This window comes from Eulemur rufifrons, chromosome 16 (assembly GCF_041146395.1).
Source record: "Eulemur rufifrons isolate Redbay chromosome 16, OSU_ERuf_1, whole genome shotgun sequence".
Classification (NCBI taxonomy): Eukaryota; Metazoa; Chordata; class Mammalia; order Primates; family Lemuridae; genus Eulemur; species Eulemur rufifrons.
The window spans coordinates 12,829,289-12,899,002 of NC_090998.1; the positions used below are offsets into that span (position 1 = coordinate 12,829,289).

The window sequence follows — 69,714 nt, forward strand, 5'->3', positions numbered from 1 at the left end:
TTGTCTCTCAGGATGGTTTCCAGTGTTTTGCTTTGAGCAAGTAGCTGAATGGTAGTGCTATTCAGAGACATAAGGAAGACTGAGTGAGGCATGAGAAGGACGGGGATGGAGGGCTGTGCAGCAGAATCCAATTTTGGACATGCTAAGTTGAGATATCGGTGAATTACTTGTATGAATGTGTCAAGTAGCTCACTGGATCTATGCATCTGAAGTGCATGGGTTTATTTCTGCATGCTTGTGCTTCTCTTATGTGCCAACTTCCTTTTGGGAGCAAACAGTCAGGCCACCCCTCCCCATCCTCCTTCCCCAGCTTTCATGCACTGGGAAACATATTCATACATTTATTCATTCCACAAGTATACACTGAGCTTTTGCTGTATACTGGTGCTCTTCTGGGAACTGAGAGTACAGAAATAAATAATACTAAATATCATCACTCAAGAAAATCATGTCTAATGGGGGAGATGTGCTGACACACAGTTGAGATTCATGCACTGTGAAGTATGTGTAGCTTGAAGGAGAAATTAATACTTCCCTGACCCTCACCTTCTTTCCTACTAGAAAGAGACCTCAAAAAAAGGGGTGGATATTATCAATTCCTTATAAGCCCTTACAAGTGATTCTTCCAAAACTTTTTCTATGTCCTTGTATCATTAAGAGAGGAGTTATGCTGTGTATGTATCAGCAACAAACCCATTTCTTCCGCATTGCCTGAGGGTGACATTTTGAAAGGAGATGAGAGAAAGTAAACAATTAAGCCAAGAAGATTGATGGACTGGACATAAATACTTGGCAGTCAACAGGTCATGGGTGGTCACAGAACCCATGTGTATGATCTTCGAGGTCCTTGGATGGGCTCATTCCAGGACAGGGTGCAGAGTTCCACAAGGCAGCAGTCAGGGGAGACGGCATACCCCTGGGGAATGCCAACACTGAAGGGCTGGGCAGAGAGAGGGGGGCCTCTGAAGGAAACAGGGGAGTGGTCTGAGGTAGGTGACCTGGAGAATGGCAGGTCACAGGTACCAGAGGAGAAATACAAGGGAGAAGGAAAGGTCTCAATGTCAAATGGCCCAGAGAAGCTATTCAACCTGATAAAGACCAACCTGTGCTGGACTTCATGAATGATGATCAGTTTCAGAGAAAGTAAATGTCAGTGAGTGGAGTGAATGGGAGGGAAGGACATGAGCACTGCATGTAAAGCAGAGAAGGTAAATGTCAATAAATGGGGTGAATGAGAATGAAGGGTCTGAACACTGTGTGTTAAGTAATTTGCAAAGGCAATTTGTAAAGGTAATGAGAGATCTGGGGTGAACTTGGAAAGCAAGATCAGATTGGAGCAAGATTTTTTGTTCTAATTGGAGAGACGTGAGCATGAATTTATGCTGAGAAGAAGGAGCTGGGGTGAGGGAAAGATTGAAATCACAAGACAGAGTAGACAGAAGAATGAAATTCCCAAGGAAGTGAGAGTCCTGGCCCCCAGTACAGGTGACAGGATTAGCCTTGGATGGAGGGTGGGACCCCTGATCTTCCACAAGAGGGAAGGAGTCAAGAGTGGCATTCTCCAATGACCAGTAAGCTTCTTCTCCTAAGAATTAAACCGACTCCTATAACTCCACTTCCTCCACGGACACTTTGTAGATACATCCAAGTGCTGAAGGTTCGTTTGATTCTTAGAACAGTCGAGACTTTGCTGTGCTCAACCTCTACTTCAGGAACCCCCAGTCATAAAAACATTCTGCTCACACAGCAAACAGCTATTGTGAATCCACAATCTGGTGGCCCCTAAGAAAGGAATCTATAAAGAGCAGAGACAACATGATGATGAACATACGTTGTCTATGCAGAAGCATGCCATAGACATTATCTACAGAGGGGCAATAGTCCTGTGTTTGTACAGGTGAGGTAACAATTTCTTTCACCTGAGTTTTGCTACGTGAGAGAAAACAAGGGCTGCTCATTTGACAAGAGTCAATTAGGTTGCTGCTGGGTCTCTGGGCTGTTTCTAGAGTTCAAGCTCATGGAGTTTGTTCATCTAAATTCCAGGCAGCAGCATGTACCCTAGGGACACAGGGATTATGTCATCGCCACTTTGGCTGAGCCACAGAGTACATTATAGAAGGAGGAGGAAGGACCCACCCAGTGCACTCACTGGTAGATTCACACCCTGCGTTTCCTTTCTTGCCAGCCAGGGAACCAGCCGTCGAACTGAGTGTTTAGTGTACACTGCAGAGTGCGTAACAGCATGGGCTCAAATTCTGGCTCTGTCTCGTACCATCTGTGTAGCCTGGAGCATGCGAATGAACCTCCCTGAGCTGCCCCCGTTCACCTGCAGAGACGGCCGGACCAGTGAACACCTTACTGGGCTGTCCTGTAGGATGAACGAGGCAGTTCATGTAATGAGTCTGCACAGAGCCTGGGACATGGTGAACGCTCATAAATATTAGCTCTCAATAGCGCTTGTCTTAAAAAATTCCAGCCAGTCTACATTAATAAAACTGAGCATCTACTGTGCACACATCCTTGTGCTATGGGGTGAGGTGGGGATTATAAGTCACAGAGAAAGAGTGGTGTTCCTGGAGGGATCGGGGACAAATTCAAAGGCTTTAGGCTGGACTGGAGGGATGGGTAGAGGGTGGGCAGAGAGGGACAGAGGATTCCAGGTGTGGGTAAAAGTGTGCAGGAGAGACAGTGGGAGCATCCTAGGGGAACCAGCAGTGATCCAGGGCTCCCGGAGGATAAGGAACCCAGAAGAGAGGAAGAGGCATGGTATGAGAAGAGGCTAGGGTTTGAGCCAGCTCATAAAATGACTTTGATGAGGGTCTAATGAATTCATTGCCAAAGACAGACGAAGTATTTTCCCTGAAGTTTGGTTATGAGATAGCTCTACCCAACCCGCACCAATTCTTGCCCATACCTTTCGTCCATTTCTGCCCTACATGGTTTGATTCTTGATTCTGCATCTGTGGATATTGTATGGGTCTGTTCCCAAATTCCTACAGAATAATGTTGCTATAGAAACCAAAATATTTCTAAAGAAAAAGCCTAGAGCTAGTCAAAAGTAAAAATTCAAAGGCAAAATCCATGGCATTCAATCAAATATATACCCATCAATGTGGCACGCTATAAAACGTTAATTACTGTGCTCAAGATCAAAGTGACATTACTCAAGAGTGGAGAAGCCAAATGTAAATTAGGGAGGTCTTTCTCGAACACGTGAAGACCGACTACCTCCCTGAGCTCAGCCCGGTGCTCCATCCACCGGATTTACACACACAATCACCCCGTGACTCTTAGGCCCCACGCAGGCACGCGAGTGCGGTGCTGTGCCGTGGCACATCCAGAACAAATTTTACTGCTCACAAAACACGTGAGGAATACTCGAGCCACAGGAAGAGGGCTTCTGGGGAAAGGCAAAGCCTCCTTGTAAAAGCAGGTCTGCAGAGGCTGCGGCCTTAAGCATTAAGCCCAGGGTGCAGTTTAGATATTTATTAATATTTGTACTTTTCTGGTTGGTTTTCCAACTTAATTATACAACGATCTAAAATATTAGCCATCTGCTGTACTGCAGACCCTAGGGAGAGGAGGAGCGAGATGCAGCCAGAGGGTTTTTTCATCAGCTTATATTTTGCGAAAGATACTGACAAGAGAATGGGTGGGAAAAAAGATTACCTTGCTAGTCCACAGACTGGCAGTTAGAAACCCTGGTCTCTCTGGTTCTGGTTTTCATTATTAAATCCAGAGCGAAGAGAAACTTCTTTCATTTCCTTAGCTCCAGACACCCCTTTCTCTTAATTCACCCCCTCATCTTCACCCAGTCACCCCATGGCCTCACTGGGGGGGGGGGCACTGAAAGCCACCCTCCCTTCTTCACGCTGACCATGCTCCACCATTCTGGGTTTTCAAAGGGGGAGACAGGAGAGATGGGGGAAGTGGGAGCCACATGCCTTGGCTCAGAAGGGAGACTGTAGATTTAAAGTCTTTGGGGTCCCCCGGTGATCTGGCCTCAACCCATGTCTCCAGCTGTCTCCCACCGTCCCAGACTCTGGCCCCCAGGTACACATACCTTTTCATCATCCCCTTGCAGAAAACACTGTTGATTAGCGACCCCGAAGCCATTCTGAACATCTGTCTCCCCTGCTGCTCCTCGCTGTGGAGCTGCAGAGCCAAACACACACTTTTTGCACCTTTCTCGGGGCCGTAGGTGGCCCCACGTGTCAGTTTTGGCCCATGAGATATAAGCGGAACTCTGATGGGGGGACTTCTGGGAAAGCTTTTATTTCTCCATCAAATGGGACAGATGCAGCTGAGTCAGGCTTTCCTCCTCTCCCCATTTTCATTGAACATGGACGGGATGGCAGGAGCCACACCCGCCATCTTGCAGCCAGGAGGGAAAGACCAAGACGAGTGCAGAGATGTCGGCATCGAGCCGCTGACCCTACCTCTGGATTTCTTGCCGTGTGGCAAAAGAAAACCTTCTTGGTTTAAGCTACTCATCGTTAGGTTTTCTGTTATAGCTTTGTCCATTTCTAAATGACACATCCCTGAGCTGCGTGCTGGGCAAACAGGTACGGGCCTCCTTCTTACCAAATGTACAAGCTAGCGGGAGGGACGGAGAAAGGTGAAGGAAACTTGAATAAGCCCCCAAATTACATATGGTGGTTTGTGTTACGAAGAAAAACAAAAATACAATGTTGTGATGGAGAACTATAGGTGGGGCCCTGCTTTAGCTAGAGGGGGCATTGAAGGCCTCTTTGAGAAGGAGGGGGTTAAGTCAGGACTGTGGGAGGAGAAGACCCAGCCATTTGAAAAGGAGGTGACAAGGGCTTCAGGCCCTGCATAAGAGATAGTGCAGGGCCCCAAGGCAAAAAGGGCTCGGTGTTCAAAGCAGCAGAAGTCCTCTGTGGCAGGAAGGTAGGAAGGGAGAGATTGGAAAGAAAGTTGGAGAAATGGTCAGGGACCAAATCACACAGGCCTTGCAGGTCATGAAATGGAGCCTGAATTTTAGTCCACGTGCAAATGAAGGTTCTAACGTAGGAAGTGGACCACAGGGAGGTCGGAGGGAAACGTGGAGACCAGCGAGGAGGCTGTTGGAGGAGTTCAGGTAAGAACCATGTGACGTGTTCTGGGATGGCCCAGCAGAGGCGGCCTCAGGATTAGGTCAGCAGCACTTCCCAGCTAAGTGTTTAATACTTTCTCATGACCTCTTCTTTTGGATTTCTGACATTTCTTCTGTACCACTAGCTGTTTCCTTTTGATCTTTTTCAGGCTCTTTTCCTCTGCTTGTCTCTAAATATTAAGGTTCCTCCAGTCCCATCCTCTTCCAGTCTATTTTCCACACTGTGGACAGAATTTTCCTTTTAAAACGTGATAGTATCATGTTCCTGCTCAAAGCCATCCATGTACTTTTAGTTTTTTTTAGGACAAAATTCAAACACCTTGACAAGTCTTAAGGCCCCTGTGGCTGCACTTTTGTCTTGGCCCCAAGTGCAGTGTGGGACCCGGGGGACCCTCAGCTTCCTCCTGTGTGTGTGGAACAGCAATGGTCCCTTCTTCCTAGAGCTGAACGTGGGCAAGTGGGCGATGCAAACAGGGCCCAGGCCTGGCATCTGACAGTCAAGCCTTGTGGCCGGTGGTCTTCACTTCTCATCGTTTTGTTTTGTTTTGTTTTGTTTTGTTTTGTTTTTTGAGACAGAGTCTCACTCTGTCCCCCTTTACCCTTGATCTTGAAAAGGTCATGGCACAGTTCTCAGAAGAAACCGCTGAAAGGCCTCCAGGAAAAGGTGATGGCAGCTCTGCTTCTTCTCTTTAGGAAACCCCACTTTATGCTTAGTAAGAACCCGTCACGGTGAGGATTAAAGCTCATTGACAGTAACGGCAGATGGGCCAGGGTGGGGGGGCGGGGGGGGGGACGGTGAGGTGGGTTTCTCCTGGAAAACCTTTGCAGCTGTCCCAAGGAGAGCTGCAGGCAGGGCTGGGCCCTGGTGCGCCCCCTACATGTTCTGGGGCCCACCGAGCTCTTCCGTCCTCGCCTGTTCCCCACGAACTCTGCTCCAGCCCAGCTCCTGTCCCCTGTCCCTCTCACAGCCTTGTGTCCCTTTCCTTCTCTGCAGGCCAAACTGCACATTGTTTCTCATTTCTGTCCACTTCAGTTCATAAAACCGGACCCCAGGTTCCTCTAATCCCACTGCCCTAGTCCAGTCCTCCCAGCAAATTCCCCACCGCCAGGGTCGTCTGTGTATTGGAGCGCAGTGGTTTTTCTCCTCTGTCTGCTCTTGGGACTCCTGGAACCCTTCATGGACCACAGCTGCAAACGTGATCCTCAACTTATGATCACGGCAGTGCTACATAACAGTCACAGTGTCTAGTTTAGGGACGTTCAAGCTTGTGGTGCGTGTCAGCCCTCCCTGGGCCCTTTGGGTTCATACTCTGAAGGACTTTGGAACTGTAAATGTAAGATTTCTGCGGTAGTAAACCCCATCAATAGTCCTCATATCTATGTGACTTATAAGACTGTGGAACCTTGGAAAAAATTATACATAGGATTTGTCTCAGCTGTTTAAGTCAAAGATTTTTATTTCTGTTTTCTTTTTAGACAAAGCTGTCGTGAGAATTACAGATGAGAGATCATGCACAAATCACAGTTGTCCCTCAAGGACAAAAATACAAATTCAAAATTTTTTTAAAAAATCAGTTTTTAGTGACCCAGATGGCTGGGAAAATGCTGACAGGGTTTTCTGGTCTACCACGGAATTTTCTAAATCAAGGAGAAGGCTGCTGCCTGTCCTGGCTGTATTATTTCCTACCATGAGAAGAGCCTCCGTATACGGAACATGGTTATTTCAGAAAATTGGCAGTAGATGGCTTTGAAGGGGAGTCGGTTAAGCTGGAATTGCTGTTGGAACTCAGGAAGCACCGTCCCCGCCGGCCCCCGCGTGGGGGACACCGAGACTGACTTCCAGGGAGCTCCTGGCTCAGCGCGTCACTCATGTCTTCAACAGCCAGATCTCATTGCGCCGCCCGTAGGGCTTCATGGGAGGGTCATATCCGGTGCAGAAGTAGACGTCCTTCTGGTAGGTGGCTGTGCCCTCCAGGGCGGCTCGCAGCTGGGCGGCGTGAGCTACGTAGTCTGCTTCCTTGGCATAACCACCAAACTGCCTGGGGACACAAGAGCAAGGGCTGGTCAGGAAAGGACGTGACCTCTGAGAGAGGCAGAATCATTAAAACAAAGGAGTCCCTCGCCATGCTTGTTGGGGCAAGCACGCTACAGTGGTGACACGGGGGACGGATTCGCCACTTCCTGCATGGGTGGATTTGACCTCTCTGAGCCTCAGTTTCCTCATCTGTTAAAAGGGGATATATTTTCTCTTTCCTCCAAAGCTGTTACGAGTGTTAAATGTTAATGGATGTGAAAACATGAATGCAGGGCCTGAAACACAGTCGTCACATGCTAAATGTAAGCTTCCCTTTCCTTCCTGAAGTCGCCCAAGGCCATGGTGGGCTGGCTTCCCCACGGCCGCGCCTTCACCCCTCTCTCTAGCTCCCTCTGCAGCTCCGCTTCTTCACTGCGTCTCTGTCACCAGTCTGGGAAAAAGGAAGAACAGAGTGGAGTTAGGGTGGAACTGCAGTAAGTGAGGTTGCTGACGCTCCTTCCATGGCAGAGCAGCTGTAAGGACCGAGCCCATCACAGCGGTGACACGTCAGCTTCATTAAAAACCAGAGCTAACAAAGGCAAGGACCCAGGGAAGTCTTGGGAGGGCCCCTACGCAAGCTTTAAACATGCCCCAAATACAGAAATCACTTGTAATAAATCCCTTCTTCTGCGCAAATCATGAACGCCTTCTTTTTCTAATAAAAGACGTTTTCTAAATGTGGCTTTTCTCCTGGTGGCAGAAGTTGGGGACAGAGAACCAATAAAGCCTGTCTTTTCAAGATTATTATTCTCCCCCTTGTGTCATCTGCCTCTGTTCCAAAATTCATCCCATAGCCTACCCTAAACATACCACTCTAAATCTGGGTCGCACTAAAATCTTTATTAGAGTCCAATACATCCCCATTTCTAATGAGCTTTATGACTCAAAAGTCTGAATTTGCACCAGGCCAAGATTAGGCCAAATAATGCATTACTTTTGGTGGAGCCCTCTGAATCACGCTTTGCTCTTTTATAAGTGGTTAGTCATTCTCGGCAAGCATTCAGCACGCTGGGTACAGGATCACTGAGGTGAAAACACCCAGGATTGCATTTGTAAGAGATTGGTTATTCTAATGTCTAGACAACAGCTATAGAACATGGATGGAGCCGAGACCAATCTCGAATAGAGGAGGCTTGGTTCTTCAAATACACTGAAGAAAGACCACAAGGCAGATGAAGACGGTTGGGCTCTGGCTTCACTGAGGCTCAAATAAGAGGAAATGGATTAAGAGACAGAGAACCAACATTCAGGAAGGATTTTTTCTGGCAATAAAAGCCTGCAACAATGGCTTATTTTTTTTTTTTTTTTTTTTTTTTTTACAAAGAATGTCTTTAGACCGAGAACCTCTGTCCCAAATGAAGCAAATGCTGGATGGGGGAGCAGGTGGGCAGTGCTCCCTGCAGCCCCTACTTCTGCTGTGACCCTGAGCTGTGCTCTGGGAAAGGGGACAGTGTTGGCTCTTTAAGTACTGATTTTGTAAAGGTCCAAAGAGCAGGTCCCCAAATGTCTTCATCCATCAGTGGGAGGCAAAATGGCTAATGTGAGCTCAAATCCTAGCTCTGCCCTTTCTGGACCATGGTCTTGGGCAAATTCTTTAATTTCTCACATCTTCAGGTCCTTCATCTGTTACAGTAGGATGGTGACCACATCAATCTTCGAAGGCTATTGTAAAGTTTAAAGAGAAGACTGTGCAAACTGCTCAGCCTGGTGCCTGTGACATAGTGAGCTCACAGCAAGTCGGAGCTATTATTGTCACTTTGCGATTTGCACAGAACAGCCTTTCGATTCCCTGACTCTGAGCTGGAGGACACAATGGTTATCTAAAGTAGTACCATGAACCGGCCCAGTTAACAATTCTCACGTTCTCAACAGGCCTGCTCTTAAAACTGGTGACCCCACACCCCAACCCCATTCCCAGTCTTCTTCCTTCATTCTAATTTTTCTTTCTTGTTTAAACAGCAGCTATCACCACCTACCATACTACACACTTTACTTACTATGTTCATTTTTATGGTCTGCGTCCCCTGGTAGAATACAGGCTCCACAGGGGCAGGGATTTTTGTCGTTTTGCCCACTGCTGTATCCTAAGCACCTAACATAGTGCCCAACACATATTAGACCCCTTGGCTAAAGAATGATTCTGGGAGAAACAATAAAGGTGACTGTCTTCAGGTTGACAGACCTAAAGATGATAGCACTTAAGACCTACTAGTGAGTTAAGTGTTTCAATGGGTCTGTTTGGCCCCACATTCACTCACCCACTCGTTCGTATAATAAACATCTGTGCATATGCTATAGGACAGGGTGGGAACGCAAACAGGAAAAGTGCATCAGCTGGAGCCAGAGGGGAAGAGCCTTGAATGCCAAGCTAAAGCATTTGAACCTGATCCTAGATGCACAGGGGGACCTAAGAAAGGGCTTTCAAGTAGGGCCAGATTGTGTTTTAGAAGGCAGTGGAGTGACGGGGCAATGGCAAAGGACTGAGAGATGAGGAGCCGCTGGAGCTCAGGGACAGCAGAGGATGACGGCCTGGACAGAGGAGGGGAGGTGAGAGAGGAGCCAGGGCTCTCCAGGGCTTCCAGCTAAGCCTTCAGGTGGAGGCAGATGCCTCTGACCAGAATAGGGATTGTGAACAGGAAGGGTGCGTAGGGGTTTGGTTTGGGGACACGTTGATATTGAGGTGCCTCTGTGAAATACATTCATGCACCAATTATTGAATATCTAAATGTGTGTCTCCTTAGACTTGGGACAGAACTGGCGTCGGACATATCGACTGGGGAAAGCGATGATCCAGGGAAAGAGAACTTGGGAGTCCCAGTGAGTAGGTACTGGCTACAGTCATGGTGAGGAGTGATACGAGGGAGAGATGTGCAAACAGAGGGTCAGAAGGTTGCTCTTTGCACAGTGGCGCATGCCTGTAATCCCAGCTACTTGGGTGGCCGAGGCAGGAGGATTGCTTGAGGCCAAGAGTTCAAGACCAGCCTGGACATATGGAGATCCCATCTCTACAAAAACTAAATAAAATTAGCCAGGTGTGGTGGTGCACACCTGCAGTCCCAGCTACTTGGGAGGCTGAGGCAGAAAGATCGCTCGGGCCCAGGAGTTTGAGGCTGCAGTGAGCTATGATCATGCCACTGCACTCCAGCCTGGGTGACAGAGTGACACCCAGTCTCTACAAAAATTTTTTAAAAAAAGACTGCTCTTGGGAATCCTAATACCTAAGTGGTGGGTGGAGGAGAGGACTTGGCAAGGGACACTGAGAAGGGGCTGTCTAAGAGGTACAGGGATACCAGCAGAGAGCACAATGGAGAATGTCATCACTCAGGGGTCCCTAAAATTCCCTTCTGGAAAACCCTTGACTCCTGATATTTATTTCCAGGCAGACTGAGATGCTTGTAATGAAGACAAAAATTTCCCTATTGCTTCATCATGGGAGCATTTTACTGGAAAACACACACAGCTGGGTGGGCTATGGAACAGACACGTGTGCTCCCCTCTCTGCTAAGTTAACCGCCTCACCCTGACCCCCGCAGAGCCGCACACTCGCCAGGAAACCAGACCCTCCCAGGAACACAGCCCTGGAACACGAAGGAGCCCAGCTCTGGCTGACTCAGCTTGTGTTCACGGACAAGCTGCCTCATTCCTTCCTGCCTCAGCTTCCAACCTGTACCCGGGGGATGGCCAGGCGCCCGCGGCTCCCCAAGCTCACGAGCGTGCTGAGCGCGAGGTGAGGGATGCTCGTAAAGTGCTTTGAGCTCCCAAAAGGAAATCAACACAAACTATGCACGTTATTTTTTTGTGAGCCTGTTAATAAGTTTCCATCTAATCCCTCATCTTCAAAGAAGCTCTCCTCCAGGGCGCTGTATTTTATGTCACCCAAGGTCAGGGCTCGGTATTCCGAACAAAGAATTTGGTTACCATGGGAACTGAGAAATCGCACGCCTGCACACACACGTGCGTGCTCTCTCTCTCTCTCTCTCACACACACACAAACACATACACACACATGTGTGCATGTATGCTCCAGATTCCAGAAACCCAAAGGGGGCTGGGAGAATTAGAACGAGAGATGACAGAGGGAGGGGCTTTTGGTCCAAGGAGGCAGAAACCCCAACATGCTATTTTCAGGGAGTGTCTGGTGCAGGCAGTGAGGAAGACAGAGAAATGGCACGACTCTGAGCTTGACTGTCCAACTCTGTCTGGAACTTTAACAACCAACAGGTCAACACACATCAGTGGGGAGTGGGCTGTGCAGGCAGCCCTGTGCGAGGCAAAAGCGTCAGACTGCGAACTGACAGCCTCACGGTGACTGGAGAAGAGGCTTAACACAATAAGCATTTCGTCCAGCCCGGCGGAGCCAGCGCTGACAGGGCTGAACACCACTGAGCACAAAGCACAGCCAGACACTCCAGGGCCGTGAGGACGATAAAGATGCCTTCCCACCCTTGCGAAGTCTAAGCATGGCGGTCAGGACAGAAACACGACACACACAAAGATAATGTTGGGCGGAAAGAAAGATTGGAATGGAGGTAGAAGGTACCAAGCGAATGTTCTGGGGGCAGAGACTAGGGAATGATCAGTTCTGACCGGGAATATGAAGAAACAGTATTAGGGAAGACATGACATTAAGCATTTATTGAGCATCTTCTTGATTATGGCAATGAACAGCATGACAACGTTCCTGTCCTCACAGAGCTCCGAGCAAGCAGAGCCTGGGGAGGGGACTGAGGGGGCCGGGGGTGCGAGCGAGGGTCTCAAGTGGATGTTGTGTCCGGGCAGGGGGGTGGGCGTGTCAGGAGGCAGCGGGTGAGATGCTCTGAGATCAGTGGACAGTTGGCAATGGGGCTCCGTTGTGCCTCGATAAGGCATTTTTGCCAGGCTTTACTGCCTGGTTAAACATTTGGGGAACCCAAAGTTTACCCAGCTGTCTCCTCACGGGAATGGAGTGTCTCAAGCCTAGCTTGGGCTTTGGTCCAAACCCTAACGTGTGCCACGGTCAGGGACAGCCTGAGGTCCCCAACCAGAGCTGAGCCTCCTGGGAGGCTCGGTTTCTGAGCAGGGGAGGTGGTGCGAGTGGTCCTGTGCTTCAGGCTGGCGGTGCTAAAACGACAATCCAGTAGGGGCACAGGCGGGAGAACCAGAAACCAATCAGGAGGCCACAGCAATCGTCCCGGCAAGAGGTGACATCGACCTGTGGTGGTGGGAAGGAGGAGGCAGCCAGGAGCTAACGGGGACAGGGCCAATAATCACATGTGGACGGCGAAGGAGTCAGGTGTCAGAATGACACCTGAACCGGGTGGGTAGGAGGAGGGAGGGGACTGACACTAAGAGAACACAGAAAGGGATCCGATTTCTGGAGGAAATCTGAGTTCTGTTTCGGGCATGTTGAGTTGGGAGACACTTGAGGAGGGCGCTGGAGACGTGGGCTGGGGACAAAGGCCGGCACCGGCCCCGCTGACCCGGCGTCACCCACCTGAAGCCCCTGCCCAGCGTGAGACTATAAAAGGCTCTTGGGACAGCTGACAGCTGTGGGAGGAGATAGAGTGGTGATTAATTAGGTTTAGAAACAAAATCTTATCATTGGCAAGGCTTTTAGAGGTGAGGTGGATTAAATATTAGAGACACTCAATAAACGTTTATCAAATCGAACCAAACTTCCCACCTAGTCCAAACGTTACACAGCGTAACTGTCATGTGTCTCCGGATGGTGCTTGAATCCCTCCAGGGGCAAGGACTTCATTCCTTCATAATGTCCATTTCACTGCTAGAAACCTTATGCCAGAATGTTTATTTTTGCCTAGAAATATGCCTAGAATTTCTTTTTTTTTTTTTTTTTTTTGAGACAGAGTCTCACTCTGTTGCCCAGGCTACAGTGAGTGCCGTGGCGTCTGCCTAGCTCACAGCAAACTCAAACTCCTGAGTTCAAGGGATCCTCCTGTCTCAGCCTCCCGAGTAGCTGGGACTACAGGCATGTGCCACCATGCCCGGCTAATTTTTTCTATATATATATTTTTAGCTGTCCATATAATTTCTTCCTATTTTTAGTAGAGATGGGGTCTCGCTGTTGCTCAGGCTGGTCTCGAACTCCTGAGCTCAAACGATCCGCCCACCTCGGCCTCCCAGAGTGCTGGGATTACAGGCGTGAGCCACCACGCCCGGCCTAGAATTTCAATGCATAGATACCAGGGTTTTTTTTTTTAAATCTCTGGAACAACACAGTCCTTAACTATCTTCAGGCATCAGGGTTTTTTTTTTGCTCTTTTTCCCAGTAAAATTTCCCCCCACTTTGAAGGGCAGAGACTTTGTTTCCTGTTATATTTTCAGCACCTAAAGCAGTTCCTGGCTCGGAGTAAGTGAACAAGGAACCCATTCTCTTTTGAAGGAAGGAATGAATGAACAAAGGGGTCCATGGTATTGCCTCAGTTTCCACGTTGAGTCTGATGGGATAAGACATTCAAGGGAGGCAGACACGGGTCAGGCTGCAGAGTTGCCAGCACAGAGGGGCTAGCTGACGCTAAACCAGGGGACAGACCTCTAGGGGAGACAGCAGAGAGGGAGACACACAGGGGAGGCAAGGAACAAGACCTCGCATTCATTTATCCACTCACCACCTTCCTACTGGGCACTTACCAGATTCTAGCCAACGGCCCTGCCGTCAGGAAGCTTGCGTGCTAGTGGGAGAGAGGACAACAAATAAATGAACAAACAGGTATATAATGCAAGTGATGATAAGGGATGCAAAGAAACATACAACAGGATAAGGGCACAGAAAGGGACAGGGTGCTATTTTCGATGACAGAATGGCCAGTCAAGGCCCCTTTCGATGCAAGTAAGGGAGTGAAATAAGTGGGTGCTGTATAAGACTGAAAACCCTCGGCCCAAATTCCTGCGGTTATAAACAAGGGGTGAAATACCTAAGAGCCTGGCAGGAACCTGGCCCAACACTGGTCTGCAGATCTCCTGGGCAGTAATGTGCGAATTCCCTAAGGGTTTAGCCGATGGGCTCTTTCTCCCAAACTCCTCCTCCTCTAGGCTGAACTCCCCAAGCTGCTAGTGGCCCTCACGAGGGCCTGGTCATGTAAAGGGGGAAATAACTTCAGCAACCCTCGGTGCCTACAACTGACAAAGTTTCTTCACGCGCACAACGTCACCGGCCCTCACAATAATGCATTATACGTCCTTCTTTGTGGATGAGAAAACTGAGGCTCAGAAAGGTAAAATAACTCGCCCAAAGTTATAAAACTCATAATTATTAGAGTTGAGGTTCCAAGTGTATCTTTGTAACTTTGATTTTTTTGCTGTTAATTCTAGTAAAATTCGATTTAATTCACGAGGAAGGTGAAGCCAAGAAGAGGAGAAAGGGCTAATGTTTACTCAGTGTCCACCTCATGGCTAAGATTCCGCAGGCATTTCCAGATATTATCATACTTCCACCCTCACCCTCAACCCTGGAAGCTAGGTACTCTTATCTCCATCTTACAGGTGAGGAAACTGAGGCACCGCGAGGCTTGGTAACACCCCAAAGGTCTGCCAGACATTCAGTCGTGAGCTGGGACTGAAGCTACGGGTCACCCTGACAATGAACTCCTGGTTCTCAACTCTTTCCTTTGTACCCAGACATTTCATTAAAACTGTGAAAGTTTCATTAAAACCATCAAAACTCTCAGGCTGTTGGTCTCTGTTGAGAACCGGATGTGGAAAGGAGCCCAGGAGGCCGAGCGCTAACCTAAGTGTCCTTTACAGAACATCGAGGGAGGAGAGTGGTCTGGAACATTCCCACTGGTCTAAGTGTGAGGACAATTCTATTGCCCCTTGTGAACGCTAAAAATATTCTGATAGTGTTATTCCTTTCACAGCATTCTAGTCATCTAAACAGCACTAATAATTAATACTGCTAATAAATGCATAATCCCTTTGTAGACATCCCTTCACAAGGTCATAAAAAAAAGCAAGACTGAATTAAGGATGTAAGGCTTTCATTTGAGAATTAATTTTGTCATCTAATGCACTCTCTGCATTATATGAAAGAGCACTTTGCATTGAAGTAGCACACTTGCCTTCTACCGTCTCATTAACGCCGCTTTCAACTGAATCAGAAATAGCGCGAATTACCACAGAGTACTTTCGACACACATTTGACTGTGCAGTGACACCAAGTGGCGAACTGAGGGATGATCTTTTGCTAAGTTAGAACTACACGTTAAGTGGAAAAAAATTCACAGAGCCAGGCTGGACACCATTATTTGGCACTTTCATCTGTTTAGATTTTGGAGAATTAAGAGAAAATTGCCACAGACCCGGCTTTAACATTACCCTTTAAATAGATACCTTTCCCCACCCTAAGGAACCAGGGTTTCTTAGAGAAATGGCTAATTCCAGCTCTGAGCAAAAAATGTTAAGATGTGCTCAAAATGTCTTGTCATATCGGAAAGCAAGGAAGCTACCAAAGAGTTCTAGAATTGTGTCAATAGGACTGAGAAACCAAGAGCCTCCCAACGGCCAAAGGTAGGACAATTTGAGCAACAATAAGATGAATAACTGCAATGCACCAAAATGTATCAAATATGTTTAAATTCCTGTGTTTATAATCACACCAGAAAACCAAGATGCAGACCACCTCACCTTCGGAGGATGTTGAGGAATGAAACTGGTCCATAAAGAGAAGATATCAAGTATGTGTCTTGATTTTTCTGTAAGAATCAGGGTAACCAAATAGTAGATATGGGGAAGTTTCTCTTTATTGAAGTATTTCAACTAATAAATGAAGAAGGAAAAACAGAGAACATTATCATTTTACAACCTCTTGTGAGGTTGCCTAGGTATCCAGGCAATGATGATCTATAGTGACTTAAACCAGAAGCAACTGGCGGTTCTGAGCCCCTGATGGAGGTACACACCACAGCCCAGTGTTCTCGCCCAAAACTCAAAAAACTGAATCTGATCACGTCTCTAGTTCCAACTCCTAATTTACAGACAATACAGGGGCAGAGGAACACGGTAAGATGCCACAGAAACGCGATCAGCAAAATCCAGACTGGGGGAAAGAACAGGACGAATGATCCCTAAATGGCAAGGAGAAATGAAGAGGTACGTTGGCGAAGAAATTTAAAGATTCATAAAAACTTAAAAATGTAGAAACCAATTGCCATGGATGGACCTCACTTGGATCTAGATTCAAACAGAATGTTAAGACAAATTATAAGATAGTCTAACACTGGATATTTTATACTATCATAACATTAATGAATTACTGTAAAAATTTTTAGAGAAATAAGATATTGTGATTATATATTTTTTAAAATCTTCAGTAGTCACACTGAAATATTTATGAATGAAATAATATAATGTCTGGAATTTGCCTAAAGACGATCCAGGGTAGGGGCTGGCTAGAAGCTGGGAGGGTACACATCAACAGAGCCTTAGGCTGATCACCGCTGCAGGTAGGTTATGGGTACATATGGTTTCATTATCTTATTCTCTCCACCTTTCCACAATGTTTGAAGATTTCCACAGTATAAAGTTAAAGACAAAAGAAAAAAATTGTACCAACTCAATACTCTGGATCTGATAAACCAAATGATTAGAAACTAGCCCCATCTGTTTGAAGTCTTTTGCAAACTGATTCAATTATGTCAATCTCATTGCTTATGAAATAAGAATGAGCAAAGAGAAGGAGTTAATTTTTGAAACCTGCTACAGGTCATAAACATTAAGTAACTTATAAATAGTATCTTAGGCTGGGCACAGTGGTTCACCCTGTGATCCTAGTACTTTGGGAGGCAGAGGCAGGAGGATTACTTGAGGTCAGGAGTTTGAGACCAGCCTGTGCAACACAGCGAGGCCCTGTCTTTACAAAAAATTATAAAAATTAGCTGGGCATGGTGGTGCACGCCTGTAGTCCCAGCTACTTGAGAGGCTTAGGTGGGAAGATCACTTGAGCCCAGGAGTTCGAGGCTGCAGTGAGCTATGATCATGACACTGCACTCCAGCTGGGCGACATAGTGAGACCCTGTCTCTAATAAATAAATAAATAGTATCTTAGTAAATACTGAAAGATACTCTTTAACAATAATCCTATGAGATTATATTACACCCCCACCCCAACACACACGAGGTTATATTATCAACACTTAACAGATGGAGAAACTAAGTCTTAAAGAGCCTAACTTCCCACGCATCATCCTGCTAGTGAGCAGCAGAGGTGGGTTCGAACTATAAAATGCCTGCTCAGTGTATCACACCAGGATACTTCCCAAAGCACAGGAAAGAGAACAGAAGAGACGGCAGGCGCCAGGGTGAGACCTGCAGACACCCAGCGCACAAGGTTTAAGGAGACGCTCACACCCAGTGCCCACTCCGCACTTGGACAACGTGAGAGTGAGCGCTCGCTTATGTTCTGCACCTTAGGTGCCTCACTCCGCACCCCAGGAAAAGACACCATTTAATGAGTTTGCTCTCTCTGCAGCCTCTGCGGCAAAGCTGCAGAGTCAGAGGACTGCAGTAGAAGCCTGGAACTGAGGTTCTGGTTCCAGCTCTCAGATGCATGACATTCACTGTCCTCGGGGAGGCCCTACGGTCCCCTGGCCTCGGGCTGCCCACAGCAGCAAGGCTCACATTCCCAGCATGTTCACACAGCTCCAGGGAAAGCTGTCACACCCCAGGTGCAGGGTTGGAGCAGAGCAGCCAAATGACTAAGTCTGGAGGTCCCTGGGAGTGGACCAAAACTTCGTCCAGTGCAAGGTCATGTGCATATTTATTTTTCATGAGGTTGTTCCTGAGCAGAAGCCAACTGCCACCTATGGTTACTTCTGGTGAAGATCCTAGTCTTCCCCTGTGTGCTTTGGTGCCTGTCACATAGTAGGATTTTAACAAATGGGGCGTCATCAATTATCTAGAAGAGACTTGCTTCCTGAGAGGAAGCTGGAGACCAAAGGATAGAAACATGCAGGCGTCTGCACCTGCTGTTCTTTACCACCTAGGGAACGTGACCCCAGTGAGGTCCTGGAAACAGGGTCAGAAAGACAATAGGACGGATGTGTGCTCTGCTCAAAGGACCACAGAGCAGGAACAACAAGGGGGTGGGAGCCCAGCTCTGGTAGATGCTCCCTGCCCTTTCGGCACTCAAAGGGGCAGGGGGTAGAAATCACGTGTCCCCAGCCCTTCGTGCTTCCCATGTGTCCACGACCCAAACCACAGTTTGACTTAGATACTTGCTGCATCTCCCAGAGCCCTGGGGTGGCTAATGCAGGCGTTCATCGTAAGCTCAAGCTATGGGGTTACTCTCTCCACCATCAATTTGGCAACTGGCCAAGGCACTTATTCAGATAAAATGCAAATGTTAGTATGCTGCAACCTGCAGAAATTAAAATGAGAAACCATCAGGATTCAGAATTTCCTACCTAAATTAACACTGAACAGATGGAGAAACTAAGTTGTAATTAATTAAGTTAATTCAGCAAACATAGAAGTTCAAGGCGCATGCTCGCTGGAGATGATTCAAGGAGTGGTTATGGGAATTCACTGAGTGCCGGCCTGGGAAGAAGCCCAAAGCATCGTTCCCCTTACGTGGAATAGACGGTGATGCTGTCCCGCTCCTCGATCTTGACGCTTTCGTCACTGGGAATTGGCGGGTTGCTCTGAAACTGGTTTGGAATCCGGAACCAGACCTTTAATTTCTTCTGCAGGGAGCCATCTTCACTGGGGAACACGGCAAAGGAAATAGGGACTGTCATTCCCATCCAAGCTCCTGAAAATGTAAAAACACACAGTGCGGCAGGGCTTAGAGGCAGCGCTTGCTCAGGGCTGGGGAAGATACACCAGTTTCGTTCTTCTTCCAAGGCCATATTTTTTTGTTCTTGACATTAACAGTGAACATTTCAGGTGTTTAAAAATATATAGTGGGGACCGGGCGTGGTGGCTCACGCCTGTGATCCTTGAACTCTGGGAGGCTGAGGTGGGAAGATCCCTTGAGGCCAGGAGTTCTAGACCAGCCTGAGCAAGAGAGAGACCCTGTCTCTACTAAAAATAGAAAAAATTAGCCAGGCCTGATGTTGTGTGCCTATAGTTCCACCTACTCGGGAGGCTGAGGCAGGAGAATTGCTTAAGCCTAGGAGTTTGAAGTTGCTGTGAGCTAGGCTGATGCCATGGCACTCTAACCTGGGTGACAGAGTGAGATTCTATCTCAAAAAAAAAAAAAAAGAAAAACATAGACATACATGAACACCTTTTATCTTTATGCCTTGGATTTAGGACTATAGTGGTATGACTCTTGAAAAAATTACCTGGCAATATATATCAAGACTGTATATTGGCCGGGCGAGGTGGCTCACGCCTGTAATCCTAGCACTCTGGGAGGCCGAGGTGGGCGGATCGTTCGAGCTCAGGAGTTCGAGACCAGCCTGAGCAAGAGCGAGACCCCACCTCTACTAAAAATAGAAAGAAATTATATAGACAGCTAAAAATATATATAGAAAAAATTAGCCGGGCATGGTGGCACATGCCTGTAGTCCCAGCTACTCGGGAGGCTGAGACAGGAGGATTGCTTGAGCTCAGGAGTTTGAGGTTGCTGTGAGCTAGGCTGACGCCACGGCACTCACTCTAGCCTGGGCAACAGAGTGAGACTCTGTCTCAAAAAAAAAAAAAAAAAAAGACTGTATATTATCAGTACCTACTTATTTCCTATCTAAATATCCATTTTAAGGAAATAATCCAAAATATGGAAAAGGCTATAAGTAATAGGATATTCACTGTAGCAGAATTTATAATTCTGTTTGAAACAGTAATATGTCTAAGTAAATTAAAGGCACATGATGCAGCATAATGTAGATATGAATAATTATGCTTAAGAAGACTATTTAGGCCGAGCGCGGTGGCTCACGCCTGTAATCCTAGCACTCTGGGAGGCCGAGGTGGGCGGATCGTTTGAGCTCAGGAGTTCGAGACCAGCCTGAGCAAGAGCGAGACCCCATCTCTACTAAAAATAGAAAGAAATTATATGGACAGCTAAAAATATATATAGAAAAAATTAGCCGGGCATGGTGGCACATGCCTGTAGTCCCAGCTACTCGGGAGGCTGAGACAGGAGGATCGCTTGAGCTCAGGAGTTTGAGGTTGCTGTGAGCTAGGCTGACGCCACGGCACTCACTCTAGCCTGGGCAACAGAGTGAGACTCTGTCTCAAAAAAAAAAAAAAAAAAAAAAAAGAAGACTATTTAGCAGTTGTAGAAAATAATTACGAAATAATAAGTAACAGAAGCAGGATATGCAATCCTAGGAACACTAAGATTACATTAAAAAACCCTAAAGAAGTACAGTTAAAAGACAACAATGATTACATTAAAATGGGGGAGGGATTAGGGATACTGTTTTGTTATTTTCAAGATTTTCTTTGATGAGTTTTATAATTTTTATACATATTTACATATTAAAAACATTATGACAGTGTTAAGAAGACAAAGATTTCTTCTTGACCTCCTACTGGTAAGCTTCCAAAGCCTGATTATTTTGGTCCTAGTAAATGCTATTAAGGCTAATATCAGTTTCTGACTTTCTAAATGATTAGCTTGAGAAATATCCTAAAAATTAAACACGACATCTCTTTTCTCACCTTGCTTTCTGACCCATGTTTGGTTTTCAGTGATTCTAAAGTGCCGCCCAAATTAAAAGCTTCTGAAGAGACAAACTCCTATTTAAGTATGGTTTACGTGCTGACACGTACGCCTTTCATGAAACTTTAGGCCTATCATTTTGAAAACAAGGAGGCAGCCAGCATGAACTGCCAAGTCTGCAAGAGCAGGACGGCCTAAGAATTCTCAGACCCTTTGTTTGCCAGAACAGAGTCTGGGACCCGCCACGCTGAGCCTCAGTGCCCAGCAGAATCGGAGCTGCCAGGGCCGACGCTGGGGGTTTCCAGCCGGGTGCTGGGGGTCGCACATCAGATGCCACCTTGCCTTGTGCCGTGGCTCGGCTTCCAGTGGGTCACCCGGTCAACCAATCCAAAACACAATAAGCACTATAAGGCTGAAAAAAATATATAGCAAATGGCCCCAGACCTGGGAGTGAGGCAGGAATTCAGAAACAGTGAGCAAGGACACCTCAAAGTGAGGGGCAGGAGCGGTTTCCCCAGAGCTCCCGCGAGGAGCTCCTTGTTTGCACGGCACAGGAAGTTCACGTGCCACGGAAGCAGGTGGTTTGTAGCCCCTTCCTTGCGTTTCCTTCTGACGAAGGGAGGCCAGGGCCACGTCCTGCAGGGAACTCACCCTTGTCATTGGTGCCTCCCACATACTTCACGACTTTGGGCATTGCCTCCCGCAGAGCCTCATCCACAGGCTTGTCGGTCACTTCCACTGTGGCAAACTTCCCTCCCTCACAGGTCCTTTCCTCGTAGGTGACTTCTTCCTAGAGAGAGAGAAGACACAGTGCCTAAGAGACACAAAGTGGCAACCTGTGATATCTCTAGAAGCAGCAATCATCCAGCCACAAGAAATATAAACTGCTCAGAAACTTTCATGACCGGTCTGGTGACAGGGCAGAAGAGACAGGCTTGAGAATGAAGGGCCATGAGAAATAGATTCTGGGATTCTTATAAATGTAGAAACAAACCAGAGGCAGAAAAAACTTCCTATAATTGATATTCTCAGGGATATAAGAGAAGACATTACATCCCCAAACACTAAAATACTATAAAAGTGAAATGTTTAGAGATCAAAGGAGCTATTGCAAATTAAAAATCTGAGAACAGAAATGAAAAATTCACTACAGAGGTTGGAAGATAAAGTTGAAAGAAGGCTGGGCGCAGTGGCTCACGCCTGTAATCCTAGCACTCTGGGAGGCCAAGGCAGGCGGATCATTTGAGCTCAGGAGTTCGAGACCAGCCTGAGCAAAAGTGAGACCCCCGTTTCTACTAAAAAAATTAGAAAGAAATTAGCTGGACAACTAAAAATACACACAAAAAGTTAGCCAGGCATGGCGGTGCATGCCTGTAGTCCCAGCTACTTGGGACGCTGAAGCAGTAGGATTGCTTGAGCCCAGGAGTTTGAGGTTGCTGTGAGCTAGGCTGATGCCACGGCACTCTAGCCCAGGCAACAGAGTGAGACTCTGTCTCAAAGAAAAAAAAAAAAAGTTGAAAGAAATCTTCCAGAAAGTCAACTAAAAGAAGTAGAAAATAGAAAAGAAAATCAGAGGATTGAGCCAGGAGATCTGACATCTGAATAATACAAGATCCAGAAAAAGAGAAGAAGAAAAACTTGGAAGGGAGGAAACAAAGAAGTACAATAAAAACAATCTCATAAAAAACTTGAAGGCCCCAAGATTAGCCTCGTTCTAGTAGCAGTGCTGCAATTCAAGAAGAAACAGAGTACAGTTGTTTCTCAGCATCCATGGGGGATTGGATCCAAGATTCTTGTGGATATCAAAATCCACAGATGCACAAGACCCTTATACACAGTTGCATAGTATTTGCATGTAACCTACACACATCCTCCCGTATACTTTAAATCATCTCTAGATTACTTACTTATAACACCTAATACAATGTACATGCCGTGTCAACAGCTGTTATACTACATTGTTTATTCATATTATTTTTTATTGTTGTACCATTATTATTTTTTTTTGAATATTTTCCATTGGTTTGCTGAAAACAGATCTAGAACCCACAGACACGGAGGGCCAACTGCAGTTCTGTTCACACTGTGCTCCCAGACAGAACATCCTCCCCCTAACTCTCACGTCACTAAATCATAGCCTCGCAATCCACTTAACACTCAGCTCCACTGTTGCTTTCTGCACAAATCCTTCCTCCTTCCCCTCACCACCACTGTCCACACTGAGCGTCTGTCCTTTCCCTGGTGTTTAGACTCGGGCCCCTGCAGCTCTCCCTCAGCACCCCGGCCCCTCTGCACCAGGTGAAGTCTCATATAATTTTGCATTCCTGGACATACTGTAAGGCAGTGTTTTTCAAACATTTTAAAAATCATAATCCAGCCAGGCGCATGCCTATAATCCAGTGGCTCATGCCTATAATCCTAGCACTCGGAGAGGCCGAGGCGGGAGGATCGTTTGAGCTCAGGAGTTCGAGACCAGCTGGAGCAAGAGTGAGACGCCTGTCTCTGCAAAAAAATAGAAAAATTAGCCAGATGTGGTGGCTTGCGCCTATAGTCCCAGCTACTTGGGAGGCTGAGGCAGGAGAATTGCTTGAGCCCAGGAGTTTGAGGTTGCTGTGAGCTATGATGATGCCATCACACTCTATCCGTGGTGACAGAGTGAGATTCTACTTCCAAAAAAAAAAAAAAAAATCATAATCCACGACAAGGAAAATATTTTTATGTCACACCTTATCATGAATTTATACTTGGTTGAAACAAAGTTTCAAAAAATAATACTTTACTCTTATGAATGGGATGCATTCTGATACTTTTTTTTTCCCTATCCTTTTTTCTTCTATTCTACTCTACCCGAGTGAATTTTACTCTATTTCACTAGAAAAAGAAAAGTTGGTCTATATTAATTTTACTGTCTGGTAATGGAATACTATTGTAGTTTTTAAAATCTGCAATAAAGTCTTTGTGGACAGCACTGTACCACAGAGCTTTACATGTTATAGACTCAATAGATACCTATTTGATTAATGAGTAGTCTCTCCTAATGATTATGAAAAACAGACACATAATAGGGAACCTGGTGCCCTAGGCTGGTCGAATAGGTTTTCCTACAATCCCCTAGGCCGAAGAGTCCCAACTGGGGATAAGAGTGTGACTCCCAGGGGACATGAAGAATCTCTGGAGGAGGGTAGGACTATGGGGCCAGTGTCCAGTGCAGTCTGAACAAACATATTTAATATTATAATTTTATATTTGGAATACCAAACTACCTATTATTTTTGTAATGCAGAATTAAACGAGAGCAGTGAGAAAGAGGCTAGGGAAATCTGAAAGCAAACCCGAGTGCCAATTTCACACTTAAACTGCCCTCACATGGGGTAGGGGAATTGCACCAGACCAGGAATCAGGGGCAGCAAATCGGCCTTGACTTTGGGGCACTGTGCCCATAACTCTGAGGACTGCTGTGAGGCCCTCCACTCGCAGAGGCTGACACTCCAAAGAGCCTGCAGGAGCAAACTGTTAAGCAAACTCAGGGTGTTTTACTCTCTCTGGCTCTGTCACAGCGGAGAATTCCAGAACTCCCCTTCCATTTGAGACCCCACTGGGTCTTGCCACTTGTAATGTTTTAAATTCCAGAAATGCTACTCTGTGAATCACCGGATTTCAACACTGAAAGAGGTTTTAACGTTCATTAATCTAATTCATTTTACCAAAGAGGAAATGAAGAAATGAGATTGAGTTGCTCAAGATGACACAGCTACTAAACAGTGAAACGGAAACAAAAATTCCACTCTCCAAACTCCAGTCTAATGCTTGTTGCAAGACTGTCTACAGCTAAGAGGGGGTGAAGTGAACACTTCAACCTCACTTTAGCCACCGCATTAGGTATTTGGGGCAGACATTTGTATCCCCATGTCCAATTCAGAACGAAGGTATTAGCAGTCATTTTATACAGTTACTTCTTATTTTTTTTTTTTTTTTTTTGGAGACAGGGTATCGCCCTGTCTGTCATTAAGGCTGGAGTGTCATGCTGCCATCACAGCTCACTGTAACCTCAAACTCCTGGCCTCAAGTGATCCTCCCACCTTGGCCTCCCAAAGTGCTGTAGGTGGGAACCACTGTACCCGGCCTTATGTAGTTACTTCTTTTAGAAATGGGAAAACCGATGACAAGATCTTACTAGAGAAAGAACCAACTGGATCTTTCCTTCGGTGTTTCTTTTCTTTTATTTCTTCCACCAACAACTACTGAGCGTCTACTATGTGCTGAGTACTGCCCTGGATGCCACAAGACAGAGATGAAAGGCTTGGTTTCCGACGTCAGGAAAGGCATGGTGCAATAAGGGAAGCCAGGAACACAGAAGGCCGTCCTCTGATGACACGTTTAAGGGGCAAGGAGTGCCAGGGCAGTAGGGGAACGCAGAGGAGGACTACTCAGGTTAGTCTGAGGGGCACTGTTGTATTTGCTGACATGTTCGGGTAGGTCAATCCTTACAGATCAGCCAACTGGACACTCAGTCCCTGCTTCATTGATTCATTGAATAAACATTATTGAAAATCTCTGCTGGGTGCTACAGATTTGGAGATTAATACAATGGGGATAATTAGGAGAGTGGAAGGAAGAATTACACAAATTATTACACAACGCTGGAAATGCTTCGATAGTTTAGGGAAGGGATTCCAGGCAGTGGGTAGCACGGGGGCAAAGGAGGAGGGATCAAGAACAGTACGATGATGGGAAAAAATACAGGCAGTTCATGTGGCTGGAGCGAAGACTGTCAAACAGGGCACAAGAAGGGGTCCAGAGGAGCTGGCAGGGGCCAGATCCTGGAAGAATTCAAAGGCTGTTGTAGGGAGTTGGACTTTATAATCATTAGTTCAATGACAGTAACCTGATAGCAAGCCAGTTTCACCGACCCTAAGTTATTAATAGTTCAAGTGACTTTTGCCATGTAAACACAGGATTTTGCAAATATGTCTGAATCTTGAGTGGAGGATTCCCTGGAGCAGAAAAAACCTCTAAGGAATGGTGCAGTGATCTGTTCCCCCAGGCTCACAGGACAGCCTGTCCCCCAGGTGGAAAGTCCACAGCAAGGAAGGAAAGGCTGCCGTGAAAGGAATCCAGCTTGCTCCAGAGTGCCAGGGCCCCCTCGGTAAGTCTACCATCCTTTAAGGCTTAACTCAACTCCACTGCTTCCTCCTGAGTGACCCCCTCTATGAACTCCGAAAGCGAGGCACTCCTAGAGCTGAAAGGCCCTTACATACCCGTCAGTCCAGCCGCTTCCTGATACAGAGGAGCAGACTGTCCCCTGGGCAGTTGGACACCCAGGTCTGGGGCTCTGCAGGAGACTGGCACAGAGATATCAACATGGGAGACTAAGGCTGTGAATGAGGTGGAGGTTGCCCAGTGAGCACACATGGAGCATTCTATGCCAGTCTAATGGCATTAGTTAACCCCCTGTCTAAAAGCCTTCATCCACCAAGTTCTTGGCCTACCCTCAATGATCCAGGCACCACTTATCTTCCACCTACCTTGCCAGCCACACCCTGAGCATGTTCTCTGTGGCCTTCTGCTCTTTCCTTTAATGCCATGGTCACTCCCAGCCAAGGCCTCCGTACCTGCTGCTTCCTCTGCCCAGTGTTCTTCTCCTGCCTTTCCTGACAACTTCCTACTCATCTGACAGGTCCCAACCTAAACGTTACTTCCTCAGAGAGGATTCTAATTTAAAGCAGCTTCCTATGATACTCACACAGCCCCTTATACTTTCACAACACAATACTTATTGTAATTACAATTAAATAATAATGGATTCTGCCCTCACCCCCAACCATAGCCCCATGGGGTCAGGGACTCTTCACCACCGGGTGTCTCTGTGTCTTGCACATTGTAGGCATTCTACAAATATTTGTGAGAAAGGAGGGCTGCAGAATGAAACCTGGTTTTATTCTAGTGACAAGAAATACAATAGCCATAGCCAGGTAAAGAGATAAGAACCTCAACTGACAAGATCTCCTGCAAGAAAGCTGGGCCACAATGTCTTAAACCAGCCTTACTGCAAGGACCACCTGTTTTTACAGCATCTACATCCATAGTCTCTCATTTGAACCACTGTGAAAATTTAAGTTTGAGAGGTGGATATTTTAAATCTATTCTAGTTCTCCAGGGAGCTCTATTTAAATTTAACCAGAGTTCTCTATTTCTGCAAAGAATAAAGCACCAATGTTAACACAGTCTTGATTCTTAAAACTTAACATTTTTAGTGCATTTGCCTGTGATAGAACATAATAACAGCCCTCCTTCGCCCCATCTCCAGGTACCCTATGCTCCCAATCAGTTACTAGATGAGGACTTTGGCCTGTGGCCACAAACACCAATTTTCAACATTCATGGGAAGCTTGGTCAAGTCCAAGTCTCAGACAAAGGTGCTGTGAGAATGCCTCTTCCTATGGGATCTGCAAGTCCTCGGAAAGGTCAGTTATTTTCTTGCCACCTGATGTGGTAGGTATGTATGTTGATTCTGGAAGCCCCCATTCTCATTACAAGAAAAGATTGATCATAATAATTAATCTAACAGATTACTTTCTATGTGTCTGATATTATTTTAAACGCTTTACGTGGATTCATTCATTCAGTTCTTCCCACAACCCTGTGAAGAAGTTAGTGCTTTAACACATTAACTGCCACGTGAGTTGTATTTAACTCATACTAGTTTTGAGCCTGGGGCCTCGTGAAGCAAAACCTGGGCAAAACCCTGCAGTTGGTTCGTGAAAATCTTACTTATTGACGTTCTTATTGTTACAATTAATATTGACAAATTAATTCTAAAAATGTGGATTAGATAAATAGAGGTCAATAAATTTTATTTTTCATTAAGTTGTCCATTAACTTAGAAAGGATCATTTTGTTTTTGAAGTTTTTATTCTCTTTTTGTAATGAAATACTGTGGCCCCAAGGAAAAAAAAATTTTTTCTAATGTGGCAGTCAATGTGTTAATCTTCATTTTCAGATGAAACTGGAGAACAAGAGGTTAAGTAACATGCCCAAGTTACAGTGGCCAAGTGGTGGAGCCAGGATTCAAACTCAGGGTATCGGGTCCTAACCAACATGCACAGGGTGGACACAAATCCAATAAGGATGTCAGTTAGTAATATCAGTCCTGCTCTGAGCATACACAATACCTAGCCAATCCAACACAGAGAGCTGTCTACCCTCCTCCCTCCTTGAGCAACAAGGAAGGCACCTGATAAGTTCTGCAGCAGCGCTGGTCTCCCTGCCAACTTGCCTGGAATCAGTCCTGAACATCTGATGAGCCTGAAGCCCACGCTACGTGGGGCTTGTGGTATACAATCCATTTGCCCAGGAGAGTGGACAACAGTTTCTGACACAGACTCTGTGTCAGAATAAGAAAGAATTTCAAGTGGAGGCTCTCTTCGAAATAACATCCTGAATTTGCATATTAAAAAAAGGTTTATAAATATCTTTGATTATTTAATTAATTGTCACATTGGCATTATCATTCTCATCTTAGAGTTAAGAAATTTGTCGAGTTACAGAGGGGCAAGGAAAATATAAAAAAAAAAAAAATAAAAATAAAAATAAAAAAAAAAAAGAAATTTGAAGGTTCAGAGTAGTTGAGATGTTAAGTAACTTACCCAAAGTAACCTGCAAAAGTAAGGGGAAGCTAACTGCTACTGTGCCCAAGTGCTAGGTATTCTGTTGAATAATTTATAATTGGTTATCTCATTTAAACTTTAAAACAACCTATTAAGATATGATTATTTGCTCTCACAATTAGCTTCAGAAAGGCGAATTTACCTGTGACCATACAATGAGTAAGAGTGAAGTTGAGATGAGTACTGACATATGGCTATTACTATATTGGTAGAGTATACTGGTTTATAAAATGTTTTTAAAGAATTTAATTTTTCATCATAATTCTGGGAGTAGATGAGAAAGATATTTTTGTATCATTCTACAGCTGTAGAAACTGAGGCTCATTTGGGTTATAAGATTTGCTTCAGCCCGATAACAATATCCCATATGGCCCCGTGTTCCCACCCAATGTTGACCTGCATTTATCCCAGAGGTACCACATTAGTGGCAGGTGACACTGTATCAATAAGAGGCTAACAGGAAACAGAAACTACTACAGTATTTAGAACAGAGGAACCTTGATGCAAGGAATTGGTTACACAGATGATAAAGGGGCTGAGGTGCCAAAAAGGAGACAGAGAGGTGACCTAGAGGTTAATAAGCACCTTAGGAGAGACGGAGGAAGGATCACCTGTTACCTGAGATCAGATACCTGGGTCACCCAGTAGAAGCTAGAACCATGGTGGCCTGTGTAGCTGAAGCCACAGAGGAGAAGCTCGCAGTAGTACAGCCCTGATAGGGGAGGAGAAGGGGTGGGGAGAAATGCTCTGGTTTCCCCCTTTTTCTTATCTCCCACCAGTGCCTGCCACTGGGCACACCTAGCTGGGAGCCAGGTGACACAGCCTTGGAAACAGTTGGCAGAGGCCAGCCCTCACTCCACATGGAGACAGATGGTAGAACAGGGAAGGGCTGAGGAAGCAATCCGAGGGCACAGGCCACAGACCAGCCCAGACCCGCTTCCTGCATTCGCCATCGTCATTAACCGAAAAGACGAAGTGAGCCCCGTCGCGCTGCAGAAAGGGAAGCTCTCCGGGAGCTGGGGCAACACGTGGATTCTTGCGACCAACAGGAACCCTCCTCAGGGCACGTCCACAGACTGGCATGTGGCAGGCACTAGCTGGTCCACAGACGGCATCCCTGCAGTGTTCACAAACATTTCAGCCAGCTGCCAACAGCTGAAACCGACATAGTCACCTTACTGAAAACTACAGCCTCACCCAGCTCTCCCTGTTCCTCACCCCCTTCTCTGCTTGTTTTCTTCACACCACTGATCACCGCCTGATCCGTGGTACAGTCTACTGCCTTGGTCACCAGCCACTAAACACAAGCTCCGTGAGGGCAGGGGTTTTTCTTCACTCTTTATGTCCAACGCCTAGGAGAGTGCCTGGCACACAGCCGGCACTCAAAAAAAAAAAAAAAAAAAAAAATGGTTGTTGAATTAATTAATTTTAAATCGGGAGATGTTACGTGAAGAATCTGTATATCTGGTTTTCCTTCAAAACTGGGCAACATTGGTTCTCATCGCTGCACAGCAACACTGGCTGGAGTGGCCCTTAGTAGACGGGGACCTGAGTGCTCTCTCTGATTGCCTCAGTCCCCACCCGGCCTTAGAGTCTGAAACAGCCAGCTTCACTCACTTCCATCACCTGCCCGGCTGCTGCAGGCATTCAGATGTGTCACCTTTTATGGGGCTAAAATGCTCATTCAACACAGAACTGGCAACGCTGAGATGGGAAAGGCCTCTGGCTGCCTGAGGAGTCTAGCTGAGCGCTTTTGTGTGGTGATCCTTGTACTAGGTATCGGAACTGAGCCTCCAGGCAACACAGTCCTTTAACGAGTGGGGCACGAGCTGGGAGCAGTGGTGGTGCACAATGTACCTGTCCTAAGTACCCGTCTGCAAGGAGGTTACAATCTAGTGGCAGACTCCTTGTTTTCAGGGGTGCAGTCCTATTTGTTCATGTCAGTACTGATGTAAATTTGGGAGAATACAGCAATTATGGTGTCCTTACTCATTCTGTATTCTAGGTACCCAACGCCAGCAGCTCTATCGGCCAAAAGCAATGGTACAACTCTGGGCCTCTGTGCACACTATTCTGTTTTGTGCACTCCTGCACATCCCCAGGGCCCAGCTCAAGACGCGCCTGTGAAGGTCTCATCATGGTCCTCTGGCAAAATTGACATTCCCTTCCCCTGCACTCCCTGCCTGGCACATTACGTCTATGCAGCACAGATCTTGTTCTTTCCCCCTTATCCTCAGGGATACGTTCCAAGGTCCCCAGTGGATGCCTGAAACCGAGGATATACCTGAAACTCTGTATATACTGCATTTTCCCCATACCTATGATAAAGTTTAATTTATGAATTGGTCACAGTAAGAGATTAACAATAATAGCTAATAACAAAACAGAACAATTATAACAATTGTTACAACTCCTCTTGCGCTTCGCCGCTATTACGTAAAATAAGGGTTATTTGAACACAAACACTGCAAACCATGGCAGTTCCTCTGATAACTCAGCTGGCTACTAACTGACTAAGTGGGGGTCGGGGGAGAGCACATACAGCCTGGATGAGCAGGACAGAGGGTGGATTTAGGTCCCGCGTGGCGAGATTTCATCACGTTTCTCAGAACGGCCCAAAGTTGAAAACCTAGAGATTGTTTATTTCTAGAGTCTTCCCTTTAATAGTTTTGGAGGCAGTTGACCTCTGGTAACTGAAACTCCAGATAAGAGGGAGGATTACTGTACTTAGTTCTCCAGTATTGGGTTGTTTCTTGCCAACAAGGCCGTTGTCAGTCATTTCTGCCACCAAGTGTCACTCAAAAACCAAAATTGCTTCAATGTTTCAATGAATGATGGCATTCAACAGGCTACGCCCACCTCGTCAAGCTGGGCTTCTCCCCACAAATCACCCTCTCCTCTCTGTCCCCCCTCTTCCCAGCTGTGCCCTTTGGCCTGTTGCACGGGACCTCTCACCGCCCTCCTTCCCAGCCCGATCGCTGGGCGGCAGAGGGACGGGCCCACGGCAGAAACCAGAACGCACAGCGCGGGGCACATTCTCGTCCCACCTGTCCCTCAGACCCCCCTCCAGCCCCGACCACGATGGGGGTGGGGCGCAGCCGTCCTTCAGGTCCTCGGCAGCCCTGAGGGCCTACCTTGTCCCCTTTGCTCAGGACCTGCCAAGGCCATGTCTCTACGCGCCCAAACAGCGAGTTCCCGATCATGCCCAACATGTTGTCGCCGTCGCGCTCCGGACGCACTGGCTGCAGGGCGGGCGCTCCTCCGGCTCCGCCCAGCGGCGCTGCGTGCGGGGAGGTGGCCGGGAACTGGCCCGGAGCGACGGGACCGGCACAGGAGCCGCGCTCCGCCTCCTCCGGGCACCCGCGGGGGTCCGGCGAGGGAGCCGGGCTGCGGGCACCCGGCCGTCCCCTCCGTCGGCCCCTTCTCTTATATTGAGTCTCACCAAATCTCTGGGGACCTGGAAACAGATTCTCACTCGGACAGGATTTAGCCAGCGGTGGTGGGGAGCTTCCTAGGACTTTCCCCCCAGACCTATGTCTGCCCTCCGCCGTGTCCTCTTCCCGGTAACGTGGGCTCCAAACTTCCCACCCTCCGGATTCTTCACGTGCTGTTCCAGGCCTCCACCCGAAGGCTCTGTCCCCGTCCTGGCAGGTGCCGCGGCGGCCAAGTTCAGGGTCCTTGTAGCCCTCCTTCTGCCCCCCACCCCCTGTCGCACCTCCACGCACGGAGACCTTCCTTTATCCCCACCCCTCGCCCGTTAGCTCTCATTGAAAAAGCATCTTAACTAATTTCCTTCTTACCACTTTCTTTCCTACCATCCGTTTTAATCACAGGTTCCACGTTACTTCCCTAAAGCATGGCTTTGCTCATTCACTCCTTCTATTCAAAAATCTAATCAATTTTATCACCACCTATTGAGTTGAGTGCCTGCCTGCTCCCTGGCAAGTATTAATATTTGTAAAATATTATCTCTGCTCCTCACACGGATTAAAAGAAATATTCTGTAGCCATTTTACAAAGGAGGAAACTGATGCCCAAAATAATTAAATAACTTTTCTAAAGTCAACACCACTATGCGCCTTGGTCAGGATTTGAACCCGTGTCTCTTGCATCAGTGTCCATAATGCTCTGATTGTACTCTGTCTCCCTGGCCTTTACAGACCTGTACATACATCTACATAGGACACTACTTGTACAGATATGTTCCTGCCTCTGTGTCACACTGGTCTCTCCACTAGGGCAGCTTCCCCCTGAGACTCACCCCTTGAAATTTTTTTTTTAGAGACAGGGACTCTGTCATGCTGGCTAGAGTGTAGCGGTGTCATCATAGCACACTGCAACCTCAAACCCCTGGGCTCAAGAGATCCTCCTGCCTCAGCCTCCTAAGGAGCTGGGACTACAGGCCTGGGCCACCACATCCAGCTGATTTTTTTTTTTTTTTTTCATTTTTTTTGTAGAAATGTGGGTCTGGCTATGTTGCCTAGGCTGGTCTCAAACTCCTGGCCCGAAGTAATTTCCCATCTCAAAGTGCTGGGATTACAGGTGTGAGTCACCGTGGTGGCCAACCCTTAAAATTAGACTTCTCTGAAAGTGTACCTCAAACACTGTGTCCCATGAACACCGTATGGTCCTTCTGTCTGAACTCACTTATTTTGTTTGTTCTAATATTCTGCCTATGTGAGGATTGTTTGTGTACTTTTTACCTACTGGTTATATTGTCATCTGAAATTGTTAATTTGTTAGTCTAATTGTGGAAGCTTCTCTGAAACAGCACTGAGGGACCTCCTGCTGTGCTTCATCCTGAGAAAGGGGAAGTTGAGCCCCAGCCAGGCAGTGGCAATCGATAATGGTGGTACTGATGACCTCTAGTTTTATAGTAACAGATAGTGACTTTATTAACCACTCACAGAAAGATTTGCTTTTTAACAAATATTTGTTCATTGCTATAAAATAAACTCCCATTTAATTATTCCGTATTTCCTTTTCTCTAAGATGCTATTGATTTTAAGAGGCAGTGTCATTAATATTTGTGCCACCAAGAAAGAAAACAAATGCTACCAGGTAAACTATGATGTTCAATTGATTTTAAATGCATCCAGAGACAGTAAAAGGTGAAATAGCATGCAGCTTGCAATTCAGAAGAGAGTGTTACATGGCTTTCTAAGAGCCTCTGAGTATTTTTTCTGTCCATAGTCATGTCTCTTTTATTGCAAACTTATCTTTGAAAGGGCAAAGATCTATTTTTCTTTAGCTTTTCCCTTACTAGTCACACACAGGGGTTGCTTAATAAGTGTGTAATGATTAACAAAATTATTCTTTTTTATCTTTTTTTTTTCCTTGCTTCCATGTGTAAGGTGAACAAAATTATTCTTGATGTTAGTTCTAATCATCTGTTTTAGTTACTAAGCCAGACACAGTGAAATGTGGCCTGTGACTCAGCATGGTCACGTAGCAAAAGCATTTGGAAATCAGAAGACATTGGGTCAGAAGATCTGGATTCCAATCTGGCTCTGTCCTGCTAGTGTGACTAGTATCTCTTCTGCAAATTTCCTAAACCCTGCAGAACTTAGTTTCTACGTCTGCAACACTGGTGTGATAATGCCACCTCACAGTGCCGTGGGAGCACTAACGGAGCTCAGGCTCTGAAAAGCACCGTGTACACTGTTAAGGGCTGGACTGTCCCTGCCCCAAGGTCAGGTTTGTTCTGCTATCGAGAACTGAACACTCCTGCTTCAAGAGCACTACGCGAACGCATCATTTTAAAGTCCAGACTATTAGGTGTTTATCTGAAGACTTTGATATGTTGTGAAATACTTGCCTTTGCAATTTATTGTATAGGTATTATGATTGAATAACATTGAGTGTGTGTGTGTGCACTATATACAACAGGTATTGTTTGTATTGTTAATGCAATGGTTTTAAGAATAAAATGTTATGATGAAGCAAAATTTGGTGGCAGAGAGATATAATACCTTACACTCATCTGGGGCTAGATATGAGCTCATAAATGTCATAAGTGCTCTGTTCCGTTGATCTCATTTAACCTTTACAACTACCTTGAGAGAAAGGTAACTAGTATTTCCCCAAGGTTACAGATTAGGAAATTGAGGCATAGAGGAGTTGGATAATCTATCTAAGATCAGACAGCTAGTAATGGTGACAATAGGGTTCAACGAAAGCACTGCAGGGCCAGAACCCTCCCGCTCTTAATGCTAATCTAAGCACCTAGGGAGGTAGGGTAGAAGTGTGAACTCAAACAAACTCCACCAAAATGCTCAAGAGAGTGGGAAAGAAGGTGCCAGGGGATTTAACAGTTAATCAGAGCAATTGCTACAATTGCTTGTCATTGTTTCTGTTAGGTTTGTCCCAGGCGGAATCCGCAAAGTATGTATAGGACAGAATGCATAGGACAGAATGTGGGGAATGGACAATTTAGGCTTGCAAAACAATAGCCGCAGGAGTCTGGAGAGTCCCCAGAGTCTGTAAATCTCATAGGCAGCTGCAGGCAGCATTCCTTCCCCCACCCCCCTAGGAAGTTTATCCCTCCCTATCTCTCCTGATAAGGATGACACCAGACCTGAAGAATGCACGTGACTGGGACAGGGGTCCCAAGAGCTGATTGTTTGAAAAAGAATTTATTACAAGTGGCTATCCTGGCCGACTGACTTACTCCCCCAGAGAAACCCTCTATAAAACCCAAGGCTCTCCCCTCCCTCAGTGTGGACAGTTTTTCGCCTCCACCCATCTGCACCCAGATGATCAAAATAAACAGCATTTGGCTACACAGGAAGCTTCGAATGTCTCTCTCTCTCTCTCTCTCTCTCTCAGCTCTGGACCTAATAGTTTCCCTGGAAATGATACCCAGGAAGAGAGCTAAATCCAGGAGTTGGGGGGGCAGGGAGGAGAGTTTGATATTCACAGCAGAAGAACCAGCTCAAAATAGGAAGCTTTATAGGAGGAACATTTATAAATGGAGTTTAAGTAGCCCAAGAATGAAGTATTGGATGTAGTAACATTTATGTGTAAAGTAGGACGAAGCAGAATTCTACCCACTAAGTTGTGTGTGTGTTGTCTACTAAAAATTTGCACCGGGAAGAAAGCGAGACCAGGAGCGATGGGAAGAGAGACTGATGAGGTGAGTGTTGTAAGGAGAGAGAGAGAAAATTCAGCTGCTGAGGAGAGACAACTGTTTTGGGGAAAGAGACTTTAAAGGGAAGTTTTCCTTCCTGATACATGAGATGATTCTCTCTTCCATCTCTACAGGAAATGTTCACTAAACCAAGATACTTCCTTGAGTCAGAGGGTTTTGTGTGTGACCAGGCTTGAGACTGGCCTCAAAAGGAGATGAGAGGCCAGGCGCGGTGGCTCACGCCTGTAATCCTAGCACTCTGAGAGGCCGAGGTGGGAGAATCCCTTGAGTTCAGGAGTTCGAAACCAGCCTGAGCAAGAGTAGACCCCATCTCTACTAAAAATAGAAAAATTACCCAGGCATGGTGGCGCATGCCTGTAATCCCAGCTACTCGGGAGGCTGAGGCAGGAGGATCACGATCAAGCCCAAGAGTTGGAGGTTGCAGTGAGCTATGATGATGCCACTACACCCTACCCAGGGCAACAGAGTGAAACTCTGTCTCAAGGAAAAAAAAAAAGAGAGAGAGAGAGAAGATGAGATGATGAACAAAGAAGGTTCAATTACTTTGGGGTTACATTTTGTTGATCTTGATTTTTACCTTTATTCTTCCGTCAAGTATGTTGGGGTTCTGAAAATGATTCCCCAAAGTATGGGGCTTTGGCATGCTGAGTCCTTTGAGCTGAAGGACCCTGGAAAGGCCTCAGAAGCAAAGTCTCTTTCTGCCCTTCTCCTGGCCTTCTTTCCCCTGCTCTCCTTCCTCCCCACGGCAGGCTATGGAAAGTAGGATTCCTATTCTTCCAGCCAGGTCACAGAAACCAGAACTCCTCTTCTCAAAAGCCAGCTGTAAAACCTAGAAATGTTATTATCCTGCCCCCGCTATTCTTTGTAAGAGTTAGTCAGAAAGAAATTCTCTGGCCTACCTTGTCTGACGGTAGGTCCTAAGGCCTCATTCCAGAAGGTGTTTTGCCCTATACCTGGGAGGAAGGAAGGCCACATGGAGAGGCGAAGAAGAATCAGAACAGACAGGCCTTTCGGCGTTTCCTCACTCAGCTGTCACTGTCAGATCTTTCACTTTCTGTCCAGTTGCATTTCTACGTGGCTGTCCACTCTTCATCAAATTTAAGCATAAACATGGACAGTTTTCCCTTGGGGCTTTGGATCTTCAATTCTAAATGCTCCCATGTCAGGTAAAACCTTGATTAAATAAATCTGCTACGCTTTTCTCTTGTTAACCTGTCTTTTGTTACAGGAGTGTCAGCCGCGACCCTTATGATGGGTGAGGAAAGGCATCACACCTTTTCTGTCCCTACAAGTTGAAGCTCAAAAACATACTTTACATTGAAGGTGTGCCATTTCCTACAGTCCCAAAAGAGGACTGAGTCTCAGAACCTTGTTGTGCCATTGTTGTACCTTATTGCAGTCAGGTGTTACAGAAAAAATTATTCCTAACACTTGCTAAGGACGTTAGCAATCAGGGACGGTTGGCTTTATTCAAGGGGAAACTATAATGATAGGTGTAGGGGCCACTGCAGTGAGGTCTAGTGGTGGGGGAGAGAGTTGGACTTGACCCTGAAAACAAGAAAAAGTGGAGATGTAAAGCCAAGGAGCGGGGTCGGAGGGCAGAAATTTACTAAGAGAAAACATTCTGGCTAAACCGCCCCAGCAGGATTCTGGCTGAGGGCAGGCCAGGCGATGAGGGGTGGTGGGGGCTGAGGAACCTGATTAGATATTGAGGGTGATCAGATATGAGTGGGGGTGGGGGGTGCTGGCTAAACTGACTTAGCAGGATTCTTGCTAAAATTGGATAATGCTGAGATGCACACAGAAGCCCCAAAGTCAAGGCCTAGTACAGAAGGGAGTTCAGAACAGCCTGAGCAGAGTTTGGTCAATAAGAGAAACTTTGTCTTTCTGAGCCACTTCCCCTTTGGCTTCCTCCTCCCCCCTCCAATGATTTTCCATTTATTGTTTTAAAAATCATTCACATGTTTAAAAATTGGCATTTGGGCACGCTTGTTGGGCAGTGCGAAGGCAATTTATGTAACCAAAACATTTGTACTGCTGTAATACTCTGAAATTTTTTTAAAAGGGCATTTTACTTAAATATTATCTGTTTTGGTGAATACGCTAACAATACCACTAATAACATCAGTGCAATGAATATAGCTCCTAACAGCTCCAGAGTCCCAATAACTTAGTTATTCCTAAAAGAAAAAGTCATTCTTAATGTGCCAGTAAACCAAGTTTTTGAGCCTTAAAAACTGAGGCTGAGTACTAGGCTCAAGACTGTGGTATCTCAGGGGAGAGGGCGAGGTTGCAGAAGTGGGTACGAAAGTGATCAGCATCTTTCGATCGTTATTGGCACCTTGGAAGTGATGAAATTGCCCAGGTACAGTAGATAAAGAAAAGAGAGTCCAGGACAGGACACTGAGGAACAGCAACGTTCAAGAGGACAGGCAGTGGGAGTCAGTTGCCCCAAGGAGAATGAGGATGAGGGTGGGAAAGGGAGGGGGGACAGGGAGGGGAGCCACGGACCCAGGAAGCCAAGAAGAGCATGTTCCACGGGGTGATGGGCGGTGTCAGATGCTGCCAAGAATTCATGTGAGAGAGAGACTGGGAAGCATCTGTTGGATATAGGAACAAGACTGCCTCTGACCTTGGTGAGAGCAGTTACCATGCAGGTTGTGAGGCGCAGAAAGCCGTGATGAGTGAGGGAGGAATGAATGGATGGAAAAGGAGCAGAGACAGCACAGTTTGGTTGGTAAGAGGAGAAAAGAAATGCACACACAACAGCTAAGTGGGGAAGATGATCAAAATACATTTTGTCCACGGAAAAGAGGCCAAACTCCATAAAATTATTTAAAGAGGTTTATTCTGGGCCAAATTTGAGGACCATGGCCTGGAGCCACCACGCCCAAGAAGGCTTGAGCAAGTGGACTCAGCTGTGGCTGGGTTATGGTTTGGTTTTATACATTCCAGGGAGACAGGGGTTACAGGTAAAATCATAAATCAATACTTGGGAGGCACACATTGGTTTGGCCTGAAAAGGTGGCACATCTCAAAGCTGGGGTGGGGAGGTGGCTTACAGGTTATAGGTGGGTTTAAAGACTCTTTGACTTGAATTGGTTAAAGAAACGAAGCTTTATTTAAGGGCTTGGCATGTTTTAAGTTAAGATAAGGAAGTCTGTTAATCAGAGACAAGCTACAGGCCATGTATTTGTTGTGTAAACTGAGAACCTGCGCCTTAGGCCTGTTAATGAGTTACAAAGGACATCTACAAGAAGGGAGGGGGCATGATGAGGCATGTCTGACCTCCCTTCTCGTGGCCAGCAAACCAGTTTTAGGGTATCTCCTTAGCCAAGAAGGGGTCCATTCAGTCAGCCAGTGGGGGTGAGCCTTAAGATTTTATTTTAGTTCACAATTCTCCGCTTTGGTCAAGATCTGCCAGAGGCAGCATTTATGGCCAAACTCTTACTTTGTCCAATCCATTGCTAGGGTGGTGTGGCTACCTGCCCCATCCATCCAGGCCTTCGGTGGAGCCCCTGTGGCCAAGAGGACTGAATAGCCAAAAGCTTCCAGTCAATTAAATGTTTTAGGCCAGATGGGACTGGAGGTGGAGAGGCACTGATCAACCCTTTAAATCCTTCAGGGCAACGTAAGAGTAAAAACCAAAATATCAAAGGCAAGGCTACAAAATTAATTTATCTATAAGTGTTGAGCTACTATATTCTTGGGTTTAGTTGCAGACTTGTAGCAAACATAACCATTTAAGCTAAGGAGTTTAGAGACTTTTATTGTGTCACGATATTTTATTCTCTTTTGTAATTTGTACTAAGGTGGCTGATAAATTACTTGTTATATCTCATTTTGCATAAAACCCATTACTGAGAACAATTATACTCAGGAAGTTCTAAGTCTATGGGAAGGAGGAAATCTTTAATGATTAGGATGGATATCTATACCACCACGTGGCCTGAAAAGGTGAAATCTCTCATTTAGTATTTGTTTAGGCTTCTGTGTGCCCCTCCTTGATCTGGAGGGTCTAAACTAATTCTGTCCCTCAAATCGGCCCTTACAATCTCATGCCCCCCCGCCCCCTTTCTCGATAGTCCCTGGGCCTAGGGGGAGGATGTTTGCAGCCTTAGAAACAGGGAGTTGGCAGTGAATAACAGGTTGGGCCCAGTGGGATTCAATAGTTTTAAATTCTGGAGATACCAGGTAAACTTGTTATTTACTTAAAATTTGTCGTGACTCTGAAAAACAAAGCAAGAAAATCAGTAATGTTTTAAATAAAAAGTCATAAAAAATTTAGCTTGGTCCCATATAATTAATTTCTTTTTCTTTTTCTTTTCTTTTCTTTTTTTTTTTTTTTTTGAGACAGGGTCTCACTGTGTTGCCCAGGATAGAGGGTAGTGACATCATCATAGTTCACTGCAACCTCACACTCCTGGGCTCAAGTGATCCTCCTGCCTCAGCCTCCCAAGTAGCTGGGGACTAGACGCATGCACCATCACGCCTGGCTACTTTTCCTATTTTTAGTAGAGACGGGATCTTACTCTTGCTCAGGCTGGTCTTGAACTCCTGACCTCAAGCGATCCTCCTGCCTTGGTTTCCCGGAGTGCTAGGATTACAGGTGTAAGCCACTGTACCCGGCCCCATGTAATTAATTTCTGTTCTCTTTGAGGTTGAGTTAGTGATACTCATGGATATATCAGCTTTCTAATTAAAGTCATGGAAGTTTGTTTTTAGTCCAATGGTATATAATTTCCAAAGTTATCAGAAACCTGTATTCAAGAGAACTTGTGAGTCCTTTCCATTGGCTTTCCTTGAAGAAGCAAACTTTGGATTAGCCATTTAAAAAAAAAAAACGCTTTCTGAGATGAATCAAAGTAAAATAAAAAGTCTTAGACTAGCCATGGTTAAAGAGACAACTGATAAAGTTGGTTATTTTTATGGCATAGGGCAATTTAACGTAATTATCATATTATCACTGATAACATACACCAAGACATATCAGTATTTTACAATATTGAAACATATATTAACACCATGCTTATACAAATATAATCCAAAGAAAGTTAAACACCATTTCATATTTGACAGTGCTTTCTGTACAGTTTTAAAATGCCAGATATGCTTAATATGTCTTTCTTAGACTTTCAGTGATCCTAATATGTAAAAAGCTAGTTTGAGGTCAAAAGGCTGGTGTACAACATCTGATATTTTGAAGTATATTTACATTGTGGATGACTAAATCTAGCTACTTCATATATGCATTACCTCAGAGTTATCATTTTTGTGGTGAGAACATTTAACATCTGCTCTCTTAGCATTCTTCAAGAATACAATATTTTGTTATTAACTGTAGTCACCACATTGTACAATAGATCTCTTGAACGTATCCTTCCTATCTAACTGCAATTTTGTATCTTTTAACAAACACAGTCCCAATACCCCAACCCTGAAACCACCTGAGCCCCTGGTAACTACCATTCTACTCTCTACTTTCATGAGATCAAGTTTTTTTAGATTTCACATATGAGTAAGATCGTCAGTATTTGTCTTTCTGTGCCTGGCTTATTTCACTTAACACAATGTGCTCCAGTTTCCTCCATGTTGTTGCAAATGACAGGATTTCTTTATTTTTTATGACTGAATAGTATTCCATTATACACATGAAATACTATTCATATATACCACATTTTTTTATTCACTCATCTGTTGATGAACATTTAGGTTGATTCCATATCTTGGCTATTGTAAATAATGCTGCAATGAATATGGGCATGCAGATATCTAAATATACTGATTTTATTTCCTTCGAATATATCCCCAGTAGTGGGATTGGTGGATCATATGACAGTTCTATTTTTAATTTTTTGAGGAACCTCCATAGTGTTTTGCACAGTAGTTGCACTAATTTGCATTCCCACCATCGGTGTACAAATGTTTCCTTTTCTCCGCATCCTTGCCAACAGTTATCTTTTGCCTTTTTGATAATAGCCATTCTATCAGTATGAAGTGCTGTCTCACTGTGGTTTTAATTTGCATTTCCCTGATGATTAGTGTAGTTGAGCATTTTCTCATAGATCTGTTGTCCATTTGTGCCTTCCTTTGAGAAATGTCTATTTGGGTCCTTTGCCCCTTTTTAAATCAGGTTATTTGTTTTATTGCTATTGAGTTGTTTGAGTTCCTTATGTATTTGGAGCATTGACGCCTTATCAGATGTTTAGTTTGCAAATATTTCCTCCCATTCTGTAGGTTGTCTCTTCACTCTGTTGATTGTTTCCTTTGCTGTGCCTTTCAGTTTGGTGTAATTCCATTTGTCTAGTTTTGCTTTTGTTGCCTGCACTTCCAGTAAGCATTTCTCATGCGAGACAGGCTTCCTACCCGCGTGTCTGTCTGTGGACGTGCTCCTCCCTTCCCTTCCGGAGAGACCCACTCCTTGCCCACAGTGATGTTCTTTTCCTCTGCCTCCTATCAGAACACAGGCTATAATCGGTGCCAGAGACATTTACTCACCAAGGAATTATTTCCTTCCTTCTTTCTTTCTAAATGACAAAATTAAAGAACAGCTCCTTGAGTTTCCAACATTTCTCAAGGTCTGATTTGTTTGGCGTTAAATTCACTCAATATTTTATTTATTACCTACCCTGTTCCAAGGTTGTCTCTGAGGCTCTAAACTGTACTAGTGAGCAAAGCAGACAAAAATCCCTGCTTTATTGGAGTTTCTATTTTGGTGTGAGAGACAGGCAGTTAAATAAACATGCTAATAAATATATAATGTGTTTTGAGTGTGTGTTGAGGCAGATGTGTCAGGGTGCTCCACTTTAGATGCTACTGTCCAACTAAGTTCATTGCCTGCCTCCCAAAAGGAAGCCAATACTCCAAGACAGCAGGTATCATAGCGGAGAAAGGGGTTAATTCTGGATAGCACTTAGTAGAGAGACTGGAGGAATTTCTCAAATCCGCCTCCCTGAGAATCTGGGAGACAAGGTTTTTAAAGACAGTTTGACAGGCCAAGGATTAGGTAATTAGGTTTGCTAATTGGCTAGGTTTGGGGCAAAATTATAGGGCTGTAGAAATCATGGTTCAGTTCCTGGGGTCACAATTGCAGTTGAGTCAGTTTCTTGGTATGGGCCGCTGGTTTGGGTGGGTCAGCCAATCCCCTGGAATGCGGGGCCTGGAAGATATCTCAGAAACTACCTTTAGGTTTTGAAAATGTGATGTTATCTATGGAGAAAGTTAAGAATCCTTATGACCATCAGCTATATGACTCCAGAGTAGTGATTACAGAGAAGCAAACAAGGGATCAGTGACGAATTATTATCTTTATTTAGCTGTTCCTGTGCCTTCACAGAGTTTTGGGGTCCTGACCTCAGTTCTTGCCTTGTACCCCTTTCTTAATTTCTCACTGACGGTTTCAATTCTCCCCTGGGCTTTTACCCAGCCTGATTCCTGAGGTGTGGGCAAATGAGAAGGGAAAGGGCAGACGACTGCTCTGGCTTCTTCCTACTGACAAGGGATGCAGTTGGGGTTCAGCCCTGGGTAAGAGGAATGAAAGCGTTTTGCAGTCATCTGCAAATACCCACTGATGCTGGGTTTCAGACCAAGGTTTGCACGACGAGAACATTATTACCCTTATTTACAGCTTTAGCACAATACTTAAGTGAACAGTGGACTATAAGATTAGATAATGAGTCCCAGAATGAGGAGTGAGAGTCCTAACTTCAAAGGTCCCTGTAGAACTGATCTGAAGTCTTGGGGAATCCAAGTGAATATTCTCAAACATCAATCAGGTGTGGGGTCACTAGTGGAGCCCTGTTGTACCCACACAACTTGTTGGAAATTTTTTTTTTTAAATTTGGGTTTCAACCTCTCCGGGGGTATTTATGTAGACACAGCAGGTAGTGTTTAATACTACGCAGACTCCCCCTTGTTTAGCCAACAGGAAATCTAGTGCTGCCTGATTATCTAAGACTACCTGGGCTAGCAAGCTGAGGGGCTTTGGTTGAGCCCTAAGGCTTTTTGCAGTTTCTTGTGCTATTAGTCCTACAGTTGCAAACAGATCTCTAATTATGTCTCTGTTGGCATATATTCTGTACATAGGGACTAGTATTCCCAGCTACTTTTACTGTGAGGTGTCCTGGTATCTTCCTGGCAACCGTCTCTTAGGAGATCTGTGGGGAACGCTATCTGGAGACTTGTAGCCAGGAGAGAATTCAGGATTCAGTCCAGATTGTAGGCAAATATCAGAACAGTGGACAAAGACTAGAATCTAATAACAGGTGGACTATAGTTTTTTAAAATTTCTGAACCATATTTTTTCCCCTCTCTAGTTTCCCATTTTTATTAAAGATGAATCATAGTTGGATCCATTTACTCGCAAAAATAAACTTTGCTGTCATTACACTTGGCCTGATTATTTGCATAAAGTGCAGTAAGAATAATTATTAACTTTAAGCATATAGGCTTTTTTTTTTTTATTGGTTTTGCTGGAACTTTTCCATAAGGAATCTCGGGTTAGACTTGAAAGCTTCTCGAGTCAGCCAAGGATTTATCTGTGCCTTTAGATATCTGTATGAACTGGGTAAATTCCTCTTTTCTCGAGATCCCAAAGTAACTTGGGGTTCCTAGACCTGTCAGAAAGTGACATTGTTTACTCACCACAGACCAGGAAATATTATTGATGAGGCACCTGGCCAGTTTTTCCAAACAGCTTTTTATTGGCTTTATAAAGTCAACCTTAACTGGGCACCTCTGAAAATACGCCATTCCAGTCAGAGCCTTGGTAAAATAACCAGTGTCTTTCATTGTGTCCTGTCATAGAAGAAAACAGATTTTTATTGAACTTATGGAAAGAACTATATTGCCATAGATTAAGAATACTTATAAATAGTTTTCAAATTCTGGAGAAATCAAGTAGAGAGAAAAACAAATGCTTCAAATTTTGCTTACAAATATATACTTTTTTTTAATTTCTTTTTTTTTTTACCAGCTTGAAGCCAAAACAAATATATATTTTATTGTAAGCTATAAATAGCTCAAAAGAAGGAAAAAGATTTTCTTGACTTCTGGAAAACAAAACACAAAAAGAATCAGCAATGTTTCAAATAAAAAGTTATAAAAAATTAGTTCAGTCTCATGTAATTAATTTCTGTTCTGTTTGAGGTTCAGTTGGCAATACTCATGGACATATTAGCTTTCTAGTTAAAGTCCTGGAAGTTTGTTTTGTTTTAGTCCAATGATATATAATCTCCAAAGTTATCAGAAACCTGTATTCAAGAGAACTTGTGAGTCCTTTCCATGACTTCCCTTGAAGAAGCAAACTTTAGACTATAGCCAGTTAAAAAAATGACTTTTTGAGAAGAATTAAAGTAAAATAATAATTGTCTATGGTTGACAAAAGTCTCAGAATAGCCATGGTTAAAGAGACAATTGACAAACAAAGTTGGTTATTTTTGTGGCATACAGCAATTTAATATAATAATCATAATTATTACTGATAACATACACCAAGACATATCAATATTTTATAATCTCAGAACATATATTAATAACATGTTTATACAAATATAATCCAAAGAAAATTAAATACCATTTCATATTTGACAATGCTTCCTGTATAGTTTTAACATACAAAATAAGCCTAATATGTCTCTCTTAGACTGAAGTGGCCCTAATATTTAAAAAGTTAGTTTGAGATATAAAAGACTGGATTTAGAATTTTGATTTTGGAAAGTTTGTCAGATATCAAAAGCTTAAAACATTTGTTCAAATAGAATCACAAGTCACTATGAACTAATGGTCATTTATTTAACCAACAGTGATAGTCATCAAAAACCAAAACCATCAAAGGCAATACAGGAAGTTATATGTTTATAAACCTTAACCCTTTTTCAAGTTTAGTTTTTCTAGTTAGTCAAAACCTAATAAAAACAACACAGGGATTACCTTGATAAAGCATAAAACCTTTGTTTCTTTTAGGCCAGTTACCAATAAGGTAAAGAAAACCTTCTGTAGTGTAATTTTTTCAAAAATTAAAAAAAGAAACAGGTTATAGAGTTAAAATTAATACATCATGTAATTTCATTAAGAGCAAATTAATAGGCCGGGCACGGTGGCTCACGCCTGTAATCCTAGCATTCTGGGAGGCCGAGGTGGATGGATCATTTGAGCTCAGGTGTTCGAGACCAACCTGAGCAAGAGCGAGACCCCATCTCTACTACAAATAGAAAGAAATTAGTTGGACAACTAAAAATATATAGAAAAAATTAGCTGGGCATGGTGGCGCATGCCTGTAGTCCCAGCTACTTAGGAGGCTGAGGCAGGAGGATCACTTGAGCCCAGGAGTTTGAGGTTGCTGCGAGCTAGGCTGACACCACAGCACTCTAGCCTGGGTAACAGAGTGAGACTCTGTCTCCAAAACAAAACAAAACAAAACAAAACAATTGTCAGTATCCTAGAAGACAAGAAAAGGTTAAGGAATTGATCCAGATTATAGGAAACTAAAGAGACATGACAACTAAGTGCTGTCCACAATTATGGACTGGCCCCTGTATCAGGAGAAAAAGGCTGTAAAAACATAAACAACATTAGTGGAATTAAATTGGTTAAATTGGAATAAGGACTGTAGATTCCATAAAAGTATTGTATCAATATTAAAGTTCCTAAAACTGACAACTGCATTATAGTTGTATGAGAGAATATCCTTGTTCTTAGGAAACACACATTGAAGTATTAAGAGTGTGGAAGGGGACAGGATACATGCAACCTACTCCCAAGCAGTGCCCAGATAAACTGTGACATGCACACGCATGCGCTGCCTACCTCTTTGACCTAATATGTTAGTGTGCTCCTCCTAGTTTACTATACTCTAGCCATACTGGTCTTCTTTGTCTTCTTTAAGAATGCTAGCTTGTTCTAGAACAAGGGCCTTGGAACTCTGCCATTCCTCTTTTTGAAATGTTCTTTCCCCAGAAATGCACTCCAATGGCTCGTTGTCATCATTCAGGTTTCAGATCACCTCTTCAGGGAGAGCTTCCTTGACTACTCAACCTAAAGTGCCCGCCTTCCCTAGAGCCCTTACCATTATCTGAAAATACTTGGTTAATTTATGTCTGTGCTTCTTTTCCCTTTTGTCTGTCTTCCCACTAGAATGTGGGAAGAGGAACGTTTCATAAGAGGAGAGACCTTGATCACAACACTGTCCTCAGTATCTAGCATAGTGCCAGAAACATAAGCTTTCAATATGTGCGTGCGTGTGTGTGTGTGTGTGTGTGTGTGTGTGTGTGTTGGATGAATGAAGGAGAGATGGGGGGGATGGTGTGGGCGGGGATATAGGGTTCTGGGAGCAAAGCTGGAGCAGGAACACAGTTCTTGGAGAAACTGTATGTGCATTAGTATCTAGCATTCCATCCTGCTGCAAGTACAATTTTCTAGAAGGGAGATATGTTTAAAAGGGGTGGGGGTGGAGGAGAAAGAGAAAACACAGAGAAGGAAAAAATTGTATAAAATATGCTTGTTTGAAATTTACAGGTTGATCATAATCAGCAATTTTGGAGAAAAAGAGGAATCAAAAGAGAGGAACTTTGTTGACATGTCCATAACAATTGTAATATCAGCTATTTCTTTTTGATGACAAAGTCCGCTTTAAAATTTCATCTTGAATTGGAAGAGGATCTAGTCCCCAATTACATATACATGGGCATAGTCTGCTTTATTCTGGAAAATTCTCCTTCCATCTTATTTAGGACAATGTCCTAATCTTCCTACTGTATTGGATTTAGCACCTGGATGTCATCTTGGGCTCTCTTCATCCTCAATTCTTTTTCTTTCTAAATCCTCAATTCTTTGTGATGCTTCTCTTATGATGCTCTTACATGTGGACCTGTGATGAGGGTCACTGTTTCTCAGTGTGCTCCTGGCATCTCCTGTATCACCTGGAAAGTCTGTTAATAATGCAGAGTCCTTGGCCCAAAATCAGAATCTCTGGGAGCAGCCAACAGGGAAACTGTTTTCACTTTTAAATGTTTTCATGTATTTTTTTTGAAGTACAATATACATTTCAGAAATTCAAAATATACTGAAGGATATGAAATAAAGATTTTTTTTTCTCAGCCTGTGTTTCCCAGCCACCCTCTTCCTTGCCTCAGAAGCAGGCATTGTAATGTCACTTTCATATATATTTTTTCCAGAGTTTTTTTTTGTGCGTGGACATGCAAATACATGCTTATATTTTCCTCCCCACTTCCTCATTACACAAACAGCAGCATCCTGTACTCATGGTTTCAGTACATTGTTTTTTTGTTTTCATGTGCCAATATATTTTGGAAATCATGCCATGAGGAATGCCATTTTTTCCCCCGGCTGCATAGATTTCCATGCTGGCATGTGCCATAATTACTTAACAAGTAGCCTATCAGTGGACGTTTACATTGTTTTCAGTCTTTTGAAAGTAAAAACAACATGAATAACCTCTTACATATATCATTTCCCACATGTGCAAGTATACCTGAAGAAAGATTTCCTGGGCCAAAGCATATGTACATTTTAAATTCTGATAGATATTGCTAAGTTATCTTCCATATAGGTCAGTAAATTCACCAGTGAAACCATCTGGGCCTTGGGATTTCTTTTTTGGAAGGCTAATTAATTATTGATTTAATTTCCTGAATAGAGATAGAGCTATTCAGATTATTTATTTCTCCTTGTATGAGTTTTGGTAGTTTGTTTGTTTCAAGAAATTGGTCTATTTCATCTAAATTATCAAAGTTGTGGGCATAGAGTTGTTCATAGTATTCCTATATTATCCTTTCGATGTCTATGGGATCCATAGTGATAACTCCTCTTCATTTCTGACATTGGTAATTTGTGTTTTCTCTTTTTTTCTTAGCTTGGCTAAGAAATTTTATTGATCTTTCAAAAAAAACCAGCCTTTGGTTCTGTTGTTTTCCTATTCTATTGTTTCCCTGTGTTAAACTTCATTGATTTCCGTTCCAATTTTTATTATTTCCTTTGTTGTTCTTGTTTTAAGGATTAAATTGCCTTTCTTTCTCTAGTTTCCTAAGGTGGAAACTTAAGTCATTGATCTTAGATCTTTCTGTTTTTCTAGTATACACACTGTTTTTGCTGCATCTCACAAATTTTGATAGGTTGTATTTTCATTTTCCTTTAGTTCAGAATATTTTAAAATTTCTCAAGATTTGTTCTTTGACCTGTGTGTTACTTAGAAGCATGTTGTTTAATTTCCAGATATTTGGGAGATTTCCCAGCTATCTTTCTGTTATTGATTTCTAGCTTAATTCCATTGTGGTCTGAGAAATTCCTTAGTATGATTTCTATTTTTTGAAATTTGCTAAGGTGTATCTTATCGTTCAGCATGTGGTTTATCTTGAATGTCCTGTGTGGGCTTAAGAATAATAGGTATTCTGGCCGGGCGTGGTGGCTCACGCCTGTAATCCTAGCACTCTGGGAGGCCGAGGCAGGTGGATCGCTCGAGGTCAGGAGTTCGAGACCAGCCTGAGCAAGAGCGAGACCCCGTCTCTACTAAAAATAGAAAGAAATTATATGGACAACTAAAATATATATATACAAAAAATTAGCCGGGCATGGTGGCGCATGCCTGTAGTCCCAGCTACTCGGGAGGCTGAGGCAGTAGGATTGCTTAAGCCCAGGAGTTTGAGGTTGCTGTGAGCTAGGCTGACGCCACGGCACTCACTCTAGCCCGGGCAACAGAGTGAGACTCTGTCTAAAAAAAAAAAAAAAAAAAAGAATAATAGGTATTCTGCTGTTGTTGGATGGAATTATTCATAATGCTAATTAGGTAAAGTGATTGGTAGTGCTGTTCAGGTCAACTATGCCCTTATTGATTTTCTGCCTGCTTGATTTATCAATTACTAACAGGACATTGCTGAAGTCTCCAACTATAAATAGTGGGTTTGTCTGTTTCTCTATTCAACTTGAACTTTGGCATGTTTAATAGTGTTATGTTTTCTTGGGGAATTGACACCTTTATCATTATGTAGTACCCCTCTATTCCTGAAAATTTTCCTTGTTCTAAAGTCTGTTTGTCTGAAATTAATATAGCTCCTCCAATATTCTTTTGATTAATGTTAACATTATCTACTGATATCTATCTATCCATCTCCATTCCTTTATTTTAATCCATCTGTCTTTATAATTAAGGTGGGTTTCTTATAGACAATATACAGTTGCCCTCTTTTCCTTAGCCACTCTGACAGTCTCTGTCTTTTAATTGGTGTGTTTATTGATATATTTGTATGAATGTCAACTGTGTTTGTGACTTTTCTATTTGTTGCCAGAGGCTTTTCTGTCTTCTCTGGTTTCAGCTGAGCATTTTATGATTCCATTTTATCTGTTCTCTTAGTTTATCAATTATACTTCTTTAAAAAATTTTAGTAGTTCCCCTAGACTTTATAATATACATTTGTGACTAATTTAAGCCTACCACCAAATAACACTATACTGTTTCACATGTAGTGCACGTTCTCTCTTTGAACTGTAATATAAAGCAACTCTGGAGAGTTTTAGAGGTAAAGGTATGGAGGAATCGATGACCTACTTTCTCTTTCATAGGTGGCAAGAGGTTAAGGATTCCCATCTTGCCTATTTATTCCTGTGTTACGTACAGGTTTGTTTTTATAACCATTGATTCTATGGGATTTGGTGCATAGATACTCGTAGCTGATATATCTTTCCTGTGAATTACATCCTTTATCATTATAAAGTGCTTTTAAAAATTTTGTTAATAGTTTTTGCTCTTAACTTTGATATTTAATATCATAACTCTAGCTTTCTTTTCAGTTGAATTTTCTGATAGGCTGTTGCTTTTTATTTTTAACTTTTTTGAATTTTGAGCACACATATTTGAACTGTGAGCAAAGACTCCTACCTTTATCTGTTCTTTAATGAACTCTACATCTGAAATCACACTTTGCATATGCAGAGATGCATCCATATATGTATGATCTGTACCAGAGAAATTTCCAAATATATCTGTGACAGATGAGGATGTGTATTCAAAGGTAACATAGTGCCAGGGTTATCCCAAGGGGTATTATACTCCTCTGGACTCAGTTCCTACCTGACAACTCAAAATTCATTTCAAATCCTCAAATCACTAAAAAAAGAACATCTCTTTTAGTTGTGCTCCAGAGTTTTGCTTTGTCATCCAATCTGAAAACCTTTTCTTTTGAATGGTAAATTAAGCCATTTCACATTAATTATAAGACAAATGTTTGGTATTCTTTTTGTCATAAAATTTTAAATTATATTTTCTTTCTTTTTTTTTGAGACAAAGTCTCACTCTGTTGCCCCAGCTAGAGTGAATGCCGTGGCGTCAGCCTAGCTCACAGCAACCTCAAACTCCTGGGCTCAAGCAATCCTTCTGCCCCCAGCCTCCCGAGTAGCTGGGACTACAGGCATGCACCACCATGCCTGGCTAATTTTTTTTCTATGTATATATTTTTAGCTGTTCAAATCATTTCTTTCTATTTTTAGTAGAGACGGGGTCTCGCTCTTGCTCAGCCTGGTCTCGAACTCCTGACCTCCAGCGATCCTTCCGCCCTCAGCCTCCCAAAGTGCTAGGATTACAGGCATGAGCCACCGTGCCCGGCCTAAATTATATTTTCTGTCTTCACAATTTACAACTTCTTTGTTTTTTGTGTTTCCTCTGTTAACAATAAACTATTTGTATTTTTGTACAAGTGGTTTCCTTTATTACCATGTTATTTATAACACCCTATTCACCTGTTTTCTTGAGATAATGCCAATTAACTCCCTGCAATGACCAATAACAAAGTTAGCATATTGGCTCTTCCCCCTCCCTCCTCGGTTTGTAAGGGGCTGCTGTAACAAGGTACCAAAACCTGGGTGGCTTAAGCTACACAAATTTACTGTCTCACAGTTCTGGAAGCTAGAAGTTCAAGATGTCAGTAGGGTTGGTTCATTCTGAGATTTGAGAGGGCAGGACCCATTCCAGGCCTCTGTTCTGGCTTTTGATGGTCTCAGATGTTCCTCGGGTGGCAGATGGTATCGTCCCTGTGTCCTCACACCTCTTCACTCTGCATGTGTCGGTCTCAGAATCTAAATTTCCACTTTTTTGTAAGGAGGCAGTGATATTGGATTAGGGCCCACCCTGATGACTTCATCTTAACTTGATTGTCTACAAAGACCCTATTTCCAAATAAGGCCACATTCACTGGCACTGGAGGTTGGGATTGCAACATGTTGTGGGGAGGGAGCACAATTCATGCCGCCGTGCTCTTCCACCACTAGATTTTAGCGATATTACCCACTTCCTAGTGTTTAACTTTGAACTACTAAATACGCTATGCTTCTGTTATTAATGGATTATTTTTAAGTTATATTTTTTACTTCCAACTTTAAATGATTAGGAAATCTGATTACTTACTGCTCTCTACCTTCCCTCTTCACCTCCACTCGGTCTTTGCCGATTATGCCATGTCTACGTTGTAGAGATTTATAACAGTCACGTTTCATTCTGTGATCGTCTCCACTTGTGTTGGACGTTGCCTGCTCTTCTCATTCCTGCCCTCTGTTTCCTCTGCTATAGTTTCAGCAGCGTCTGCTCCTCCCGTCACTCCTGCATTTCTGTGCTATTTTTATTTCTGCTGCTTTCTGAGCTCTCTTGAGTTTTTTAAATCTCTGCTTTTTACTTTTGTTCTATAGTGATAATTGTTTCATTAAATTTTTATAATTCCTGACAAAATGTTTGGTCTAGATTTTCATCGGCTCTATAGAAATATTTTTCTGTTGAGTGATTTTCGATTCCCTCTTTTTCTGTTCCTCTCCTCCATTGTTTTTCCTCGTATCTCTGCACAGCTCCTGTGTTGGGTCCATTCTGAATACTCAATTTTGAATAAATTGAGTTTTTACTGGGTTAGCTGTTCACGGGAGGTCCATGTGAGGAAGCGCAAGAATATGTTTCAAACTAGGGACATTTAAAACAAACAATTCTGAGATTTGTGTGGGAGTTCATTTGGCCTTTCCCCTGCTCCTCTCCAACCAGATAAAATATGTTCAAATGTATATTATCTCTTTCCCTATTGCCCCATGGGCAGATGTGAGGAGGAGGAAGGGGAGGAAGAGAATGCAGAGGAGGAAAATAGGCCTCATCTAAGGAGTTCTTCTTTTGAGCCTATCTCATGCTTTTTTTTTTTTTTTTTAAATCAACCTGTGCATCCCATTTCCCATTGATGCAAACAAGTGATTTTGATTTTGTGCTTCAGTGCCTGCCCTTGACCTTGGTGAAATGCCTTTGTCAATTCTTTCTGAGATCTACAACCCTGGGTGATCTCTCCTTTAAATTTTCCCAAACGCTGCTTAATTCCGGAATCTTCTCTGCTTTTGGCATTCTTTTGCCTACTTTGAGGTTCAAGGATTTAACTGTTTCCTAATTTTATTGCATATTATGTTTGTGTTTCTGTTTCTCCTTTTCTTTGCTATTTTTGGGTAGTTTTCTAAGAGGCAATGAATAAATTCTGTTTTTACATCACCTTTAAAAAAAAAAAAAAAAAAGAGATGGAGTCTCACTGTGTTGCCCCGGCTGGAGTGCAGTGGCTGTTCATATTCACAGGTGCGTGCATGGTGCACGACAGCCATGAACTCCTGGGCTCAGGTGATCTTCCTGCCTCAGCCTCCCAAGTAGCTGGGACTACAGGTGCATGCCATTGTGCTGGCTACACCACTGTATTTAATTCAAAAGTTGGAATCTGCATTTGAAAGCTTCTTCAGTGTAATAGTTTTAAAGATGGCCTCAAATTCTTTGATGTTCTTCCCTTTCAGAGGTGAAGTCTACTTCCCCTTCCCCTTGAATCTGGACTAGCTTTAGTCACTTAGTGATAACAAGTAGAATGTGGCAGGAATGACAGACACAGCATGACTTCTGAGTTAAGTCAGAGAGGCCATGTGGCTACTGTCTTGTTTGCTGGAACACTTGCCCTTGGACACCTGAGCCACCATGTAAGAAGGCTGACTACTTGAGGCTGCCATGCTGTGAGGAAGCCCACACCACATGGAGAGGCCACATGAAAAAGCTTGGTTGATAATCCCACTTGAGCTCAGACTTTGAGTCATCCTACCCCAGGTCCCAGACATGCCAGTGAGGAAGACTCTATCCCCAAGACATTTGGGGCATCCTCAACTGTTTAAATCTTTCCAGTGGAGTCCCAGACATTGTGATGCGGAAGCATACTATCCCCATTGTGCTCTGTCTGAATTCTTGAGACATAGAAGCCCTAAGTATAATAAAATCACTGTTGTTTTATGCCACTAATTTGGAGGAGGTTTATTATACAGTGACAATCAGAATGTCTGGTGAATTTTTTTATACAACAAAATTTGAAAACTACTGTCTGGGATAATTTTCAGTGCACTCAAGAAAGTTGATGTGGCAGTTTTTTTTTTTTTTTTTTTTTTTGTTTGTTTGTTTGTTTTTTTTTAACATAGCTAAGCTAGAACATTTTTGAGAATTCCCTTCCTATGTGGTCCCAAAAGAAATTCTTGCAAGATTTGAAGGGTGGAAATGAAGAAACAGACACTTTTAATGCTCTAAAGATCAGTGCAGGGCATCAGTTGCTATGACTGATCTGCTGATTTACCTTGGCACAGAGCAGAAGCCTGTGGTTCCTTTAGCTTCTGGTTGACATTTTCTTTTGATCCTGGGGCAGTTGATAGCAAAGCCCCATGATGAAATACGCCAAAGACTAGGTTAGTTAACACAGCCTTGGGCAAAACAGTGAATGAATGTGCTGTCCATCTCACACTGTAAAACAACAAACTTTTGGTCCTCTGTATTGCTGGGGATTTAAAAGAATGCACTTGCCAGCTTAGTGAAATATATACCAAGCGATGGAGGCTGTGTTGGCTGTTTCAGTAAATGTACCACATCTGGTATAGCAGCTGTGATTGGGACTACCACTTGGTTAAGTTTTTACAAGTTTATAGTAGTAGTCCAGCAGCCAGAGTTAATTTCTTTTCTTTTCTTTTTTTCCAGGTTATAAAGGTAAGTTAAACTGGAATATGATAAGGATCTCTATTCCTGCCTTTCATTTTTTGGCACTAATTGCTGTAATTCTCTTTAGGATGTGGTATTCCTTCTGATCAACAATAATGGCTGGAAGGGAAGGCAGGTGATTTTAGAAGCTTCCATTGGGCCATTTCTACTATGATAACTCTTACTCAACAGGTTAAGAAACAAATCTGGGTTACTAAGTAGAACTATTCCAAGTATGCACCCAGGGACCTAACAATCACTGGTAGGTTAATGTAGCCCATGTGCCCACTGTGAGATGGACTTGGGTAGGACTCCATGTATCTCCTGGCTTTCATAAACTTCCACTCTAACTTGGGGACCATGACAGCATTTCAGGCCCTTGGCATCAGTATCAGTCCAGACTGTGTGTCCAACAGCCCTCAGATGTCTGGGTATTCCTCTTTACCTAATGTATCTGCTAAAAGGCTGCAGGTCCCTTTGGGGAAGGAATAGGGACATACTTATTGTATATATTTGCAGCGGCATTGCATGCCTCATCGAGGGGATTAGACTTCCTCTCCAATCAGTAGGCTTTGCTTCTGAGAACTGGCTAGATCCGGAAAATAGGATTGCAATTCCTCATTGTGGTGCCTGACGTCAGCCTTTTGCGCACTAACTTTCAATTTTTGTGTGGTTATGTAAACCAAGTAATACTCTAATTTGTTGCCCATCTATACTGCCCTTAATAATACCATGGTCTGTCAGCCATTGCCACAGGTCCTAGTAGATCAAGAGACCCTGACTGTCACTCCAGCCTTGGTCTGTATTATAGCAATTATGTTCACCTCGACTCTTAAGATTAGATGCCACCATCTGGTCCTTGCTATTCTGGAATCCTATCGCTCCCATTGGTAACAGAGAGCCCAATTCCATGGCAGAATTTCCTGCTCTCAACTGTGATGTACAGACATACAGAGGGACAGTTATGGCTGAACTTCCCAAAGATGCTGGTGCCCCATCGCCACTGTTATTTCTTATTTCCTGTGATGAGAGTGCCCGTGGGCCTTCCTGGGGCACTTGGTCAGGTGGCAATTTCCCTGATTCACATAACCAGTGATTCTAAGATTTATACTTTCCTGAACCTACTGACACCTTTCTCAGCTCTCCATTGAGGGAGTTCCAGCATCGCTATCCCACGGTAGACCAGCACTGTAAACAAGCCTCAAGGAGTCGACCCAACAGCACTTCAGGACTGACTTCAGGTGTCCTTATCAGGACATGAAGTTCCAAGTCATGCAAGAGTGCTCCCATGTCGGTGACTGCTCCCTTACCCCGCCTCACATTCTACCCGCCCCAGTCTGAATTGCTTAGGCTCCACTCCCTTCCTTGTATGCCCCAATTCCTTCTGATACATGTTAGCCAGGTCTTTGAATTTATTGAATGTGTACACAATATGCTTCGGGAATTTCCACTTGGGTTGTGTTGTGACTTGTTCAAAGTCTTCTATTGAATGGAGGCTGCTCTCCTTTAGTAAGTGGGAGGGAGCTCCTTTTGCCAGCCTGGAGGATTAGGAGGTGTCTGATGGTTGAAGATTTCAGGCTTATGCACCCAAACATTCTCACCATAGTCTCTGATTCTTACTATTACCATATCAGGTCTTTTTCCTTGACATAGGAGATCTGTTTAGGTGTCATTCAGTATTCTTTGAGTACTGCTAGTCTGGCAATTAAATTCCGGGCTTGCTTTTCAGCAGTCTATCCTGTGGTTACAAAGGATAAGAACCTCTTTTTTTTTTTTTTTTTTGAGACAGAGTCTCGCTTTCTTGCCCGGGCAAGAGTGCCGTGGCGTCAGCCTAGCTCACAGCAACCTCAAACTCCTGGGCTTAAGCGATCCTACTGCCTCAGCCTCCCGAGTAGCTGGGACTATAGGCATGTGCCACTATTCCTGGCTAATTTTTTTTTATATATATATTTTTAGCTGTCCAAATCATTTCTTTCTATTTTTAGTAGAGAGGGGGGTCTCACTCTTCCTCAGGCTGGTCTCGAACTCCTGACCTTGAGTGATCCTCCTGCCTCGGCCTCCCCAGAGTGCTAGGATTACAGGCATTAGCCACCGCGCCCGGCCTGGATAAGAACCTCTTTAAATACTCCCATGGAAGCTTTCTCACTTTCACAGCGTGTTTTGAGTTGTGGGCTTAACCTGAGTCCATCTGTTTTATTTATGTATTTATCTTTCCATTTTCTTTTTTTCTTCAAGATTTCTAAAGCTATGAGCTAAAGTCAGCTAACTCCATGATTTTTATTATTATCTCTTTTCTACTTATCACCAGTAGTGGTGTCCTTACCCATTCGGAACAATAAGTGCCCCAGTCTCCGAAGCTCATTCTGAGGGGCTGTTTTCTAGAGCTGTTAATACGTCTTTCTTTATTTTTAATGGAAAAACAAAAATTGTATATGTTTATGATATACAACGTGATGTTTCAAAATATGTGTACATTGTGGAACAGCTAAATGGAGACAATTGTCATATGTATTACCTGACACACTTATTTTTTTCTGGTGAGAACACATAAAATCTGCTCTGCCAGTGATTTTCATGGATACCATACAATGTTATTAACTACATTTACCATATTGTACAATAGATCTCTTGAACTTATTCCTCCTATCTAACTGAAATTTTGTATCCTTTGACCAACATCCTCCCCAACACCCACCTCCAATTTTACTCTCCGCTTCTATGAGTTTGACTTTTTGAGATCATGTGGTATTGTCTTTCTGTGTCTGGCTTATTTCACTTAATGTAATATTCTCCAGGTTCATCCATGTTGTTGCAAATGCCAGAATTTCCCCCCCCCCTTTTTTTTTAAAGGCTGAATAATATTCCATTATGTAGAACCACTTCTATTATCAACTGTTTAGCTTCGATTCTTCAAAAATGCTGAGAGTGAGATGGGCTTGCATAATGGTCATTATTTTGGAAAATGATTCTCCAAGGAAGAATGAAGCAGGAAAGGAGGGAAAAATCATCTTAGAGCTCCTTACTGAGTTTACCCCACTGGGGAGAACTGGCGGTTAATCCTGTCAGGGGCCCTCTGGGAGGCCATGTAGAGTGCGCAGAACTGTCCACTTGAAGGGAAGAGGGGAACGTCCCTGACTCTTGCACACCATCGGCCGAGGACTGTGTCATGGGATATAGCTCTCTTGCATTTCTAGTTTTTAGAAAAATTATTTGGTTCTTTTATATCCTTTAAAGAGAATTATGAATTTATAGATTTTAATGTATTTTACGTGTCTCACTATTGCAATCATTATTTTTATTGATAATGTCCCATCTTTGGCTATCGGAAGGTCCTTTGAATTGGTTCTTGTGACCTTTTGACATGACCCCAGTGGACTTTAATAGCTTCCTTGTTTCCTAGTATGACTAGCTATTCTAGGCTCATTCCTACTGCACACACAAAATCACCTGTTTCCTTTCAGTAGCAAATAGTATCTAGAGATCACAATCTGGCACTAGGCAGCCTCATTGCTTTTGAGTTGGTCATTTCCCTGGACAGAGCTAGAAATATGTTTTTATTTATGGAAAAGAGAAATACTCCCATGAGTTAGTACTCATATTTCCAATTCAAATAAAATATTGCAGTTTTTCTTTCCTAACTTCTTTGGTTTTATATATTTCTTTACTTTTACTCGTTTAACATAATTAATCTCTTGTTAAAAGAAAAACTTTAGACAAAGAGTTTAATTAGCCAAGAATGATTCACAAATTGGTCCCCTCGCCACCACCCACCACCCACCACCCCTGCCAGAATAGGTTCAGAGCTACTGTGGGGTTGCCACGTGGTCAGATGACATTTATGGGTGGGAAAAGAAAAGTGGTGCACAGAAGATGGGAGGGAGGTACAGAAACAGCTGGGCTGGTTCAGCTCAGTGTTTGTCTTATTTGAACACGGTTTGAACAGTTGGCCAGATGTGATTGGCTGAAATTCTGTGATTGTTACAAGAGTAGGTTACAGTCTGTTTATACATCCAGTTAGGTTATGGTTCACTATGTACGGAGAAACCTTTAGGCCAAATTTAAAATATATAAGGAAGCACCTGCAACTTATTCTAACATGCTTTAACCTATTCTATCTATATTTATAATAGTTTCAGATATCATTATCAAATTACTTACTTGCTATATCCCATTATATACATGTGTATAATAGTTTCATACTAACAATATCAATATTGTTATTAACAATATCACCCCTATATACAATTTAAGATTTCTTTACAATTCTATTTTTCCATAGAATATATCCCACTAGGAAAGTATAGTCAAACTACTATGTTTTAGTTACCAAATTAACTCTTCACTATTAAGCCATCAACTTGATATACTTGATATTTTATTTTCAATTTTTATGTACTGATATTTTTCCGTCTTGATTTAGTTTTGTTTTATAAATATATTAGATAAGCCATGTATGTGGTTTCTAAGTCAAAAGCTATAAAACAAAGTACATTCAGAGATGTTTAGTTTCTAACCCTTTTCCAAGTTGCTTCTTCCTTCCTCCTAATAGTAATCATTTTTCATTAGAATTTAATTTATTCTTCTATTTTTGGAAAAGGTATGTATAATTTTTTCACATTTCCCCCCTTTCTTCGATTAAAGGTGGAATACTACACACTCTAATTTGCACTTCGCTTTTTTTCCACTTAATCATTCTTCATGGAATTAACTTCATAGTGGTGCATGGAGATCCTAATTCCTTCCTACAGCTGCATGATTCTCCATTGTGTGAATTTATCCAGATGTAAATTGAAGACAGTGCCAGCAGATTCAGAAAGTAACCAGAAGGATGGAATTATCACTCATTGCAATGGGGAAAACTGCAAAAGGAACAAGTTTGGGGAGGAATATCAGGCGTTTAGTTGTGGACATATATTGTTTGAGAGGCTTATTAGACACCCAAGGAGAATTATGAATAAACAGTTTTGGATATACTGGTCTAGAGTTCAAGGGCAAGGTCCAGTCTGGACACATAATTTGGAAGCTAGTAGCCAAGGAGTATGGTGGAGCAGTGGAGTAAATGCTCTAGGCTGATCAGTTTTCCCCTGTTTTTACTAACTCCTAAATCTAGGAGAGTTTGGTTGCCTGTTTTTAAACCCTGGACTCCTAGTTCAGTAGTTTCCATGGGAACAGGGAGATGACCATTGATTGTCTCAAAGAGCAGAACAGGGAAGAAGCAAGAAGAAAATGCAAACTTGTTTTCACAAACTTATGTCTCCTTGCCAGGCCTCTGCCCCAGGCTACAGCCAACCCTTCCCACCACCTGCCTCCTTTCAGGTGCACTGCTTCCATCTCCCAGGTTTTGTTTTGTTTTGTTTGTTTTTTACTGTTGATGTAATTAGTTCCTGGAATCCATGTTTCCCTATGAGATTTTCCTTATTGATTCTGGGGAAGGGAGCCAGCAACCTGTGCCAGTTTTACATCTTTGCAGAAATCAGAAATTCTATTAGATTTTTAAAATTAAATAAGGGAAAGGAATATTTATTTTTTAAGAGAAAAAATATAGGGAAACTGATTTATCATCCCTTTCAAATATCCTGTGAAAACATCCGAAGGAGATTGAACCTGATTAGACTCAGTTGAGGAAAACAGGGATTCAACAAAGCTGGGAACTGCATATTGAGTGAGAAAACAAAGAATTGACTACTATGTGAAGAAATGCTATAATCTAAAACCTTTCTGAAATTCTATCTTGGGTAAACATGTATAGTATTTCCTTAAGAGCTACATTTCCTTAGCCAAAAGTAAGCAAGGGGAAAGATATCAAGTATATCGCTATTTCTCTCTTCACCAGAATTATGTAGAATGTTTCAGTATTATAAAATAAAGCATAAAAACTCACAATTAATGTTAAATATGATGAACGTCAAAATAAACAGGAGAGGTAGATGATAAAATTAAACTAGATGACATAATTTGAGGTTAATAAAATTTAAGTAGATGTTAGAAGAGTTTTTCAATGAAAATTAACATCTCCATTTTTGTTTGTTTTTGAGACAGAGACTCTCTCTGTTTCCCAGACTAGAGTGCTATGGTGTCAGCCTAGCTCACAGCAACCTCAAACTCCTGGGCTCGAGCAATCCTCCTGCCTCACCCTTCTGAGTAGCTGGGACTACAGGCGCTCACCATCAGGCCTGGCTAATTTTTTGTTTCTATTTTTAGTTGGCCAACTAATTTTTTCTATTTTTTAGTAGAAACGGGGGCCTCACTCTTGCTCAGGCTGGTCTCCAACTCCTGCCCTCAAGCAATCCTCCTGCCTGGGCCTCCCAGAGTGCTAGGATTACAGGTGGGAGTCTCCATGCCTGGCCAATGTCTACATTTTTTTTTTTGCTTTCTTTTTTTTTTTTTTTAATTTTATTTTTTCTGAGGAAAGGTCAGAAACATACATTTTTATATAATTTCTCTTAATCGACTCTATGTCCTTAGTATATTTTGTTTTCTATTTTTGTACTGGTGTCTTCTTTAAAAATTTTCCCAAGAAATATATACTTATATTTAACATACTTATATATATAATACCAATACAAATGAATAAGGAGTCAAAAATGAAAGTTCCCCAAAATAATAGTACCTTCCCTTCATGGATGTAAGGCAATAAACTTCCCAGAGATAATCACTCTTGACAGGTTTAGTATTTATCTTTCCAGACTTTTAAAAATACAAATTAGCATTTTCACATGTACACATATATACACAAACATGAAATCATTTATATATATATTTCTGAAACTTGTGATGAATATGTTCCCATATCTGTACATTTAGATCTCTGTCATTATTTTAAATAGCTGAAATTCATTTTGTACATATATTAATAAATTATATTCTATTTCATTCAAAAGCACATACAAAAAGATAAAATCGAAATGACCCATAATTTCTTTTTTTCTTTTTTATTATTATTTTTTTTTTATTATTATTTTTTTCTTTTTTATTATTTTTTTCTTTTCTATTTTTTACCCCGCTTGATTTCCAATGAACCATAATTTCTTTATTCTTTTTAAAATTCAAACTTTATATCCAGCTTTCATTTTACTAAAAAAATTAAAATATCATAAAAATAATCTGAATAAGTGGTACCTGGTCATTGGTCCCAGTTATATTTCTTTTTTTCTATGTTGCCAGTTTGTATTTTTTGTGCATTCACTAAGAGAGAACGAATCCACAGATCTAAAAGGCAAAGGTATAAAAAGGAATAAATACATTTGTAACAGAAGCAAATAAACTCTTGCATGCCTGATCTTTAAGACCGGGGAGTGGAGGAAAATACATTCAACAATTTTTCAAATAAGAGAACAGAGATGCAGGATTAAAATTAAGGTTAAAAAAAGGATTTGAAGCTGGGCACGGTGGCTCATGCCCGTAATCCTAGCACTCTGGGAGGCCGAGGCGAGTGGATTGTTTGAGCTCAGGAGTTCGAGACCAGCCTGAGGAAGAGTGAGACCCCCGTCTCTACTAAAAATAGAAAGAAATTATATGGACAGCTAAAAATATATATAGAAAAATTAGCCGGGCCTGGTGGCGCATGCCTGTAGGCCCAGCTACTCGGGAGGCTGAGGCAGGAGGATTGCTTGAGTCCAGGAGTTTGAGGATGCTGTGAGCTAGGCTGATGCCACGGCACTCTAGCCCAAGTAACAGAGTGAGACCCTGTCTCAAAAAAAAATAAAATAAAATAAAGGCTTTGAAAGGGATTATATGGGACAGACAGAAAAACGTCATGTAAAGATTCTCTCTCTAAGGTGTTTACTCTCCGTAAGGTTGGCCTTGGAAAGAAGAAAGGAGCCTCATGCTTAGAAATGAGGACAAAACCTCAGGTCTTTTGGGCCCAACACAGAAAGGGCACAAGGGATAGATCAAAGTAGCCCCAATCTCTTCTCTAAAAACAGCCATTCTTACTAGCCTGAGCAAGAGCGAGACCCCGTCTCTACTAAAAATAGAAAGAAATCATATAGACAACTAAAAATGTATAGAAAAAATTAGCTGGGCATGGTGGTGCATGCCTGTAGTCCCAGCTACTCAGGAGGCTGAGGCAGGAGGATCGCTTGAGCCCAGGAGTTTGAGGTTGCTGTGAGCTAGGCTGATGCCACGGCACTCTAGCCTGGGCAACAGAGCGAGACTCTATCTCAAAAAAATAAAAAGAGCCATTCTTGGTCTTTAAGCCTCTACTACTGGAAATGGAAATATTCCAAAATCTCAGCTTTTAGAGTACATATCTCAGGTCTTTAAAGACCCAGAGCCCACAGTGCGTCAAACATCTCTGAAGGAAGCAGCTGTTAACTCCAGGAAGCACCGTCTATCCAGGGAACGCAAGGCCAAGGCCCGATTGCTGAAGGAGAAGTGAGTCTTAAAGGAAAACCTGTTATAGTAAAATGACAACACTTCATGGACTTAAGGCAAATGGAAGGGGAACAAATATTTCCGATGGAAAGAAGAAAATAACCTCAAGCAAAATTGCCTGAGAACCCCGTGTCAGCGTTTCAGGCATTTGCAGGGTTGCCGCATGGAGCAGGTGGTCGGCCTCGTTCCCTGTGGCTTGGGAAGACAGCGTTAGTACCCTGGGTGGCAGTCACGGGCATGGCAGTCACGGGCAGCTGCCACTAAGGCCTGCAACAGCGGTGATCTGCCGCTTGGGCTGAGCTCTAAGGAGCTGGTAATGTCCCAGCAGAGATAAAATGACTGAGGATTACAGGAGCAATTGCTGCTCTGAGGGGATTAGATTTGCAGACCACCCTTCCAACATTAAGATCCAATGTTATTAAAAGAGACAACCCCTCGCACCCGCCCCCGCAAATCCCTTTCAGCAGGGCTGACGCTGGACCGGTGGGGGTGAGGCGGGGCAGCTGCGGGGGTGAGGAGACCACAGGGTGCGGGGAAGACCTGGGGAGTATTTCTAGCCAGGCCTCATCAATGGAAACAATCCGATTGAAAACGTACTGCTAATTTCATGGTCAGAGAGCTCCCCTAAGGAGAGAAACAGGAGCCAGCAGGGGCCCCGTCAGTCACCGGGACTTGCAGCCCTCACTCCAGGCACTGGAGGGGACTGAGAACATTTCAAGAGAGACTCCCCAGGCCAGGTGTGGTGGCTGAGGACTGTAATCCTAGCATTCTGGAAGGCCGAGGGGGGAGGATCGTTTGAGCTCAGGAGTTCGAGACCAGCCTGTGCAAGAGCGAGACCCCGTCTCTACTAAAAAATAGAAAGAAATTATCTGGCCAACTAAAATATATATATAGAAAAAATTAGCCGGGCATGGTGGCGCATGCCTGTAGGCCCAGCTACTCGGGAGGCTGAGGCAGGAGCATTGCTTGAGCCCAGGAGTTTGAGGTTGCTGTGAGCTAGACTGACGCCACGCCACTCTAGCCTGGGCAACAGAGCAAGACTCTGTCTCAAAAAAGAAAAAAAAAAAGGACACCCCATGGTGTGCCCAGAGGCATAAGGCCCAGAGTGGGGACCCTGTTTGCCACAGTGTGAGGGCTGTGCTGCCCTTTCATCATTGTCACTCTGGATTTACTGACAGGAGTCATGAAATTAAAGTTGCTAGGTGAGCAGTATCTCAGACAAATAAGTTCTGTTTAAGATGAAAGAAGTTGTTTTGTTTCTTATTCCATTTTAAACTAAATGTTTGCCTAATTTTTGTCTTCATTGCTTTATTTAAATTAAAACTTAAGAGTATGGAGTTTTTTGTGTTCCAGGAACTGGGAGAGATAATAGATCACTAGTAAGATTAATATTTTAAAAGCTGGGTAATGATGTCGTGGAAGATAGATTGAAAATTAAATTGTTATTCTACTTGGGAAGAATTATAAAATAGGAAGCTAAAGGGTAATGAAATCCCTCAGTGTCTAATATTTCTAGCCCTAGTTTCAAGGTGAAAGAAGAAAGATACACACAGATTTTCTCAATAAGAGAACTCAATTATAAGTATTTAAGGCTGAGAAAAAAAGAAAATTATGGTCTTAAAGAACAAGTTAGCATCATATGAAAGTCCTCTATCAGCAATCTACTTGTCTTAAAGCCACTATTAGTGAAGAAGAATGTAGTTTCATATAAATAAAATTTCTGGATTAAGACAACAGAATTTCCTGACTTTTTAAGGCCAAGGCATAAAAAGAAATATAAAAATAAATGTTTTTCACAGAAATAAGAAAATACCGTCATGTACAATTTCCTGAGAAAAGAATAAAATCTTAGATTTTTGAGGCTTGGAGTGGGAACGAATAGAATGAAAATAAAATATTTGTGGTGATAATAAGAAAATAGCTTCATGTAAATCTCTCTAAGAATCCTACTTAAAAGTCTTTAAATCCCTTGACAAGGCAAAAAAAAAAAAAATCGGAGGTCTTTAACTCCAAAATAAAAGAAAGAATGAAAAATTAATGTCTAACTGCACAGAAAATACGAATCTATTTTCTGAAATGCAATATCAGAAATCCTCCTTGGTTTTATTTTTTAGGCTCTTCCAAAATTAGGGCTTCTCAGCCAGAATATGCTTTGTTTCTTTTGATCTTGAGATAGAAATTTCAGACACCAAGGGACAGAGGCCATCAGAGGATTTCCTGTCACTTTTATCCCCATCAGTGCCATACTAAATGTTATCCCCATCAATGCAGTACCAAGTGTGACCTTCGTGGCTCCTGTTCTCTGCCTGAAGACGACTTCCTTGTGGCTCCCAGTGGACCTGGCCCACATGTGGTGTGGCTTTTTTCTTCAGCTCATGGTTGAAAGAGAAGTTGCCCACTCCCTTGTAATTGAGTGTCTGCAGGCATGACCTGGCGACTATTTCAAGAAGGATTGTTTCCTACTCCATGTGTATTTTGCTCAGAGCAGATCCTGCTGGCTCGTGGAGATCACATCTTCTACTTCATTTGGGTCACCGAGGGGCAAATTTATTCCTGTCCTCTTGGAAACATGAAAACGCTCAAAGCACAATTTCCCAGTAAAGAGGGGTTCCTAACAGTGAAGTTGAAAAAAAAAAAAATCTATATTTTTCTCTCTGTGTCAGATGTGCAGCCTGGCTTTTGGAAAAGATTTATGAATCTTGCAGTGCCTTGTTGAGGAACAATAACTAGTGATGGTTTATTAATGCTGTCTACTTCTCCTGAGAAGAAAGAATCACTACAGAGCTGAATTAGGGTCTCTCTCTGATCCCACGCCGGAGTATCTGCAAAGACTTCCACAATAGGTGTTCAAAGCTTGACTAGAGAGAAGAAAGTAGCTTTGGGGAGAATCTTTCTAAGAGAGGGCAAGAAGTAGAGAAAATAATACTACGGGGAAAATCTATGTAAGAGAACCAAACTTCATATCTATTAAACAGAGATATACAACAGAAATATTTATGATTACTGAAAGTTTAGGGGGCCCGATAAATTAATACCCATCTCCCCTGCATAGCTCTGATGGAGCCAGTAAGACTGGAGAGTTGGTTAGAGGGAGATAAAATATCATCTTCAGTACTGAAAGAAAACTGGACTGAATGACATGGCTTAGATGTGTAGCAAAAGGGGCTGGCTACACCTTTCTTTGAATTAGAGAGGTGTGTCTAGTCGGGAACGACTGAACAGTTGTAGGAGACTTAAGTCACAGCAGAGAGTAGAACAAAAGGCATGCTCTTTGAAGGCAGGCACTCACTCTTTAGTCTTTTCTTTCTTGATCTTTCTGTGGCATTTAAAGCAATTGAGTACAAAACCCTTTTGCTCTCGGCTTCTAGGATACCAGACTCTCCTGGTTGTCGTCCGACCACACTGGCTTCTCCTGCTGGTTGTCTTGGCTGGTTCTTCCTCTTCTTCCTGAACTGTGAATGTTGAAATGCTGCAGGGTTCACCCTCCCCTTCCCTTCTTCATCACACTCACCTTTTTAATGATCTCCCTCAGTTTCCTGTCTTTAAACATAAGATATGTGCTAATGAATCCAAAATTTACATCTCCACCTGAGACTTCTCCCAGAATTCCTGATAAGTATATCCAACTGCCTAGTGAACATTTCCCCTTGCATGTCCAAATGGATGTTGAATTTAACATATCCAAAGCCAACTCCTGATCTCCCCTTCCCATCCCACTGCCCCTCAGTCTTCCCCTTCTCTGGTCTTGAAGTCGCTAGGCCAAAAGAATCAACATTGTCTTTGATTCCTCTTTCTCTCACACCTCATATTCAATTCATCAGCAAATCCTGTGGGCTCTGCCTTCAAAATAAGTTAAGAATCCTACCACTTCTCTTCACCTCCAATGCCAGCACCCTAGTCCAAGCCATCATCAATTCTTGCTTGGATCATTGCAGTAGCCAAAAAGCTACTCAGCACCCCCCCCCCGCCACCTCCACAGTCTGTTCTCAAAATAGCAAAGTGAGCCCAAGGGACTCTTTTAAAATCTAAGTTGAATCAACATTTCTGTGCCCAAAAGCTTTTAAAGGCTTCCTATTTAACCTAGACTAAAAACCTCTACCAAGTCTACAGAATTTGTTTCTGCTCTGGCCATATCTGACCTCATCTAATCTCCCCCTAGAGCCATCCTTCCCAGCAATCTCCTTGTGGGTCTTCAAACACACCGAGCATGCTTCTGCCTCAAGACTTGTCACTTGCCATTCATGCTGCCTCCATTAGGTCTTTGTTCAAATATCACCCTCTTACTGAGGCCTTCCCTAACCATCCTATTTAAAATTGGACACCCTGCCCGGCCCACTGCCTGTAACTTCCACCCTTCATTTACCCTTCCCGATTCTATTTTTCTCTATAACAATTATCATCATCGGTCACAGCATGTATTTATATATTTTGCTTATCTATTTATTTATCTATTAGTATCTTCTCCCCTGTGTGACCCACTGATCCCACAAACGCATACACCACGAGGACAAGGATTTTGTCTGTTTTGTTTGATCTATAATCTCCAGTCTCTAGAAAGGGCCTTTCAGTAATGGTCACTAAAATACCTGTTGAATGAGTAGTTTAAAAAGTGAACGATGAGTGAGTCCCAAAGGGGAGGCAGCTGTGCCAAGCAAGCCTGCCTTCCTCCCTCTGAACTCACTAGTCAGAAAACTCCCAAGATACTCGGGTGCCAATCCCTCCACTTGGTGATCTGAAGATTCGGGGAAAAGTGTTCCCCCCAAAAAGGAGAAAATGTAAAAACTTGTTACAAAATGTCTCTGCAGATAAGATCAGTGTTGGTCTTAAAGATTGGGGAAGTATGGCTGGGTGCAGTGGCTCATGCCTGTAATCCTAGCACTCTGGGAGGCCGAGGCAGGAGGATCGTTTGAGCTCAGGAGTTCAAGACCAGCCTGAGCAAGAGCAAGACCCTGTCTCTACTAAAAATAGAAAAATTGGCCAGGCGTTGTCATTTGCGCCTATAATCCCAGCTACTTGGGAGGCTGAGGCAAGAGGATCACTTGAGCCCAGGAATTTGAGGTTGCTGTGAGCTATGATGACGCCACCGCACTTTACCTGGGGCAACACAGCAAGATTCTGTCTCAAAAAAAAAAAAAAAAAAAAAAAAAAGAATTGGGGAAGTAGAGGGAAGACTAGCTTTTTGCAAAACTCAGAAAAAGAAATAAAATGAGATGATCTGTGTTAGGCAAAATCTCATCTCTAAACAATCCACCTTTGGTCATTAATACCGTAATAAAGGAAGAAAAAGTAATCACTTGGTAGAAGAATAAAATTCTCAGATCTTGAAGACTAAGGTATAAAAGAATATTTATGGTAAGAAAGGGGGGAAAAAAGAAATAAATGAGATTTTATGACCTAGATGAGTGTAATAACAAGTAGCTTTTAACATGTAGTTTTTGAAAGATTTCCCAGAGACTTCAGTTCTTTAAGGACAAGCTCTTGGAAGGAAAAAATAAATACATAGAAATGAAGGAATGGAAATATTTGTGGTGGCAAAGGTAGGGGAGATTTATCTGTCTTGAAACTCTCCCTAGTTTGTGGCTACCTACGTCCTCTTGGCTCTGCCACTGTGATTACTCCTTTCAAAACCTCAAATGTCATCCTAGAGAAGAATTAAGTCTCACATCAAGTACTGTGTCCTACCAAACCCCGGCTTTACGAACCGAGCTTGCTGCCAAATTCAGAAATCTGCCAGAAGTTAACGGTGATCCGGTCTTATTAGCTTATCTTGGAGGCAAGATTATAATGAAACATACTTAAGAAATAGTGCTTAAGTCATTCACAAAATGACATTATAACAATGTGCTTCAAATAAGGAAAGCTGGAGTGTGAATTGTGTAGGAATCAGAATAATGGATAATATTTAGCGTGACTGTGTGTTAGGGAGAATTTACTTTATATAGCGTTATCTCAACTGATGGCTGTTTACTTTCCCTGCGTGACAGCTCAGTATAGAGGGAAGGCATTTATTTGCATATATTATATGTCATCTAAGGCAATGGTTCCACACAGGCCTGGCACCACTCGGGGCAGGAGAGAGCCGGGGAGCCTAAGTGTCCATATGATTCGGTCCATCTGCAGATGACAGCCAACTAGGGCTGCAGAGGGACCAGCTGCGGGGGTGGCAGAGATGTGTCAGGCGGGGCATGGGTGACTGTCTCATTTATTGTCAGGCTCACAGAAGAAATAGAAGTTCTGTAAGGTTTAATAGTTTGTATAATAAGAAGAGAAAAAGAAACAGCATTCATATTTTCTTCCTTGTCAGAATAGGAAAGCAGGTGAAAAGTCAGAATCTGTGCACGCGTGTCTGAGAGGCAAAGCAGGAGTAACTTCATCTGTAATGCTCTCTTGCTTGTACCTGATCTTCCTTTCTCCATTTTTGTTTTCCTCCAATTTATTTCCTGCATAGCAGCCAGTTGGGTCATATCACTTTTCTAATTAAAGTCCTTCAATGCCAAGGCCTTCAAGGTCCCTGCACAATCAGACTCCTGTCTGCCTCTTGCTTCTTAACACCCACTCTTGGCAATTATCCTCGGCACACTTGTTTCCTCCATGAACCAAGCTCTTTTCTGACTTGGCCTTCACGTGCCCTGTTATTCACCTGTCACGCGACTGACTTCTACCCATTCTTTAAGCCTCAGCTGAACCACCGGTTTCTCAGAGAGCCATTT

At 43.3% G+C, this 69,714-nt stretch overlaps 1 protein-coding gene across 1 annotated transcript; it reads right to left on the reverse strand.

The window, feature by feature from the left end:
- Nucleotides 1-6,555: 6,555 nt before the first annotated feature.
- HEBP1 (heme binding protein 1) lies at nucleotides 6,556-31,710 on the reverse strand. The gene is made up of 4 exons (XM_069489967.1): nucleotides 31,598-31,710; nucleotides 21,448-21,586; nucleotides 18,756-18,936; nucleotides 6,556-7,155 (listed from the first exon to the last, which is right to left on the reverse strand). The coding sequence occupies exons 1-4, from the start codon at nucleotides 31,673-31,675 to the stop codon at nucleotides 6,984-6,986; spliced, it is 570 nt and encodes a 189-aa protein (XP_069346068.1). The 5' UTR covers nucleotides 31,676-31,710; the 3' UTR covers nucleotides 6,556-6,983.
- Between the last annotated feature and the right edge of the window lie 38,004 nt (nucleotides 31,711-69,714).

Bases quoted from the DNA above. Each gene is read 5' to 3' on its own strand.
- HEBP1 (XM_069489967.1), bottom strand. From the start codon at position 31,675: ATGTTGGGCATGATCGGGAACTCGCTGTTTGGGCGCGTAGAGACATGG. The intron at 21,587-31,597 runs GTAGGCCCTCAG...CTCTCTCTCTAG, and splicing joins TCCTGAGCAAAGGGGACAAG to GAAGAAGTCACCTACGAGGA. The intron at 7,156-18,755 runs GTAAGGGGAACG...TTGTGTCCCCAG, and splicing joins AGCATCACCGTCTATTCCAC to GCAGTTTGGTGGTTATGCCA.